The sequence below is a fragment of the Bufo gargarizans genome, chromosome 4 (assembly GCF_014858855.1).
Source record: "Bufo gargarizans isolate SCDJY-AF-19 chromosome 4, ASM1485885v1, whole genome shotgun sequence".
Taxonomy (NCBI): domain Eukaryota; kingdom Metazoa; phylum Chordata; class Amphibia; order Anura; family Bufonidae; genus Bufo; species Bufo gargarizans.
The window spans coordinates 117,742,338-117,814,426 of record NC_058083.1 but is presented as its reverse complement, the minus strand read 5'-3'; the positions used below and the strand labels follow the sequence as shown (position 1 = coordinate 117,814,426).

Here is a 72,089-nt window from a genome sequence, read left to right as displayed (position 1 = left end):
AATACTAAACAGAATGTGTATGAGTTCCAAAAAATTCTCAGAGCTTTAGTACTTGTCAGGTTTGATACAATTTGTAGTGATGAGACGCACTGGAATGGATGACCCCACAGATGGAGGTGCTCACAGTAAAAAGGAATCGCCCCTCCTTTAAGGAAAAATAAAATTATATAGAGTATACTGGGCACTCACACTGTATGTGGAACCAAATGATTAGTATCAGGAGCTTCAGTTAATAAGTTTATTAGCATAACCATACAATAACATATATAGGAATATAATGCCCCCACAATTAATATAATAAGAACAACCTAAAAACTAAAAACTAAAATTGAGATATAAAAAATGAATAATTAATAATATGGTGGGTTATTTGAGCCTTAATATAACCACGGTACTTAATCTTGATGATTGATCTTATAATAAAAAGGACGATGCCCACATACTAATAATTGTCCATCAGTGTGACCACATTAGTTGCCTTACGGCTGATGACCTTGATCACTTGCGACGATATATAGGGGCAAAAAGTCATTAAATTACTGCCAATATTGTCTAACTGGAGGATAAGGGTCCGCTGGTTGGGACAAAGTCTCTACGTTCCTAAGGTCCACTTTACAGGGAGTGTTTAAAGCGGCGTCCCGCTCTTACTCACTGTTCTGTGATTCCTCTTGCAGTATTCAACTGCTGAAGTTCTGGTTCACTGTGTCGTCAATACCTAGCTACCAGGTTCATCTGCTGCTGGTCTTTTATGGCTCTGGGCACCGCTCCGTTAAGATGAAGAGCCGGTGTCCTCCAAGCCTATAGTTACCCTGCTTCCACGCTGCGTTGACTTTACAGACACGATGTTGGATAATCTCGTGCTGGGATCTTGAATGATCACTGTTTGTAGTCAGTCAGTTCGCCAGGATCTCTTTGCTTGCAGGATACTTAGATTTTTTTGCAGCGTCAGTCTGGAATAATAGTGCGGTATATCTTAACACAGGTTTAGATGAGTGGACTGGGGGTCTTGAACCAAACGCGTTTCGGGGCTTAGCGTTGCCCCTTCCTCAGTTCACCACTGAGGAAGGGGCAACGCTAAGCCCCGAAACGCGTTTGGTTCAAGACCCCCAGTCCACTCATCTAAACCTGTGTTAAGATATACCGCACTATTATTCCAGACTGACGCTGCAAAAAAATCTAAGTATCCTGCAAGCAAAGAGATCCTGGCGAACTGACTGACTACAAACAGTGATCATTCAAGATCCCAGCACGAGATTATCCAACATCGTGTCTGTAAAGTCAACGCAGCGTGGAAGCAGGGTAACTATAGGCTTGGAGGACACCGGCTCTTCATCTTAACGGAGCGGTGCCCAGAGCCATAAAAGACCAGCAGCAGATGAACCTGGTAGCTAGGTATTGACGACACAGTGAACCGGAACTTCAGCAGTGGAATACTGCAAGAGGAATCACAGAACAGTGAGTAAGAGCGGGACGCCGCTTTAAACACTCCCTGTAAAGTGGACCTTAGGAACGTAGAGACTTTGTCCCAACCAGCGGACCCTTATCCTCCAGTTAGACAATATTGGCAGTAATTTAATGACTTTTTGCCCTATATATCGTCGTAAGTGATCAAGGTCATCAGCCGTAAGGCAACTAATGTGGTCACACTGATGGACAATTATTAGTATGTGGGCATCGTCCTTTTATTATAAGATCAATCATCAAGATTAAGTACCGTGGTTATATTAAGGCTCAAATAACCCACCATATTATTAATTATTCATTTTTTATATCTCAATTTTAGTTTTTAGTTTTTAGGTTGTTCTTATTATATTAATTGTGGGGGCATTATATTCCTATATATGTTATTGTATGGTTATGCTAATAAACTTATTAACTGAAGCTCCTGTTACTAATCATTTGGTTCCACATACAGTGTGAGTGCCCAGTATACTCTATATAATTTTACTTGTCAGGTTTGGTAATAGACCACCGGAACAGTGGTATTTTGTTCTATGTATCTTGTTGACAAATTTGAATAGATTGTAAAAACTTTCTTTCTATGAAGGACAGAAGATCTTCTACATTCAGCACTAATGGTGTTTGTTCTAAATGCATTTTAATTCATTAACTGAGGTCTAACTAAATAACATTCAATAATTTTAGTCACAGATATCTGAAGCCACACTGACTGCAGTGCTTCCCACCATGGCTGGAGGATGTTTGGGATAGGCTCCATAGAGCAAACATGACGATTGAGGTGGTCGCACAGATGCTGAATTAGGTTCAAGTCTGGGGAATTAAGGGACCAGGGTAGAACTTGAAAGTCTTGGTCATGCTCTTCCAACCAATGTCGGACATTTCTAGCCATGTGACATGTCTCATTGTCTTACTTTAACACTGACAAATGTAAAGTTATGCACATGGGAAGGAATAATGCAAGTCACCCATACTTATTAAATGGTAAAACACTCGGTAACACTGACATGGAAAAGGATCTAGGAATTTTAATAAACAGCAAACTAAGCTGCAAAAAACATTGTCAGGCAGCTGCTGCCAAGGCCAATAAGATAATGGGTTGCATCAAAAGGGGCATAGATGCCCGTGATGAGAACATTGTCCTACCACTTTACAAATCATTAGTCAGACCACACATGGAGTACTGTGTACAGTTCTGGGCTCCAGTGAACATAGCAGACATAGCAGAGCTGGAGAGAGTCCAGAGGAGGGCAACTAAAGTAATAACTGGAATGGGGCAACTACAGTACCCTGAAAGATTATCAAAATTAGGGTTATTCACTTTAGAAAAAAGACGACTAAGAGGAGATCTAATTACTATGTATAAATATATCAGAGGACAGTACAGAGATCTATCCCATCATCTATTCATTCCCAGGACTGTGACTGTGACGAGGGGACATCCTCTGCGTCTGGAGGAAAGAAGGTTTGTACACAAACATAGAAGAGGATTCTTTACGGTAAGAGCAGTGAGACTATAGAACTATCTGCCTGAGGAGGTGCTGATGGTGAGTACAATAAAGGAATTCAAGAGGGGCCTGGATGTATTTCTGGAGCGTAACAATATTACAGGATATAGCTACTAGAGAGAGATCGTTGATTCAGGGATTTATTCTGATTGCCTGATTGGAGTCGGAAAGGAATTTTTATTCCCCTAAGGTGAGGAAAATTGGCTTCTACCTCACAGTTTTTTTTTGCCTTCCTCTGGATCAACTTGCAGGATGACAGGCCGAACTGGATGGACAAATGTCTTTTTTCGGCCTTATTTACTATGTTACTATTTTACTACTATGTTACTATGTTACTGGAAGATCCCATCTGCCGAAGGGAAGACAGTCAACATGTGTGGTTGTATGTGATCCACAAGGATGGTTTTATACCAAAATCAATTGAGAGTACATTCCACGTGGATGAGTGGGCCCAGATAATGCCACAAAAACATTCCCCAGACCATATCTCTGCCACCACCAGCTTGGGTTCTTCCAGCAATGGTTTCAAATTGTTTGTTTTTTGCAGGGGAGAGAAATCCGTGCACTGTTGAGGACAGAATCAAGACATGGCCATAGACTTTTATGAGTGCACTTCTGTTCCTTTGATCTAGAGATTGTGGGGTCTCAGTTCTCAGACCCCCACTGATCTAAACGTTTAATATGTCTTTATGAGACATGAGAAACTTTTTTGAAAAGTTATTAACTCTTTAAGCCATAGAAGCTAACACGTCAGATGCCATGGTCACTATTAACCATGGCATCTGAGGGGCTGAAATTGGAGAAATCTAAGATCCCAGTCATTGCAAGTGGGTGTCAGTTATATTTCACAAATTGTACCTGCAGCACACAGAGTGGGATCAGGTTGTGAACCTGCTCCATATACTACTCAGACACCATACAGTACAGACCAAAAGTTTGGACACACCTTCTCATTCAAAGAGTTTTCTTTATTTTCATGACTATGAAAATTGTAGATTCACACTGAAGGCATCAAAACTATAAATTATCACATGTGGAATTCTATACATAACAAAAAAGTGTGAAACAACTGCAAATATGTCATATTCTAGGTTCTTCAAAGTAGCCACCTTTTGCTTTGACTACTGCTTTGCACACTCTTGGCATTCTCTTGATGAGCTTCAAGAGGTAGTCACCTGAAATGGTCTTCCAACAGTCTTGAAGGAGTTCCCAGGGATGCTTAGCACTTGTTGGCCCTTTTGCCTTCACTCTGCGGTCCAACTCACCCCAAACCATCTCGATTGGGTTCAGGTCCGGTGGCTGTGGAGGCCAGTTCACCTGGCGCAGCACCCCATCACTCTCCTTCATGGTCAAATAGCCCTTACACAGCCTGGAGGTGTGTTTGGGGTCATTGTCCTGTTGAAAAATAAATGATGGTCCAACTAAACGCAAACCGGATGGAATAGCATGCCGCTGCAAGATGCTGTGGTAGCCATGCTGGTTCAGTATGCCTTCAATTTTGAATAAATCCCCAACAGTGTCACCAGCAAAGCACACCCACACCATCACACCTCCTCCTCCATGCTTCACGGTGGGAACCAGGCATGCAGAGTCCATCCATTCACCTTTTCTGAGTCCCATAAAGACATGGTGGTTGGAACCAAAGATCTCAAATTTGGACTCATCAGACCAAAGCACAGATTTTCACTGGTCTAATATCCATTCCTTGTGTTCTTTAGCCCAAACAAGTCTCTTCTGCTTGTTGCCTGTCCTTAGCAGTGGTTTCCTAGCAGATATTCTACCATGAAGGCCTGATTCACACAGTCTCCTCTTAACAATTGCTCTAGAGATGTGTCTGCTGCTAGAACTCTGTGTGGCATTGGCCTGGTCTCTAATCTGAGCTGCTGTTAACCTGCGATTTCTGAGGCTGGTGACTCGGATGAACTTATCCTCCGCAAAAGAGGTGACTCTTGGTCTTCCTTTCCTGGGGCGGTCCGCATGTGAGCCAGTTTCTTTGTAGCGCTTGATGGTTTTTGTGACTGCACTTGGGGACACTTTCAAAGTTTTCCCAATTTTTCGGACTGACCAACCTTCACTTCTTAAAGTAATGATGGCCACCCGTTTTGTTTACTTAGCTGCTTTTTTCTTGCCATAGTACAAATTCTAACAGTCTATTCAGTAGGACTATCAGCTGTGTATCCACCTGACTTCTCCACAACGCAACAGATGGTCCCAACCCTATTTATAAGGCAAGAAATCCCACTTATTAAACCTGACAGGGCACACCTGTGAAGTGAAAACCATTTCAGGTGACTACCTCTTGAAGCTCATCAAGAGAATGCCAAGAGTGTGCAAAGCAGTAATCAAAGCAAAAGGTGGCTACTTTGAAGAATCTAGAATATGACATATTTTCAGTTGTTTCACACTTTTTATTATGTATATAATTCCACGTGTTAATTCATAGTTTTGATGTCTTTAGTGTGAATCTACAATTTTCATAGTCATGAAAATAAAGAAAACTCTTTGAATGAGAAGGTGTGTCCAAACTTTTGGTCTGTACTGTATATAATTCCATGTGTTAATTCATAGTTTTGATGCCTTCAGTGTGAATCTACAATTTTCATAGTCATGAAAATAAAGAAAACTCTTTGAATGAGAAGGTGTGTCCAAACTTTTGGTCTGTACTGTATATAATTCCATGTGTTAATTCATAGTTTTGATGCCTTCAGTGTGAATCTACAATTTTCATAGTCATGAAAATAAAGAAAACTCTTTGAATGAGAAGGTGTGTCCAAACTTTTGGTCTGTACTGTATGTCAAATTTTTTTTTTTTATAATTATACCTCATTTTGGACTGTCCTAATGTCGGAAGAGAAGGTTTAGATTTGTACCAAAATGTGTGCCATATTCTGGCTTTAGAATTAAAGGGGTTGTGCAACTAATATAAATGTATCCTGCCCATCAGAAATCACTTTTATATAATTTTCCCCAAATATCACCATTGCACACCATGGCAAATAAGTTTCGATGTTAGTTGCTGTTGGTAATGTCCTCTAGTGGAGCTTTGTAATACAGGACGCACATGCTCACAGCACTTCTTTTCCTTCCCTTCAATAATCACTTTTCTATGTGCAGTGTAAGTTACATGTCAGTTACAGGATGGATAGACATACAATAGACAACTAGATAATAGACAGAGATGATAGTTAGATAGAAAGAAAGAAAGAAAGAAAGATAGATAGATAGATAGATAGATAGATACTCTAAAATGATGAACATTAGAACAAGTTGTGTATGTTATAAATCCAGTTACACAGAGCATTTTGAATATGTGGAGGCAGAAAATGAACTGGTTAGTATCACATGTCCTGCTGTCAGGACACATCTCACTGCTCCAAGGCTACTTTCACACTAGCGTTAATATTTTTCAGTATTGAGATCCGTCATAGGGTCTCAATACTGAAAAAAAAAACTTCCGTTTTGTCCCTATTCATTGTCAATGGGGACAAAATGTAACTGAACAGAACGGAATGCTCCAAAATACATTTAGTTCCGTTCTCATACCGGAGAGCAAACCACAGCATGCAGTGGTTTGATTTCCGTCCTGGTAATGCGGAGCAAGACAGATCCGTCATGATCCTTAATGCAAGTCAATGGGGACAGATCTGTTTTCTCTGACACAATCTAACACAATACAAAACTGATCTATCCAGGTTAGATAGTGATATAGTGTAGCTGATAGGTTCCAGTGCAGTGTGTTAGGTAGTGTGATAGGTTCTGCTGTCCATACATACATGCAGAACTGCTAAAAATATTTGCATCATTAGTGCCGATTAGCGCAATTACGAATATATTGGAGCACTCTAACTGCATATAAAGCCATTTTTATGTTCTTCTGTCCCAACCACTTTCTCCAGTCTCAGGAAACTTCTAGCAAAAAAATTTAGAAAAAGTGAACTCATGCCTGTATTTCATGCGCATTGGCGATTCTCGAATTCGCGAATATATGACGAATATTTGCCCAATTATTTGTGAAATATTGCGAATTTGAATATAGCCCCTGCTGCTCATTACTACTGCCAACCATCCCTTAGTGTATAACATAACATTCTATTACTTTGCATTACAAAACATTTACAATAGCAGTGCCGCCTGGTTTGGGGTACTACATAAACACGAGGATTACCATTCAATAATGACAAGCAGATATTTTCAATATAGAAATCTAGTACTCATAGTTTATAACATTACTTAATTCAAGGACGGTATCCAGACCCTTGTTGGTGTATATTCACACGAAGCAGATTTGTGCCATATATTTATGTAACTGTTCCATTTATCAGAATGGGCTTAACAGCCTCTTTTGCTGGCTTGATTCATTTTTCCATCGCATTATACACTGCTCATTCCCAGTGGCTATGGCCACCGCTGCAGAACAGATATGAGGTGAATGGGATGGGAGCTGCTGCACATGCCTGCCACTGCCTGGGTGTGGTTTCATGGTCCCAGTCACCAGAGAGGCTGGTGTGTTATCCTATTCTGTGCAAGCAGTGCACGGCCACCGCTCCTGGATTGCAGGGTGGTCGTAACCCCTGGAAATGAAGGGTGTATAATGTGCTCTGAAAAATGAAGGGAAGAATCTCACTAGTTGCTGTGGGAAACTAAGCCAGTTTTCCTTTACCGTTTACATCAGCTTTGATCAACCCTATAGGGCGTATAAGTTGCCAATGCTCTTCAGACTCAATAACTGCAGCGTTCCAAACATTACCACAAAAACTGTGCTCTGGGAGATTCGTGGCATGGGTTTCCAAAGTCAAGCAGCTACATCAGGGGCGTAGCTAGAAATGACTGGGCCCCATAGTAACATTTTTTATGGGCCCCCCTCTGCTGGATCTCCCACCCCCACATACCTCTCAGACCCCCACCCCTTCCAGAGATCCCACCCAAACACCCTTGCAGGACCTCCCACCCCAACATCCCCACACCCTTCCTAGACCTCCCCACCCTAAATCTTCCACCGCCAGTCCCCAGATATAATGGTCCAGACATCAAGTGTCCTGCTCCCCCCTCCTGCCTATATAATGGTCCAGACCTCCAGGTTCATGCTTCCCCTACTCTCCATATATAATGGTCCAGACCTACAGGATCCTGCTGCCCCCTACTCCCCATATATAATTGTCTAAACCTTCAGGAACCTGCTTCCCCCTACTCCAAATATATAATGGTCCAGACCTCCAGGGTTCTGCTCCTCCCTATATAATGGTCCAGACCTCCAGGGTCCTGCTCCCTCCTAAATAGAATGGTCCAGACCTCCAGTGTCCTGTTCCCGCCTATATAATGGTCCAGACCTCCAGGATCCTGCTCCCCCTTCTCCTTAAATATAATGGTCCAGACCTCCAGGGTCCTGCTCCCTCCTAAATAGAATGGTCCAGACCTCCAGTGTCCTGTTCCCGCCTATATAATGGTCCAGACCTCCAGGATCCTGCTCCCCCTTCTCCTTAAATATAATGGTCCAGACCTCCAGGGTCCTGCTCCCCCCTTCTTAAATATAATGGTCCAGACCTCCAGGGTCATAATCCCCCCCTTCTCCTTAAATATAATGGTCCAGACCTCCAGGATCCTGCTTCCCTCTACTCCCAATATATAATGGTCCAGACCTCCAGGGTCCTGCTCCCCTCTCCTCCCTATATAATGGTCCAGACCTCCAGGGCCCTTCTCCCCCCTCCTCCCTAAATATAATGGTCCAGATCTCCAGGGTCCTGCTCCCCCTAAATAGAATGGTCCAGACCTCCAGTGTCCTGTTCCCCCCTATATAATGGTCCAGACCTCAGGATCCTGCTCCCCCTTCTCCTTAAATATAATGGTCCAGACCTCCAGGGTCCTGCTCCCCCCTTCTTAAATATAATGGTCCAGACCTCCAGGGTCCTGATCCCCCCCTTCTCCTTAAATATAATGGTCCAGACCTCCAGGGTCCTGCTCCCCCCTCCTACCCAGATATAATGGTCCGGACCTCGGGGATCCCACTCCCCCCTCCTCCCCAGATGTAATGTACCAGACCTCCAGTGTCCTTTTCCCCCCTATATACTGGTCCAGACCAGACTTCCAGGGTCCTGCTCCCCCCTTCTCCTTAAATGTACTGGTCCAGACCTCCAGGGTGCTGCTCCCCCTCCTCCCCAGATATAATGGTCCAGGACTCCACAGTAAGTTTTACCAGTCCCAGAGTCAGCCAGCCCTCACCTCACAGCCACTTGAACGTCTGCACACCCACACTCCAGCAGCGCTGCCAGGTCCAGCAGCACGCAAGCTTCGCTGCACACTCCGCCTCCTCCACTTCTGGCCAGTTGGACTGCCACCCAGACTGGGAGCGGGACCACTCCATCTCCTCATTGTAGGTAGGCCTCTCTTCCTCCGGCCGCGCCCTATCGCACCGCCCACAGCCTGCAGGCCCTGCAGATAGCGTTTTCTCTGTCTGTCCCGGAGGGGCCTGCGACCCCTGTAGCTACGCCACATGAATAAAAAAAAATAATAATCCTTAGCCGGCGGCCCGGGCCCCCAGTGGCGTTGGGCCCCATAGCCATTGCTATGGCTGCTATGGTGATCCCTACGCCCATGAGCTACATGCAAGCCCTACACCACCAAGAATAATGCCAAGCATCAGTGGTGTAAAGCATGCAGCACTGGACTATGGAGCTTTGGTGTCATAACCTACACTTCTCTACTTGGAGCCCTGATGGATGAGTCTGGGATTTGCAACTACCATTAGGCCTCATGCACACGACCGTTCCGTTTTTTGCGGTCCGTAAAAAACGGAATCCGCCCGTGTGCCTTTCGCAATTTGCGGAATGGAATCAACGGCCCATTGTAGAAAATGGACAAGAATAGGACATGTTCTATATTTTTTGCGGGGCCACGGAACGGATCAACGGATCCATAAAGCAAGGTCCATAAAGGCAATGGTTGGGTATGTCTGGTGTGGAGAACTTGAGTAACCGCACAGAGCTCTGACCTCAACTCCAGAAAACACCTTTAGGAAGATCTAGAACGGAGATTGTGAGCCAGGTTCTTTCATCAAACATCACAAATGTTCTACTGGATAAATTGGCAAAAATTCCCACAGACGCACTCCAAAATCTTGTACAAACCCTTTCCAAGAGAGTGAAAGCTGTTATAGCAGCACATGGGGACTACTCCATATTTAGAATGGGATGTTAAAAAGCTTCTGTAGGTGTAATGTGTAGGTGTTTCAATATTTTTGTCCACATGGTGTATATACAGGTACAGGTCATCCTTGTACTATACTTGTTCTTTGGTTTTCCAGCACTAGAATTACTTTAGCCCTCTGCCGGTCAAGACTGTACACTTTAGCTTTGAGGTCAAGCAGAGCAAATGGCTGCTTCCTTGTATTACTTCAGTCTTTCTCTCAGCTTTGTATTTTGTTGGAAGGTGGTTCTAATAAAGTTTGCCAACAATTTCATTTGACTGTGACTTTGTGAAGGCATCATGGCTCTTATTTGGCAAATTATTCAGCATGATTTCCTGCAAATTAGTGTTCAGATACAGCATTCACCGACCAGACATTAGAAAAAAAAAAAACTTAATATAGACAATGTAGCATTGTATAGTATATTTGTATGCATTTAAATTATCCCACTTCAAGCAGTCATAGAAAGTCTTAGTCATTTTGACATATAAGCCTACAAAAAAGATAAAAAAAACATTGTCGTCTCTATTCACATAAGCCTCTTCAGTCCAGGAAGTAAGTCCATGCGATGGCTACTTTTCCTGTACCAAACACTGCTCATCTGACCGATAAACATAACTCATAATGATGCTCTCAGTTCCTGCCTGGCCACATCATTATGTGACTACAGTATAGAAGACCCGCCATCAGGCATGAACTCAAAGAATCATAGATCATTGTGATGCTGTGAGTTTGGGTTATAGGAGCAGTATTTGGTCTAGGAAGTGCAGCCATCACACTAAGCATACTTCCATGACTGAACATGCTTGTTTTAAATTAGCCATAACCTTCTTTTGACTAGAGGTATGTTGAGCAGGCACATTGGTGCATTGTATTATACATTATTACAGTACTATACAACATCAAGTATCTGCATACTACTCAAGAAGCCACCCTGGGTGAACACCTAAGACTGCAATACAAATGTAGATAAATACTGTAACTAAATTAAATTTTAGACATAAGTTACATTTTACCATAATGTATTACTCTTATTGTATGGCTGTATATTTCTGTTTGGTAAAGATTAGTGTTAATCGAGCACCAAAGTGCTTGTGTGCTCGGGTGCTCTGGCCCAACACATTGATATGCTCGTGTGCTCTACCGAGCACCCGAGTACAATGGAAGTCAATGGGAGAACCCTAGGCATCCCCTGCTTGGAAGAGAAGAGGGTGTCTGGTTAAAAAAAAATGCAAATGCATTTTGTACAAAACCAGTTTTGTCATGTAAAAACTAATTTGCATATATATGGGCATATGGGAAAGACATGCAAATGAGCAGAATCTGCCTTGTTTTTCATGGAATATTTGCGATCTACACTGCTCGTGAATAGCGCCATCTATTGCATTTATAGTCTTGCCATAAGACTATAAAACCAATAGATGGCGCTGTTCATGAGTCATGAACAGTGCCATCTATTTTTTTCATACTCTTATGACAATACTATTAGTCTTGTCATAAGACTATGAAACCAATAGATGGTGCTGTTCATCTTTTTCGGGCGCTAGTAAGTGAGGCACCCTGCTCAACATAGTCCACACACCGTGTAGCACTCAGCCTATAATAGCCTGCACTAACACTGAGGTGTATATCGAATTTCTGCTGTCATTCACACATCTTCTAGCACTTTATTTACAGTAATATAAGGGTGTATCTGAGGACTATTGCCCTGCTTGTAATGACTCATAAACAGTGCCATCTACTGGTTAAATAGTCTTATGACAAGAGTATGAATCCAATAGATGGCACTGTTTATCAGTAGTGTAGATCGCAAATATTCTAATCACAAATTTCCCATGCAAAATGCTGAGTGCTACACGGTGTGTGGACTCTGTTGAGAAGGGTGCCCCACTTACTAGCGCCCCAACAAGATGAACAGCGCCATCTATTGGTTTCATAGTCTCATGACAAGACTAATAGTCTTGTCATAAGACTATGAAACCAATAGATGGTGCTGTTCATGATTAATGAACAGCGCCATCTATTGGTTTAATAGTCTTATGACAAGACTATGAATCCAATAGATGGCACTGTTAATCAGTAGTGTAGATCGCAAATTGTCCATGCAAATGGTTTTTCAGCTGAAAAACAAGGCAGATTCTGCTCATTTACATGTCTTTCCCATATGCTCATTTTTATGCAAATGAGTTTTTACATGACAAGACTGTATAGAAAGGTTATTGAATATTATGTTAGGACAATCAGAAAACTTTTTATCACCCTAATGATATTTATCTAGGTGCGCAGGTCCACCCAAGCCATCCAACAGATGTGAAGCAACTTTGAGGCTTATGGCTATCAATCAGATGAGAGTTGGTTTGGAATGTCTCATAGTGCACAAGGCTGCCATTGTAGGGTATGTGGACTGTTATCTGTCTCATGGATAGATTGTTGGCTTCTACACACCTGGCTTTCGGCATATAGCCTTTGTGTGGTTGTCTATTGTATGTCATAGATAATAGGAGTCCAAGACATATCCAACCATCATATTAATGCTGTTTCCAAACCATTTTGATGGGGTTTCCATCAATTTCTAACCTTTTTTTGTGAACCAGACATCCTCCCTTCTTCAGAGCATGGGGTGCCTTGTTTGATGCTCGGGTCTCATATTGATTTTCATTGTATTAAATTATACTCGAGCACCCCCAGTATTCGGCTGAACACTGCAATGTGCTGAGCATAGCGATGCTCGAGCGAAACAGCAGTTCGGCTGAGCATGCTTGCTCAACACTAGTAAAGATGTTTTAACTCTTTCATGAATAGTTAGTCTCTTTATAATATGGTTGTTTTTAATATTGTATGATATAGGAGACATTTTTTCTTACAAGTTTGAAGGTTTTGTAATTTTATGTTACACATGGCTCTAATATTCCTTCTGTTGTATCTTGCAGTGGCTGAGTTTTATACGCACTGACATTTAAATAAGGAAGAAATTAGCCCAGGAGTTGAACGGTCCAGCAGCGATGACCAGATGATGTCTCAATGTTTGGATTTGCACTACTGACTCCCTGTTTTGAATTAGTTCTGATCAAAGAGAGTCAACATGGCTGTCACACATAAGACAACAAGCATATAGCACCAAAAGGTTAATCTTTATCCATGGGTCATGTTGATAGGAGATCAAGTATCAAGACAAAGCTTTGTTGAAGGCTGTGGAGATTTCATTTACACTGTCATGACTCATCTCAAGCCTATCATGGACAGCTGATGTGTTTCTTTTGCAGCTTTTCTGATTTGTACATGGTCAGGCGTACGGTAAAGCAATGTGCATAGAAGACCTTTTACTTCAAGTACACAAAAAAATGACACGGACATGACCAGACTGCATAGTGTTCACATTCATCATCTGACCACCTAATGTAGTCATTTTAAAGAAAGTTCTCTGAAATCATCTATGAAAAGTAAAATGTACTTCTGAATGTAGAGTGTGATAGTGTTCTCCACAATGGAGTGCAAGGCTCCACTGAATTGAGCAGCTGAGGTTTGCACACAGATACAATATTGTTGGGCCAGATTGGTTAAAGAGGTTGTCAGGGATTTCGATCTTTATATGGCCTATCTTCAGGATAGGTCATCAATACTTAAATGGTGGGGATTCGACTCTTGGTAGCCCCACTAATAACCTCTTTGAAGAGGCCACCACATTCCAGTGAATGCAACAACTTCTTGCTAGGCCACTGATGTCACATTCATTGATCACATGGCCTATGTGCAGCTCTGTCCCTTTCAAGTGAAAGAGCCTGAGCTGCAGGACCAAGCACAACCGCTATGCAATATACGACTCTGTGTTTGGTAAGCCATGAGGAGGATGCAGTGCTCACTGGAGCACCATGGTCTCTTCAAACTGTTGATTAGGGAGGGTGCTGGGAGTCAGAACCCCACTGATTAGATATTGATGACCTATCCTGAGGATAGCTTTAAATAAGTGTTTCAGAGACAGCACACCAATGTCAGCAGGGTAGCTTTATATTCAACCTTTATTTACCAGTGGTATAATCTCAGTATAATCTTAAGACATTTATTGCTATTTTGCAACGTTTCGGGCCCATTTGGTGCCCTTTGTCAAGCTATAAATGCAAAGATAAACACATAACAGTACAATTAAAAAGAGGGAAATTCATATACATATCAATTCCCATGAAATATTTCATATTATCACTCCTTAACAGGTGAGAATTCATCCAAAAGGCCATCAGTGATTCATCTGTTATTTCAATAAATAGATAATTCATGTCATCCAAGGGAGCCGTAGCTAACATGTAAGCACTGGTTCTATATCAATTAAGTACATGATTTATATCGATTAAAACACATGATTTGATGGTAGACACCGCTGTGGACATCAGTTCCTCTATGGTCAAACATACGCATGAGGCCCTGGCGTCAGTCAATTATTTCATTTGAAAAAGAGAGCGGTTGTGTACTAGCATCAAAAGTAGCATGATTGGGGTATCATTGGGGAGACATGTTTAGAGCATATCACTTAGACGCATGATTTTATATCGATTTAGACACATGATTTGATGGTGGGCACCGCCGTGGACATCAGTTTTTTCTATGGTTAAACATACGCATGAGGCACTGGCGTCAGTCAATTAATTTATTGGGAGGGGGAGCGGTTGTGCACCAGCATCAAAAGTAGCATGATTGGGGTATCATTGAGAAGACATGTTCAAAGTATAGTTCAGGAGAAATATTAGTTAAGACATGATTTAGAAAAAACATGATTAGAACAAGGAGCTGAGGAGCCAGAGCCTGATTAGGGTAGAGAACTCAACATAAAAACTGCAGTGGCAGGTTCAGTACATGATTATGGTGCGACATAAGTTACAGGAAGCGACCTGAGGGTCCATGATTATTGGGGTTGCCCAAGTTGTAATGTCACACAATGCACCCTTGTGTTGACCCTGGGGAGGGAGGTGGCGTTCAAAATGTCATGTGAGAAAGCAAGAACCCGTGGCACGTATGAGGACTATAGAGACATTTAGTATAGTGGCAGCAGCAGTGCCTAAACGTCGGTATCGTATAATAAACACAATATGAGTCTAAGTGTCGGTGCATTATTTCATACCTGGATGGCCGGTCTGCGTGTTTCCACGGCATGCGGTGCATGTGGTGCACGCCGTGGTGTTTTATTTAGAGTCCAAGCCGGACATCCGGCAGTCGCCGGCGTGTGTGGGGGGCGGGTCTGCGTTGCGTAGCCGGCACGTGTGGGGGGGCGGGGCTGCGGTGCGCAAGGACTTGGCGCATGCGCATTACCCTTGTAGTGCATATGTTTAACCATAAAAAAACTGATGTCCACGGCGGTGCCCACCATCAAATCATGTGTCTAAATCGATATAAAATCATGCGTCTAAGTAATATGCTCTAAACATGTCTCCCAAATGATACCCCAATCATGCTACTTTTGATGCTAGTACACAACCGCTCTCTTTTTCAAATGAAATAATTGACTGACGCCAGGTCCTCATGCGTATGTTTGACCATAGAGGAACTGATGTCCACAGCGGTGTCTACCATCAAATCATGTGTCTTAATCGATATAAATCATGTACTTAATTGATATAGAACCAGTGCTTACATGTTAGCCACGGCTCCCTTGGATGACATGAATTATCTATTTATTGAAATAACAGATGAATCACTGATGGCCTTTTGGATGAATTCTCACCTGTTAAGGAGTGATAATATGAAATATTTCATGGGAATTGATATGTATATAAATTCCACTGATGTGTATATGAATTTCCCTCTTTTTAATTGTACTGTTCTATGTTTATCTTTGCATTTATAGCTTGACAAAGGGCACCAAATGGGCCCGAAACGTTGCAAAATAGCAATAAATGTCTTAAGATTATACTGAGATTATACCACTGGTAAATAAAGGTTAATATAAAGCTACCCTGCTGACATTGGTGTGCTGTCTCTGAAACACTTATTTAAAGCTACTATTTCACTCCGCGGGTGGAAGGAGGCTATCAGGAGGACGAGCACCCACAAAAGCCATCTAGCTAGACGTGTGCTGAGGTCTCACTACGGTTAAGAAGATTTTCTATCCTGAGGATAGGTCATCAATATCAAAATCACTGAAAATCCCTTTAATAATGTTGTAAAGCCTAAAATGTCATTGGTAAGAAGAATCAAGTAGAGGTTTATTTTCGTAATTTCCACCCTACCCAACAGTACTTGTGGAAAAATTCATACCTTACCCGTGCTACAACAACCTGGCTCTCTTCATTGATTTTCGGGTACCTGTTTGTAAACTTCTGGCTGGATAGGGTCAGATGTGCTACTGTAGCCAATGACTGGCCTCAGTGGTGACGTTTCCCCAAGAAGCACATGACCCAACAGTAATGTGCCACTTGGGGACATGTCACTGCTGAGATCAGTCATTGGCTGCAGTGGCACATTTAACCTGTCCATCAGATGACAGACAGGGACCAGAAGATCAGTGAAGAGAGCCACGGAGCAGGAAGGGTGTGATGGGGAACAGGTGTTCATAGGTTTTTCCATGGGAACTGTAGGCTGGGGGTAAGAAAAACTTAAGACAACCCCTTTAAACTAATTTGTGAAACCAGGTGGCAAATGCTAAAACAAAAGTAATCAATATAAGGCAACTTTTGTACTAGTTCAATATACCCTGGGCATAGTGTCTGGTTTGCCTATTTGAAAAAAACCAATGTAATACGGTCTAAATAAGGTAAAATTAGAGAGTGAGTTTGGTACTGTAGCTTTATTTTCTTAGAAACATAGAAGATTGACAGCGGAAAAGACCTTACTTTTCTTAGGATAGACATGTGTCTGTCCCAGGCATCTTTAAATTCACTTACTGGAGATTTCCCAACCACTTCTGCTTCTAGTTTCAAGCCTGAACTACTCATTAATTCTGAAGCTCCTCACAACTAATTTTTGATTGTGCCCCTTTTCTTGTGTATTTTTTTATTTATTTTTATTAAAAGCACTTCCCTCTTGAAATATAATGTCTTTAAACATATTTACAGGTTTTGATGATGTTGCCCTTTTGCCTTCTTTCCATCTCACAAACTTGCAATTTGCTGTTAAACGTAATACAAGAGATTCCTGAATAAATACAGGAGAATTTTTGATCTTAAGAACCTATTATTATACTGTAGCTGAATTATCAGTATCTCAGGTAAAACAGAAATAACTTAGTAGTTGGCTACTAATAAATAACTCTGTGTTCCATATTATCAGTCGTGTCCAGCTCAGGCATAAAAAAAAAAAAAAACTAATAACATTTTTGTACACTTTTCACACATAGCGGAACATAAAAAAACACTACATGTAGGGTGTTTCTGCCCAATGCAGGGAGAGTTAATGCAGAGATCTAAAGCATCGGATGCTAAAAATGCCCCCATGAGAAAGCATTTGATCAATTCTGGCATATGATTCCATTTACTTTCCCTTCTGGAATCATTTACCTTCCTGAAAATGATTTACAGTTTTCTTGTGTGAATACTGGAGACCGGCAATGATGCTTATTAAAATACAATATAATAATTATATTCTTAAAATGATATGTAAATGAATACCTACCGAGGATAATTATCTGCTATTCTGAGAACTTGTGCCTTCAGCACTTTCCAGCTTAGCTCTGTTACGACAGAGATATGATCTACAGGGAGTCTGAGATACACCTTCTGTCTCATCATTGGTTCAGGCTGCTGCTCTCTCCCTCCCCTGCAGATCTGCCTCCACAGACTGGATGTTGTGACTCTCCAGGAAGTCAGTGTTCAGATATTTCATCTCTATTTTAACAGAAGTAGAATGACTACAAAGTGCAGGTTACTAAACTAGCAGCGAGACAAAGAAGATCATCAGGAAACTGCCACACATTTAATCAGGGCCGGTGCTGCCATAAGGAAGACCAAGCGGCTACCTTAGGGCGCACCCTGGGGGAGGGCGGAAAAATGTGACATGGAGGGGGAGAAATGTGACATGGGGGGCTGATGTGACAAAGGGGGGTGATTTGACATTGAGGGGGAGAAATGTGACATGGGGGTCTGAAAGCTGACATGGGGGGCATGATGGCTTACATAGGGGCATGATGGCTTACATGGCGGTATGATGGCTTACATGGCGGCATGATGGATGGGGGCTGATGTCTGACATAGGGGTCTGATCTGAGGTCTGATTAACATTGGGGGTCTGATTGGGGCTGTTAGCTGAGATCTGATTAACATTGTGGTCTGATTGCTGGTCTGACCTGAGGTGTAATGGAAAATATTTTTTTCTTATTATCCTCCTCTAAAACCTAGGTGCGTCTTAGAGGGCGAAAAATACGGTCCTCAAACCAGCGATTGTCTGAAGCAGAAAGAAGATACCAGGACCACACAGAGGCCAGCTGCTGCAGACAGGACCAGGGTCCAGATGAGATTCGAGGGGGTGGGGCGCCAAAATGTAGCTTTGCTTGTGTTGGCAAAAATCCTTGCACCGGCCCTGCATGTAATGATGCAAATGACCTTTAGTAAGGAACAGTGAGGAAGATCACTCTAGCAAACTGAGATTGCAGATTATGGCCCACGTTTACTATTGTGACTGCACCTAAAATCTGCCATAAATTGGGACATTTAAAAAACAATATATTCAAAAGCAAGAAACCCTAAAAGAATTATTGACTGTGCTGTTTCTGCCAAGGGGTCATGGTGTAAGATGAAAGATTTTTTAAATGAGTGATATAAAGATAACCATTTTACAGGCTGGCCATATTTATCATCTAGCATTTATCATCTAGCAGAAAGCTGGTGATTTTTTACACAGCCTCTCTAAGTTTACACTGTCCAACTATTAGACTGGATTGTTAAAACTGCACCTACTTTTGAGTTTCTGGTACAGAAATGGCTACAGATTAGCCTAATTTAAAGCCTAACTTAGTGGCATATCTCTGTGATACTTAGGAGATCAGACTGGTGTAGGATATAACAGTCTCAATAAATCGCCCCCATAGTTCATTTAACATTTTCTGAAATGACACTGTAATTTATGTGATTTGCGTGATATTTGCTGCAAGTTGGTAAAGACCTCAGCGGAGCTCATACATTTTACAGTAGAATAGAGGCTATATTGTTAACGAAGTTTACAAATGAATCGGGTTTAGATACAGCAATCCAAACTCGATTCACTCAACACTAGTCAGTATGATTACAGTGATTTAAGAAAAAAAAGAAAGATTGTTTTTGCATTGCCGCATCCCAAGACCTAAACCTTTTTTATTTTTTTGTTCTATCAAGTTGTTTGAGGGCTTTATTTTTGCGGTAGCACATACTTTTCAGTAGTACCATTTTGGGGTATGCAACACTTTGCTTGTATTCTTTGTTTAACATCTACTTCCATTTTTCATGCCTCCTAGATTTGGGCAGTTCCAATGGTCCTGTTCATACCACCTTTAAATTTTAACAGTAAATAATACAGTAGTTCTGTATTTCAATTTAAATTTGTCTGACCGTTTATAACTTTGCTTTTTCATTTTCTTTTTTTACTTTTTATGGCTCAAGGTTATAGAAACTGATAGCTTAAGATCTCAACAGGAGCTTGACATCCCTTATCTGTAGCACTCGGCACTTGGGATAAAAACTCTTTATCTCAACTTAATTAGAATTGAAACAATTAGAAATATTTTTAAACCAGTTTCACTTTCTAGAAATCTCACATTACATGCAGATTCTTATAAATAGCAAATCAGGAGATAGAACCAGATACGGGAATTCCTGCTGACTAATTATACCCAAAGTTGAGCCATCTGCTAGCTAGGCTAGGTAATCCCCATAATCGGTGACCTTCTGTGGCTCCATGCAGCATATTTCTGATTAAATAAGCCATGATAGTAGGTTAGTGATAAATACCCACATGGAACGAGGCAAAATTGGAATGAAACATATAATTAGACTTTCATTTAGAACTCTCTACAGCCCAGGATACTCTATACTATTGTCGATTGAGCACCAAAGTGCTCAGGTGCTCTACAGAGCACTCGAGCACAATGGAAGTCAATGGGAGAACCCGAGCATAAAACCAGGCACCCCATGCTCTGAAGAGGGGAGGGTGGTTCACAGGAAAAGGTCAGAAATTGATGGAAACACCACTGAAATGGTTCTGGAACAGCATGGGGAGGATGTCTAGAAGCATCTTGGACTCCCAGGTCGCTGCTGGGAATGATTTTGTCTGAGTAGTACTCCACTTTTTACAGAATGACAATAATACCCACATAACCAAAGATAAAATTGATTTTAGTGGAAAGATTGTTAGGAAACATTTCCTATATATTTACTTGTATATAAAGTGCAAGTGCTGCCAAAAATTACAAGAAAAAGGCACTCCAATACAACCTGTATATCACATAAAGGAGGGCCTCATTCAAATTGTAGTTCAATTGTTAAGGTAGTGGGACTCCTACACTCATAAAGCCTATGCACTAAGTGAAAGGGCTGCCAAAAATTACAAGGAACCGGAACTCCAATACACCCTTTATTACACATAAAGCAGGGCATCCTACACACCCTTGAAAAATTATGATTAATGGCCTGCTGGTGACCCTTAAAAACTATTGGAGCAAGGGCCTGCTGATCTGACCATCTAAAACATTAGGGGCGAGGGCCTGCTGCTGATGTGAACGTCTAAAACATTAGGTGTGAGGGTCTGCTGCTGAGCTGACCCTCTAAAACATTAGGGGCGAGGGCCTGCTGCTAATCTGATGCTCTAAAACATTAGGGGTGAGGGTCTGCTGCTGAGCTGACCATCTAAAACATTAGTGGTGAGGGTCTGCTGCTGGTCTGACCATCTAAAACATTAGGGGCAAGGGCCTGCTGGTGACCCTCAAAAACATTATAAATAAGGGCCTACTGGTGACCCTCTAAAACATTATGGATGAGGGCCTGCTGATGAACCTCTAAAACATTATGGGAGAGAGCCTGGTGGTGACCCTCAAAAACATTATGCGCGAGGGCCCGCTGGTGACCCTCAAAAACTTTATGGGTGAGGGCCTGCTGGTGACCCTCTAAAACATTATGGGTGAGGGCCTGCTGCTGAGCTGACCCTCTAAAACATTTGGAGCGAGGGAAGACTAATAAGCATGTTGATATGATGGAGGAGGAGGAGGAGAAAAGGAGATTGAACCAGCTGCGGAAAGCATCAGTGTCCACAAGCCTAAATGGCAACATTTCCAGGGCCAGCAATTTGAAAAGGTGCTCATTTAGTGCTATGGCATTTGGGTGGGTGGCTGGGTAATTGCGCTTTCTTTGAAAGTCCTAGGGTATAGACAGCTGTATGCTGCGCTGGGACACAGAAGTGGATGTGCTAGCTGATGGTGCTTGCGAAGGTCCAGGAGGCATTCGGTCCTGCGTCTTGGACAGGGGATTGGTCAGCACGTAACACAGGGGAAGAGGAGACAGTGGTGTGACCTGCAGACACTAATTGTGGACCCAGGAGCTCGGCCCACCTATTAGGGTGCGTTGATGCCAAGTGGCGGATCATGCTGGTGGTGGTGAGGTTGCTAGTGTTCACGCCCCTGCTCATTTTCATACGGCACAGGTTGCAAATGACAATTCTTTTATCGTCCGCACTTTCCTCAAAAAAGCGCCAGACTGCGGAACACCTACTCCTTGGTAAGGGAGATTGCCACAAGGGGGTTCTCCGGGGAACAGTTTTGGGCCTGTTTGTGTGGTCCGCCTTCTCCCTTTTGCCACCAAACTGCCTCTTCCAGCCTGTTGCGGTGCTGCGGATCCCTCCCCCTTTGTACTGCTGTCCTCGCTCGGCTGGCCACCATCCCAGGTTGGTTCAGTAACTTCATCGTCCAGCACCTCCTGAGGCTACTGAGACTGGACTTTGTGGAAGACAGAGTGGTGCTTAACCGACTGGAAGCATTTTCTGCTGCAATCCAACCGACCACCTGGTCGCACTGGTCTGACTTAGAGAGTGGTGTCCTGCGCCTTCCTGCAAACTGGGACATGAAGGTAGGCATCGTGGATGAGTGTGTTTCTTGTGCTCTGGCAGCAGGCACAGTTTCACTGCGCCCAGGGCCACGGCCTCTGCGTGCACCATCAGCAGCACGGCCACTTCCCCGTCCCTTACTGCTCGCCTTGCGCATATTAAATGGTATATATGCTTGAAAGTATGTCACATGTATAGTAGCGCAGGTTTTGTAAGTGTTTGCGCAAATAAAGTACACAGAATGTCACAGATATTCTTAGGATGCGCACACGTTAAACAGGAGATGTAGCACAAGTAATGTCGCTGTCATAAGCGTTTATGAAAAGATTACACCGAACTAATGTCACTGATATTTAGGACGCGCACACGTTATACAGGAGGTATCGCACGAGTAATGTCGCTGTCACCAGCGGCTAATAAAAAATGACACTGAATGAGTGTCACTGATATTTAGGACGCGCACACGTTATACAGGAGGTATAGCGCAAGTAATTTCGCTGTCACCAGCGGCTAATAAAAAATGACACTGAAATAATGTCACTGATATTTAGGATGGGCAAACATTATACAGGAGATGTAGCACAGATAATTTAACTATCGATTTAGGCTGCGCACACTTTACACCGGAGATGTAGTGCAGATAATGTTGCTGTCACCAGTGGCGAAAAAAATTACACTGAATGTCACTGATATTTATGATGGGCAAACGTTATACAGGAGATGTAGCGCAGGTAATGTAACTGTCCGCAGCAGACACCGTCTACAGAAAAAGTACACTGGATGTCACAGATATTTTTAGGCTGCTCACACGTTACACAGGAGATGTAGCGCCGATAATGTCACTGTCTCCAGCGGCCAAACAACTGCAAGCTATTTAGCACAAACACACATACCACGTGCGTGTGTGTGTATATATATATATATATATATATATATATATACAGTGCTGCCCATAATTTTTTATACCTCTGGCAAATTTTGACTTAAAGTTACTTTTATTCAGCCAGCAAGTCATTTTTTGACGGGAAATGACATAGGTGTCTCCCAAAAGATAATAAGACGATGTACAAGAGGCAGCTTTAATTTACATTTGAGCAAAAAATACAAGATGTTCCACACTGTGGAAAATCTCAGAGGACGTGGTCGGAAGCCAAAAGTGACACCTGTGCTGGCCAGGAGGATAGTTAGAGAGGTGAAAAAGAATCCAAGGATCACTACCAAGGCTATCCTGGTGAATCTGGGCTCTGCTGGTGGCAATGTCTCAAGGCAGACAATCCAACGGACACTGCACAATGCAGACCAAGGAGGACGCCACTTCTCCAGATAAGGTACACAAAAGTTTGCTTGGCCTTTGCAAAAGCTCATCTGGACAAAGAAGAAGACTTCTGGTCTTCTGTTTTATCGTCAGATGAAACCAAAATTGAATTGTTTGGTCACAATGATGTTTCCTTCATTTGGCGTAAAAAAGGAGAAGCCTTCAACCCAAAGAACACCTTTCCCACTGTCAAACATGGTGGTGGGACCTAATTCTGGCACCGCTCTGCAGTTCAGGAAGGAGATCGGGGCTCAGCTCACCCTAGTGTTGCAGTGCTTCCGTGTGATGTCCCAGCGCGCGGCGTACGCAAAGGGCAGGGGAGGTCAGTAGGAGGAGCAAGCAAGTACCATATTTTTTGCCCCATAAGATGCACCGGCCCATAAGATGCACCTAGGTTTTAGAGGAGGAAAATATGAAAAAAATATTTTTTATTACCCCTCAGGTCAGACCCCCAATATTAATCAGCCTTCAGCTTACAGCCCCAATCAGATCCCCAATGTTAATAAGACCTCAGATCAGACCTCAGATCAGAGCCCAATATAAAGAAGACCCCCAATCAGACCTCAGATGAGATCCCCATGCCTCATATCAGTCCTCCATGCCTCATATCAGCCCCCACCCGCATATGATCAGCCCCCAGCCATATGTAATCAGCTCCCAGCCATATATAATCAGCCCCCAGCCATAATGCAGCCCCCAGCAATAATTCAGCCCCCAGCCATATATAATCAGCCCCAAGCCATATATAATCAGCCCCAGCCATATAAAATTAGCCTCCAGCCATAATTCAGTCCCCAGCCATAATGCAGCCCCCAGCCATATATAATCAGCCCCCAGCCATAGTGCACCAGCCCCAAACCTCAGATCACAAAAAAAAATAAACACCTCTCCTGCTCCTGGACGCAGCCACTCTTCGCCGCTTGCGATCTTCTTCCTTTTGCTGTCGGCTGTGCTCTGTGAACCGGCGTGCACAGCGTGAGGTCACAGAGCGCCCTCACGCTGTGCGCAGCCTTCACAGCCGACAGCGGAGGACCAGGAAGCGGTGAGTACAGAGCTTTCACCACTTCCTGGTCCTCCGGTACTAATGAGCGCTTCCATAATGGAATTTTTCCCCCACTTTTGGGGTAAAAAAGTGCGTCTTATGGGGCAGTGGCCAGCGGCGCTTAAAAGGCAGCTGCCTTGGGTCCCCCAGGAGCAACTGGGCCCAGGGCAGCTGCCCCTTTTGCCCCGTGTTAAGGACGGCCATGGCCGGCGCCTCTACATAACTTTGGCGGATCCACTGCCAGTTTAGGGTATCTAATAAGACAGGCATCTAAAACTTAGGTCTTAGTAAATGTGCTCCTATGTATATCCTAACAGCCTTCTATATTTATGTTACTCGTCAATGGATGAGCAACACTTGCATAAGCACACCGTATGTCATTTAGATTTTTGTTTGTGCATGATGATGAGGAGAAATAGTTCAGCAGATTTTACGTTCAGTCCTAAGAAGAGCAATCATGATGCTAAATGAACTCAGCTCTAGCATATCTGTATTATACATTGGCACACAAAGCTTTAATGGACAAGAAAGTTTTTTCCTAGGCATTCTTGCCCATCTGCTCTCATTTTTTCCTATTGCTAGACTATAATAGACTGCAGTTTAATTTATTACATGGATATTGGGTTCTAATTTATACAAGGACAACTCAAGTTTAACATTTTTTGTTCATGTGTTCACCTAGTTTTTATTTCCCACACCAGGCCAGTAGAGGGCACTGTTTCCTCTCTTTTGAACTCTCAGTTGGCGTTGTTAATGTCACATCCGTAATCGGTACACTGAGCTAACCAGTGCCACCTTTGCTGTATAAAATGCTTAATTCCCCCTTTTCAGCAAAGTAGTTTAAAAATTCTTTATTTTTTCCTAGGTCTTTTGCACGGACAGAATTTGAAGGTAAGTCTTCACTGTGATTTAAGGTGCAGGCTCCAGGCTGTGGCTGTGTGATCACTAGCATGACATGGGATCTGCATGCTGCTTGGGAACAGATGTAAAAAGCCAGAGGACGGTCCATCATGGTGGTTCAGTCATCTGTTACATCTTCTGTTTCACATTTTGCTGCCATGGGTTCCTTTTGTTATAATTCAGTATTTCATATTGGAAATACACATAGAGGTACATTTCATCAGCATGTCTGCTCTGAATATATGCATCCAAATATTAAACTACATTGATGCTTGTGCAAAATAAATGTGTCCTGCAAGATACTCAGAAACAAAATAGGTGGTTAAAGGGCATCTGTCAGCAGATTTGTTCCTATGACACTGGCTGACCTGTTACATGTGCGCTTGGCAGCTGAAGGCATCTGTGTTGGTCCCATGTTCATATGTGCCCGTATTGCTGAGGAAAATGATGTTTTAATATATGCAAATGTAGTTTAATATATGCACATATATGCAAATGTGATATTACTCCTAGAGGCTCTGATCTCTCTGCAACTGATGTCCCCTCTGCATTTTGGTTTACAGGGTCAGGCAGTGACAACATCAGGGGTGGACAGGGAACTTAAAGTGCCCCTGGAAAAAACAAAAAAAGTGGCCCCAGAAGATGGCAACACAAGTTGGCAGGTACAATAGAAGTAGGTAGGGCCAGCAATACCATAGTACAAAACAAAATACAGGTCCAGCAGAACCAAATACCTCAGTGCAGCACAAAATACTGCCACCTGTGCCACAGTATCAAACTGTATCACTGTACTAGGGACGGCAATATAGTGGAATTCAGGAGGGCACCTGTTGGCGCTGGCCCGGTGTCTTAGTGCCTGATGCTTCTAGCATTTAGGGTCCATTCAGATGTCCGTAGTGCATTACGGATCCGCAATACACCCGGCCGCCACCCCCATAGAACTGCCTATTCTTGTCTGAATAGGACATGTTCTATTTGTTTCCGGAGCCGCAGACCGGACCAGAAGATCAGGGCGCGCTTCAGAAATGCGGAGGCGGAGAGCACATAGTGGGCTCTCCGCATCCATTCCGTCCCTATAGAGATTGAATGGGTCCGCATCTGTTCCGCAATTTGCGGAATGGATGCGGACCCATTATACGGACGTGTGAATGGAGCCTTTTAATGCTGAGAGCATCAGATCTTTATGTACCTGGCTGGCTTTTAATCATGATTTACATGCCCAGCAAGTCTTCTGTCCTGTTTGATGCATAGTTGTGACTTACTTCTTGGTTTTGCGTTCCACCATGCGTTCCACCGCGGGCCGTGTCTTCTGGTCATGTGATTTACGGTTTTCCGGCACGCGGGTATTTAGAGTGATGCTGACTGCATGCACACTTGGACAGTCACCAAACTTCTATCATGATGGCCACCGCTGCACCACCAATGCTGATATGCTGATTTACTTTCACCACTGGACCCATCTAGATCTGGACTTGGCATAAGGGAAGTATAATTACATCTTCCTTGGTGACTCATATAATTGAGTCTACAGACCTGCCTCCCATAGTATTAGTCTAAGCTTACGTATTGCTATACTATTTCCATGAATATCTTCATAATTTTTTATATATTTATATAGTCCATATGTATGGTGTCCGTTTACTAATGGTGATTACTGATTATTGCTCTTTTAAGGAAGTATATAGATACGCTTATCCGCTGAATTATATACATTGCTATACTATGAGTATTAAAGCTTTTACTATCTATTATATGTATGCAGTTAATAGATATTGAATTCTATTTTAAGTGGTGTTTTTTTCTTTGGAACAATCAATATAAATGTATATGATATTTTATAGGCATTGTGGATTTAAGTTGATTCGCACATATACGTGTATCTTTCCTTCATCTTTAACCGCTTGCCGTCACGGTAACGCCGATAGGCGTCCGGACGGCAGCGCTCTCAGGTCTCAGTGACGCCTATTGGCGTCATCTCGTGAGACCTGAGATTTCCTGTGAACGCGCACTCCTGATTGCGCAGTATTCAAGTTTAACTACAGCCTGCCAGCGCTGATCATTGGCTGCCAGGCTGTAGATTTTTAAAAGAACCAATAAAATTGGTATATCAGACGCTATTTTGTAAACAGCATCTGATATACCTGCTGCCTGCTCCTCTGGTGGTCCCTTTTGCTTGGATCGACCACCAGAGGACACAGGCAGCTCTGTAAGTAGCACCAAGCACCATACTACACTACACCTCCCCCTGTCACTTATTACCCCTTATTAACCCCTGGTCACCCCATATAGACTCCCTGATCACCCCCCTGTCATTGATCACCCCCCTGTAAGGGTCCCTTATCACCGCCAGTTAGTTAGCTTCTTGTTAGGTAGTTAGCGCCCAGCCCACTGCACCGCAGTCACTGATTAGTCGCTGATTAGTGTCATCGCTGTCGCTAATCAGCACTAGTACTATATAGTATCTGTAAGTGATCAAGACTGATCGCAATCCGATCTATATCAGTACATTAGGGTCACCTTAGGCTCTACAAAAAATGCAGTGTTCGCCCGATCAGGCCTGATCTTGTGCCCACACTTGCGTTCAGTCCGCCCCACCGCAGTGACAGAATTTTTTTTTTCCCGATCACTGCAAAAACACCGTAAAATCGCTGCGGCGCTATAAAGATCACTTTTGAGCTTCCTGGATCTTTATTAGCGAACGCAGCTTTACTTCGCAAGCACTCCTTTTTACTAGGCAGGTGTGCTCTTTTTCCTGGGTAGTCTCAGAGGAATACCCCCAAAATGTCAAAAAAGGGATATTCCGCTGAAGAGGCCTACAGGATTCTGGCCCTGATGGATGAAAGCGATGGGGACGCCTCACCCACTGAATCCAATGGTTCAGAATATGAACCTGTGAAATCCTAAAGCTACTCATTGGAATTTGGGCCCCTTTGCGCACCTAGGCTGCAAAAAAGTGTCACACATGTGGTATCGTCGTACTCAGTAGAAGTAGGGCAATGTGTTTTGGGGTGTATTTTTACATATACCCATGCTGGGTGAGAGAAATATCTCTGTAAATGACAACTTAAAAAAAAATTAATACAAAGTTGTCAATTTACTGAGATATTTCTCTCACCCAGTATGGGTATATGTAAAAATACACCCCAAAACACATTGTTCTACGTCTTCTGAGTACGGCGATACCACATGTGTGACACTTTTTTGCAGCCTAGGTGCGTAAAGGGGCCGAAAGTCCGAGTACCTTTAGGCTTTACAGGGTTGCTCACAATTTAGCCCCGCCCAAAATGCCAGAACAGTAAACACACCCCACAAATGACCCCATTTCGGAAAGTAGACACCCCAAGGTAATCGCCGAGGGGCATAGTGAGTCCGTGAGAGATTTTTTTTTTTTTGCCGGAAGATAGCAGAAATGGAAACTTTACTATTTATTTTTTTCCGCTAACTTGTGATTTTTTTTTTATCATACATGAACTCACCATGCCCCTCCGCAAATACTTTGGGGTGTCTTCTTTCTAAAATGTGGTCATTTGGGGGGTATTTATACTATGCTGGCATTCTAGCACCTCAAGAAACATGACAGGTGCTCAGAAAGTCAGAGCTGCTTCAAAGTGCGGAAATTCACATTTTTGTACCATAGTTTGTAAACGCTATAACTTTTGCGCAAACCAATAAATATACACTTATTGGATTTTTTTTTAGCAAAGACATGTAGAACAATAAATTCTGACACAAAGTTGTATAGAAATGTAATTATATTTGAACAATTTTACCAGAAAAAGTTAAAAATACACTTTTTTTGAGAAAATTGCGGTCTTTTTTTATTAATATCAGAAAAACGAAAAATCTCAGCAGCAATCAAATACCACCAAAAGAAAGCTGTATTTGTGAGAAGAAAAGGAGGTAAAATTCATTTGGGTGCCAAGTTGCATGACCGAGCAATAAACCTTTAAAATTGTGAAGTGCCGATTTGTAAAAAAGGGCCTGGTCACTAGGGGGGTATAAACTGTGGTCCTTAAGTGGTTAAAGGTTGATAATATTTCTGTTGATTTGGTCCCCTGATTCTATTACACAGGTCAGGGAAACGTGTCGGGACAAAGTGAAATACCTGGCACATAGGGTGTGTGCTCCATTTGTCTGGGGGCAATGAAAAATTTGATGCCACTGGATATATAGGTGCAGACATGATATGTGTGTGATAATCATATATTTATGATTTTTTTGTTTTTGATGTGTATCTTGACCACTGACATTATACACTGGATATACAGGTATAATAGGTCTTCTATCGGGTGGTGGTATCTATCCCTTGTCAGGGGCATATAGGGGCGGCCATTCTGTTTTTGTAGGCAGGGATACCAGTATATAGGGTAAGTGTGAGGGCAAGATATTTTTATTTTCCTATGCTTAACCCAGCCTACCAGTTAAAAATTTGGGGAATTTTTTAATATTATCAGTAAAGGTTACGTTTTACACTGGTGAAGGTGCTCTGTGATTATATATAATTTAGTTACACTAGTGACTGACTTGGATTACTGATATCTTTATTGATCAGTTCTGTGACATGTATTGGCCACAGGGGAATTTCCCTGTAGTGTCTATGGCCAGTCCATCCATGGATAACATTATAACCTCTGACCCTGTCAATCAAAGTGGAGAGGGCTCAGTAGTTTCAGAGAGGGCAGAGCCTCTGGGTGTAACTGCAACACCCCCATTGCTCCTAGAGGCTCATTTGCATATATTACAAATATTTTCTCAGTAATGCAGATACATATGAACATGGCACCAAAACAGATGCCTTCAGCTGCCAAGCGCACATGCAACAGACCCGTAAATAGGCTGTACACTTTATTTTATTCAGAATAGTATAGGGTACGGCCACACAGTCAGGTTATCTAATGCAGTTTTAGAAGCCAAAATCAGGAGTGGATCATAAAAGGATAGAATGTATCCTTCTAAAGGACACGTACAACTTCTCTTTTCAGATTCATTCCTGGTTTTGACTTCCAAAACTACATCAAAAGACCTGAATGTGTGGCCGTAACATGAGTCGATGTTCGGTTTGTCGGTTAACTTGCGTCTTTGATCAGGATGAAAGATGCCTAATTATTGGCAGCACCTCCTTGTGTAATCAGGAATGTGCCAATTAATAGAACTGCAGCCTTTCCTCCCACATTCACTTTGCATTAACCTATGTAATAAGCGGGTGCAAACGAGCACCAATAAATGTGTTTATCATCCCTTGTTGCTTGTCCGGCCTGAACATCGGGCAGTGTAAGCTGGTCTTTTATTCAGTCTATCAAATCCCGTGTCTCACACGGATTCACCAAAGGGCCTTTCACACGGGGCAACCATCGTTCATATAAATTCCTAATCATTGGCTAATGTAAGTCTGGATTAACACGTATCTATTTTCAGCATTTTTAAGTTTTTAGTGGCATTTTTCGCACTTTCATATTTTTGTGCATGTTTCACTAACAAAAACATTAGCTCTAAATGTTAACTATATTGTAAGACTATGGGAAATACAAAACGCTAAACACGTTTCTTTGTCTAGTGGTGGTTTTTCTGATTAGTGGTATTTTGTTTTGTCATGGTTGTGATTTTAAATGCAACCTGTTGAAGCAATGGCATTTATTTCTCCTCCACAGTAAAAAAAAATTCTCAAAAAAAAAAAAACACCACTTACCAGTTGGTTTACAAAAAACTGTCTAAAAGAGTAGCGGTACAAAGAAAAAGAGCACATGGTTTCTGTGGCATTTTGGAGTGGTGAAAAGAGCCAGACCAAATCCTTCTGTAGAGGGGCCCTAAAAGTGATCATCGAGCAAACGTCAAGTGATGAAATGCGCGTTGATTACATTTTTTATGTGGGCAAAATAATTGCCATTTTCCTAATCCTAATCTTTTTATGTTTTATTTTTGATTACAGATTGTTTATTTTCTGTACTTGATTATGGAGAAGGCCATCTTGCTTGAGCTGTGGCCACCAGCATTCCAGTATATGCTCTACACACATGAGCCATAAACTCCATGGACGGGAGTTGACTTCTCTGAGAGAGTGTTCTGGGTATACTGTGTAACCTGTGCAAGGTTTATTGTGCTGTGAGGGGGAGGAGGTTAGGTGTGACCTTCCTGTGTTATCTATATATAAATGTTACATTTCATTGTAATCCTGCTTGTAATGATCATGAGATGACTGCTGAAAGTCTCAGCAGAACAGGATATATGAGCCAATTATGAGGCTCAGTAGCCAGTGTGAAAACTGCAAGATTTCAGCTTTTTTTTTTTTTTTTTTTTTTTTTAGATAGTACTTTATAGAAGTGCGGGGGAACCAAATTCCCTTTCCTTTTATACACATGATTATTATCAGCGATACAATAGGAGCAGACAGTGGTTACACAGATCATGAAGCCACTGGTTTCCATGGCAACTTGCCTACAAATTGTTAAAAAAAAGTTATCCGTGGTGCACACTGCATTGTGGCAATCTAGTGGAATGGCACTTACATTTACTTACCTTTCACAGCACTGTGCTCTAGGTTACAGCAGCAATTTTCAGTTTTACAGATGCATAGGGTGAAATATGGTTCATAGTGACATGACCACAGCAGTTCCTGTTGGCCTTTGTGGTTAGGTGAGATGCTGTCACAAAGGATAGTAGTGGTAACAGTGCTAAAATGGGCAAAAATTCCTAAGGGGGTTACTATGGAAATATTTTTCGCTGCTCTCTGTCCTCTGGATTAAGCTGCTTTACAGCCCCTCCCCTCTGCTCTGACTGGTGGCTGCAGGGGTCACCTGGTTGGATGCTACAGCTGTCACTCAGAGCAGAGGGGAGGAGCTTTGAAGTAGCTCAGTGCAGACGGTACTTCACAGAGAAGCCCCACCTCCTGGGCACTTGAGAGCACAATTTAGCTAAATAAAAATTCTTATATTCACTACTCCTGATGAGAAATGTTTCACAAAAGGTATGTTTGTACTGCTCTCCCCAGCACCTAACAAGCCATGTCAGCAGTTTATCAAAACTGCTGACAGACTCCCTTTAAGATCTGCTTCTCTTGAACTTTGCCCTGACACATTGGAAGCTAAGGGCAGATTTACACTGCACAACTATCAGGAATGATTTTTGGTACAAATGCTCATTCCCGATGATCTGCCCCTGTAAACGTACTGCTGATCACCCGAAGAATGAGCAATACTCTCGCTCATTAGGTGAAACAATCTGTCTTGCAGCACATTAAATGATTGTTTTAAGATTGTGGTGTGTGAAAAGTGATGACTCTGTATGAGGACAATGATAGCAGAAGCCATTGTTCGTCCCCATACACTATAAGTGATCACTTCATCTAATGCACCTCTTTCCTCCACTGACGAGCAGGCAATTATTGGGAAGGAACTGTCCCTTCCCAATAGTTGCCTGTTCACTCCGCACATCATTACAGTGATCTCTCAATATAAGACTTGCAAGGCACAGTATAGACTTTTGGGTTTTGATATTTTATGTATTATTTATGTGCATTTCTATGGAACATCCTGTAGTCCCGTGTCACATTAGGGGCAATGACTAGCATCTGAAATAATTTCCTTATTACTCTCAGCAGGATCATTATTTGTACTACATTGTCTACGATATACTAAGCTATTTTTCATATTGCATTAGAGCATTTGACAGCCTACGATTTGAATGTAATATGAATATTTCCTTTTAGCTGAATATTTTGCACATTTCTTTGGCCCTGTAACATATTTACCCAGGTAGAGAAGGCAGGCTTCACGTCCTCGTTAGACTACATTATAAAACATATTTTGCTTTCATGCCTTGTCAATTCTGTCTCTCCCGCCAGCCGCTTACAGCAGCTTTTACACCTGATACTTCAAGACAAGATTGCTCCACAAAATCTCTGTGTTGATTAAATATTATGATGTGTTGTGGTTATTTTTACTCTTTTTGACAGACAGAGCGTCATTAGCCGAGCGCTCCCTAACGAGCTCGAGTTAATTGAGGCCACAGTGCTGAGGAGGGGGATAATATATATGTCCACATGCAAGAGCGGAAGAATTATAGGTAAATGGCAGTTCTCAAAATTGAGCAGAAAGTCTATCAAGTTTTTCTCATCCGTGCGTGTCAATTATTTTAATAAATTCTAACCTTATCTGATAAAAAAATATTTGTTGCATTTAATTCCTTGCTACAAATATGTTTAAAACTAACTTTACCGAGTGCATACATATTTTATAATTCAAATAGGAATCATGGGGGTCATTTATTATCCTGAAATACCCTTATATCAGGCGTATTTCAAGAGCAGATTGCAGCACAACTGTTAGTCTACGATATTTCCCTGCTCTCACCAGGTCTAAAAAAAAGTGGGTGTGGAAGGGGCAGGGAAAGGGACGGGTGTGGAAAAAGTGAGCATGGCATGTGCAGAGAAGGGGATGGGTGTGGAAAATGTTTTAGGTATGGAAAATGGTCTAAATGTAAGCCAGCTAGGAACCTGTCTTACATTTAGACTGGCGCTGGATGTGCCGAAGTTACGTAGAGGCCGGCGCCTCTTCATAACTTTGGCGGATCCGCCACCTGATATAGGAGTTATTAAGGCCAGCATCAAAAACGCTGGTCTTAATAAAAGCCACCCAATATCTTATAGTTACAAATTTTTGAGGAACACAAAGGCTCAGCACTGGGTTCCTGGGTTCGAAATGGTAAAATGGTAAAACACTGGGTAACACTGACCTAGAAAAGGACTTTTAGTTAACAGTAAATCTAGCTGTAGAAACCAGTGTCAGGCAGCTGCTGCCAAGGCCAATAAGTTAATGGGTTGCATCAAAAGGGGTATAGATGCCCATGATGAGAACATAGCCCTGCAAATTTACAAATCACTAGTCAGACCACACATGGAGAGAGTTCAAAAGAGGGCAACTAAAGTAATAATTGAAATGGGTGGCCTACAGTACCCTTAAAGATTATCAAAATTAGGGAATTCAGTTTAGAAAAAAAAAAAGAGACTGAGGGGAGATCTAATAACTATGTATAAATATATCAGGGGTCAGTACAGAGATCTCTCCCATCATCTATTTATCCCCAGGAGTGTGACTGTGACGAGGGGACATCCTCTGCGTCTGGAGGAAAGAAGGTTTGTACACAAACATAGAAAAGGATTCTTTATGGTAAGCAGGAGTGGTGCCTTTCTGCTGCCTTAGGTGAAAACTGAAACAGCGCCCCCTCACCAATGCTAATTTCTTAACCTAACCCCTTTGCCACAATGAAAAGACTCATTGCCCATGGCCCTTCCGCTGCCCCCTTCTTGCCCCTACCTGGTGCTGGCCTCACCTGGCCTCATTGGTGGTGCACCCCTGATGGTAAGAGCAGTGACTATGGAACTCTCTGCCGGAGGAGGTGGTGATGGTGAATTTGCAAAAGAGTCCAAGAGGGTCCTGGATGTATTTCTGGAGAGTAATAATATTACAGACTATAGTTACTATAGTTACTAGAGAGGGAGTTATTCTGATTGCCTGAATGAAGTCAGGAAGGAATTTTTTCCCCCTAAAATGAGAAAAATTTGCTTTTATCTCATAGTTTTTTTGCCTTCCTTTGTATCAACTTTGTAGGTCAACAGGCTGAACTAGATGGACAGATGTCTTTTTTCATATGCTAATATTACTGTTGAGCAAATCGAAGTATCCACATTGGACTTCGATCCGAATTTCAGGTAAAATTTGATTCGCCGGAAAGCCACGTTTCCTTGTGCTTTGTGCTAACGAATCAATTTTCCCTGAAATGGGGGAAAAAAGAAAAATCAAACTCACCTCATCCATTTGATCACGTAGAGGTTGCCGCAGCCATCTTGAAGATCCAGCGAGTAATGACATATGACGTCACCACACTGGGCGGTGTGATTACGTCATCACGCTCCTCATGGGATTTTGTGCTGGATCTTCAATCAAGAGGGACCCGGTGGCCACTACTTGATCAAATGGATGAGCTGAGTATCAAATATTTCATTAATAAATTATGTAGCATTTTCAATCTATCCTTATAGCCCATAGACAATAACCTGTCTACAGGATGTAATCCTATAAAGCGACAAGAAGAATAATGCCATTATTTGGCACACACTACATGAGGACACCATTTAATAACCTATGTACTAGGGAATAGCAAGCACTTCAGGGAAATATATGGGCACATTACAGACTCCTGTTGCAAAGCGTTGTTCATTCAGGGTCAATCCTATTTGTTACCATAAACTAAGGCGCAGGCAGTGGAGCAGAATACGATTACACATGCTCAGATAAATCACAATACACAAAATAAAAAATGATGCTAAGTGCTCTTCACATACAATTACTGTGTACATTCATATTCAAGACACACACACATACGTCCGTACAGACATACATACACACAACCTGCTATACTGCAGGTCAGAACAGATAATTAGCATGAACATTATTGGACCTAAATCTTTTTCCAGATTGGTCAGCCATCTGGCGGGCTGAATTGTAGCATGAGAGCCATGATATCCTTATCCTCACTTGGTTACAAACAGCTAAGGTCACACACTGGGAGATAAAGTAATCTGTTCATGATCTGAGACGTGGGGAGATGAAGTGATTTGCTCAAGGTCAAATTATGTGGCTGCGGCTGCAAGTGAACTCCAAATCCTGCGTTTGGATGATAGCTCGGATTTTGTCACTCGCTGTGGTTTAAAGCAGATTTGTCCTCGTACAGAAAGGGGCTTGAAGAGCTGATGAAATAACACACACAATATGTGATACTCCAGAATTGTAAATGCAGCGCTTTGAGTGGAAATTATGCTTTTATGTGGTCATTTGGAATTTTAGAAAATCACTGGGATTCAATTTTACATTAAAATTTTATGGCAAATTATTTTTTTTTCAAAATAAATAATGTATATATTTGACATGGCAGAAATAGGTTTACAAAATGAAGACCATGTTCTATCGATGCAGATGATCTGTAGGATCTTACTTGGATATAACTGTGCATACAGAGATAGCTGTCAGACATTGATAGGACCGTTCCCTGCATGTCAAAGCCTGGAATAAGAAGAAATGAATGAAATACGAGTTATACAACATTATAGATTGCGCCTCCTGCTCTATAACTTGCAGCTTTTTGATTGCATTGCATTTTCATAATGACAGGTTCATTTTAAGGACATCTCTGAGATTAGTGGCGTAGCTAATGAGGGTGCAGGGAGTGGTGGCCCAGGGCTCCTTGACATGGTGGGGCCCACTTGGGGAGGACTGATCAGATGAGTTTAACTGGCTTCCTGCCTTATCGTTCCCCTTCTTTATGCTGGACCATTCACAGGATATCAGCATCCTGGTGTAGTTGGTGCAGTGACCACACCGCTTACTGTCACCTGCCCTGGGACACTTACTGTCCAGGGAGGTAGATGACTCGTCACACACGTCAGAAGATTAGGGTAAGGTGATTACAAGTTTTATTATTTTTTTAATGGAGCGGCAAGTTAAATTATTATATGTTTAGGGAGCATAATGGGGCATTATTATACATTAAAGGTGCAAAAGGGACATTATTTTATATATGAATGGGCACTACTATATATTAGGGGGGCAAAAGTTATATGATTATATTGTAAGGGAGCCTAAGAGGCATTACTACATATTAAAAGGGCACAATGAGGCATTATTACATATTAAGGGGAGACAATGGGGCATTACTAGATATTAAAGGGGTTGTGCCATAAACTACTTTTCATCAGTTACTCTAGTTACTATCCTAGAATGTGAGCAGGACTGGGACCGGTTGCCTCCACTTCCAGAGCTGCCTGGGAGGGGGATGAGAGTATGGGGACGCACTACATGTTCTAAAATAGATGCAATCCTCTTCACAATATACCATCAGAAACACTCACTAGTGTGCAGTATATGCAAGAGCCGGAGTGTATTGTGTAGTAAGGCTTAACCGCCTCACCCCTCTAGACAGCTCTGCAGGTGGAGGCAAGCAGTTTTCCTCACATTCTAGGACAGGCTGCTTGTGGCCATTTTAAATCATTCCTGGAGAATTCCTTTAAGAGGACACAATGGAGCAATACCATATATATTAAGGTGAGACAATGGGGGAATTACTAGATATTAAGTGGGCAGAATTAGACATTACTTTATATTAAGGGGCAAAATGGGGCATTACTACATATTAACAGGACACAACAGGGCATTACTAGATATTAAGAGCACACAAGAGTCATTACTATATACTAAGCGAGCACAATGGGCATTATTATACAATATATACTAAGGGGGAAAATTTGTAAGTTGTAAAAAGTAGGGCAGATGATGGAAAATGGAGTAGCCTAAAATTTCTGCAAACTCTGCAGACACAAATTGTGGGTGAAAGAAGTCGTCATGGTGGTCTGGGCCAAATGGAAAAGATGGGAAATGGGGACAACAACAATCAGAGAACACTTGTGTCAACTGTAAGTCATTGCATTTTACTATACTGTAATCACATATACAGTGTGCAGCACAGTGCCTTTGTAAACCTATCTACCACTATATTGTTAATGTTTGGGGAGAAGACTGGTCTTTGTACAGTGTTTTTATTTAATAACAGTATAGTAATATGCAGTCAGTAATAAGTGGTCCTGGAAGTGATTATGGTGTGGACACCTATGTTTGGTACACGCTTAGGTTTTGATGTGTTTTGCCCTCCCCTACTCCTACAGTAGCTACACTTCAGACTTGAAGAGTCACTGTCAGAAATGACGAGAGGAGGGCATATACTGGGGAATATTTAACAACACTTTTATGTCACAAAAGTGGCATTAAAACATCACAAACAATGGTGTATGACACATTTGTGCCATAAGTAGTGAATTTTAGCTTTTCTAAAAGTGGCAAGAAGAGGGTGTGGTGCTTAGTAGGAGGGGGTGAGGCCTTGGGATTTACTTTAATTTATGCCAGAAACTGGTGTCAATTATTGCTTAAGTCTATGCCAAATACTAGCAGGTGTAGTTTTAAGTTTCTGGTGCACAGAGTGTCAGAGATGCACTTAATTTATTAAGGGGCATCTGCCCCTTAAATTGTGGGCAGATTGTCTCATCTCGCAGTTACTAAGGCGAGATGAGACACAGTCCCTAGCATCAGCCGGCCTGGAAACAGCAGAGTGCTCTGATGGTCGCTGTTTTATTAGCTTCCATTGCTGTGTATGAGAGCCACGGAAACAGCGTGGCACAGCAAGCTATGGTGTTTCTAAGTTAGAGAGTTGCACCTTCATAGGAGCTACTGAAATAGCGAGCACCAGAGCGCTATGCTGTTCACCAGCCTGCTGGTGGTCAGGACGGTGTCTCATCTCGCCTTAGTAGAAAAATAATAGGTGCATCTCACTGCAGTGCACAGGGGATCAAGACTGGCCTGCCAGGTTTTATATAACACATTTTTGGTCACAGCATCTATAATATACATTTCTAAACCAAAAATAATACTCCTAAAGATTCTTTGGTAGAGAGTGAGTATCCTACCATTATGCTTTGACTACCCAGCTGTCTGCGGCCCTATCCTACCTGATACTTATCATGGCATCACTTTTAAGTTACTGGTCGGAAGTATAGCAGAACTTGCAAATAGAGCTATATTATATACGGAAGTATTCTTTATATGTAGGTATCATTCATGAAGTAGGTGAATTTATTTTCATTCTTTATACAGTCAAGACTATTTCAAGGTGTTAAACTGGCTGATCGCCTGTGGATAGGTTATAAGTTTTGATTCCGGAAAAACCTCTTAAAGAACTGATTTTAATATTACAGTGGTTATCCCATCTCAGAGGATGGGTGCATATCTCTAGGGACACCGAGAACGGAGCCCTGAAGGTCATGGAGGGCGCACTGCGCATGTGAAGCCGCCCTCAATTAATTTCTATGGGGCTGCCGAAATTAGGTGAGCGCTGTCTCGGCTATTTCCGTCGGCCCCATAGAAATGAATGGGAGCAGGGGCCACTCAAGTGAGGTGCGCTCCCATTCACTGCTATGGGGAGAGCACTTGGTGGTGTCCAGACCCAGGGAAAACCCTAGGATCCTCCAGTCACCACATTCCCTGCTCCGTTCTCGATATTGGTGCGGGACCCAGAGATGGGACCCGCACCTATCAGACAAAGGGAACATATCCTAAAGATGTCCCCATTGTCTCAGATGAGAATACCACTTTAATGCATGTGAAAATATATGACAATATTATTTGAATAGTACATATTACTGGTGCACTATATGGTGACATGATTATTTTAGCACAATATGATAGTATTATATGATTTAAAATTATTAAACAAAGCATTTGAAAAAGGCAAGCGGTTTGTTGTTCAAGGCCCCATTTCCAAAAAGTAGCCCTTTATACTATAGGTATTGTATGTTGAAAAAACACCAACATACAGTTTTGGTTATATGTTCTGTAAGTCTTTCTGATCCATCTTTGAATTTTGCCTAAACACATTTGACCTAATGAAGGGTTACAGGCTGCCCACTTGTCCCTTCCAGACCGAAACTGCTCATCTAGGCAAACAGAAAAACTCGTAATGATTAATCACCCAACATTACCTAGCCATGAAGTGGAAAATCCATATAATGACTTTGCAGTTGAGTTGAACATTTTATGCAAATATCTTGTAGGCCTCTGCATCAAATGTGAGGCCGGTTACGGCTCACAATTAGTACTTGTTTTCGACATACGCTTACTTAGTGCAGCGTGACTAATGCAGGGGAGATTAACATAGACTTCTCAGCTTGCTCTGTAAGTAAACTGATTTCCGCTTAATAAATAGCTTTATGAAGGCCAACAATGTAAAATGAGACTGGTGCAATGTTTGGTCAAGTGTTTGGCCTTTCAAGGTATTAACCTAGTCCTCAGGATGACGCTTTCATCTTTCAGTGTACCGTACAACAAGTAATATGGATTCTAGTCACAGGATAAATGAATGGTCTGCAGAATAATACAGCATTGTTTATCGGGGAGGAAGGGGGGAGGCAAAAGTTTCCTTTACTTTTCAGCAAGTGTCTTAAGATTCTATTAAGACTGTAATTTAAGATAACTGGAAATTATGCTGTTTCATTTTTGCTACTAATTATCATCTAATTAGAGTCTGCTATTTTCTGTTCACTTGTGAGACTTGAAGATTTGTCAGAGTTTGCATTGTTTAAACATTTTCAATTTATGAATTTTTCCAAACAATAACCCTTGCATCTCATCACAAGGTTAAGTAAGGAGGTTCTTTATGTACAACAGATGTGTCATGTATGGAAAAATCGCATGTATGTGCTTAACAAATGTAATTCTGCGCAAAGATGTAGGTTTGAAGTCTAAAATCTGTGGACAACTAAGGCTAGTTTCATACTAGCATTAAAACTAGTTAGGCTATTCCTAGAGGAAGAGCCTACCAGAGTTTAACGCATCCGGCATAGACAGAAAGGACCGGAGCACCGTCAGACCGCCTGTAATGGAACATGGCAGGGATCTGGCCTGTTTATGACATTAGTGCCGGGATTCGGCCAGAAAAAACAGTGCCCCAGGACAGATCCCGCCTGGTCACACTATACTTAATGAGATCCAGTGGGGAAAGGCAGTATCCGGCTATGCCAGGTTCCTATTCTAGAACAACTTGCTGTATAGTTTAACCCTTTCAGGAGTCTGCCATTTTCCTTTTTTGCATTTTTATTTTTTACTCCCTGCCTTCCAAGAGCCATAACTTTTTTTTTTTCCCCTTAACATAGCCGTTTTTTGGGGGCGTGTTTTTGCGAGGCAAGTTGTATTTTCTAATTGCATAGCGTTTATTTGGAAGGTAGAAAAAAAGTCCAAATGGGGTAGAATTGGAAAAAATAAAACTTACTTCCACCACAATTTTATGGGTCTTGTTTTTAAGGTATTCACTGTGCGGTAAAAATGATTCATGCTCTTCATTCTTTTGTTCAGTACAATTACAATGATACTATAATTCTATATCTTTTCTTGTGTTTCAATACTGAAAAAAAAATCTTTTTTTTCAATTTCTTTTTCTTTCCGGATTCTGACCTTGATAACTTTTTTATAGTTACAGTAAGCCTATGGAGCTGTATGGGGCTTCTTTTTTGCGAGATGATCTGAAGTTTTTATTGATAGCATTTTGGATAGTGTATGACTTTTCACCCACTTTTTATTCAATTTTTGGGGAGGAAAAGTGAAAAAAAATGTCGAATTTAGATTTTTTTCCATTACACCGTTCCCTGTATGGGATAAATATTTTTATATTTAAATAGTATGCCCATTTTCAAATGTTGCAATGCCCATGATGTTTAATGTTTTTATTGAATATGTTTTACTTTTTTATTCTCGGGAAAAAGGGGGGATTTGAATTTTTATATTTAATGGCTTCCATTCATGGCTGCCTCCTAGCACCTTATGTACTTAACATATCAAGACAAGGATTTAGGGGCACATTTATTAAGACTGGCATTTTAGATGCCAGTCTTAATAAACCCCTAAGCTGGTTGTGAATCCACCAAAGTTATGTAGAGATTCCGGCCTTTTCATAACTTTGGCGGATCCTCCACCATTTCTAAATGTAAGACAGCTTCCTAGCTTTAGATCTTTTTCTAGAACATTCTGTGCACCTGGTAGCCTTTGTCACATGGCCTGTTATAGGTGGGGCTCGCAGCTTCCTCCTACCCTCCCATTGTATTAGTGATCTTACTATGGAGATACAGATGTAGCAGGGGTAACACACACACTCTTAACTTAAATTTCTTAACTCATCGTGTTATCTTGAAACAAAAGCCATTGAAAAGCAATTGCTTAACGCATTTAGTTGCATTTAGTTTATATAACATTTCTCATAAAGCATGTGTGTTAACCCTGCTACATCCGTATGTGGGAGTTTGGCTGTGAGTCGGACCTCAGCACCTATCGGACTGTGTTCACACACTGTAGGTAGGTTAACGGTAGGACCTATACCTTGACGGGGTGCCTTGGACTCCGATATGTTCCTGACTGGAATATATTGGCTAGTATTGTCAGTAGCATATAATTGTGGTGCATCTTTTGCACTGATTTATGGATATTGTTTTCTGATCCACTCATTATTCCATCTTGTATAGGATGTTTTTCTGCTGCATGTGGTCCACTGCCGACATCCTCCATTGTATGCATTTTTGCTGGGGATTGCCGCAAGCAGTGGATCACATGCGGAGGGATTGCTCCCCCGGGGATAAACACCCTACAGTGTTTGGGGTTTTGAGCAATTCCTCCCATTTAGTCCACTTCATTCAGTGATTTTTTTCTTGATATATATGGAATGTGCCATAGTTTATCATTGGTAACATTCTGTGCACCTGGTAGCCTGTGTAACATGGCCTGTTATAGGTGGGGCTCGCAGCCTCCTCCTACCCTCCCATTGTATTAGTGATCTTGCTATAGAGGTATGTGGGAGTTTGGCTGTGAGTCGGACCTCAGCACCTATCGGACTGTGTTCACACACTGTAGGTAGGTTAGCGGTAGGACCTATGCCACAGTGAGATACCTTGACGGGGTGCCTTAGGCTCCGATATGTTCTCAGTTTTTAACATCAGGTTTGGCCAGTATTGTCAGTAGCATATTATTGTGGTGCACCTTTTGCAGCGATTTAACAGAACCCGGCATACCTGGGCAAGTGCAGGGGTCCACAGTAAGTTAGCGGGCCCACTCATTTCCATGGCGTGGCGCGGCGGCTTAAATTTTTTTTACATACTTCAAGTTCATTCATGCTGCGCAGCGCCCGCCGCCCGGCCCCTCTCTCACATTATCTTCTGACTCCAGGCAGAGCGTCTGTGCACGGTGCGGCGCGAGTACTAGTTTCCACAGCGCACGCCGCACAGGAACAGATTTGTAAGCCTCAGCCATCAGCGGGACTCGCAGCTGAAGAAGATTCAGACAGGACGCAGAGCCGAGCCCAGAGGAAACCTGGCGCCCAGGCCAGCCCAGAGGAAACCTGGCTGAAGCTGAATGCTGCTGCTGGACTCGTTTTAAATTTAGAATTCAGGTGAACTAGTCTACAGTAGCAGACAGACCAAAACCAGTTCATGTAGTATGTTACTTGGGGGGGCCTGCTGCAGTGATCTATACAAGTGTATTGCTGTAGTGCAGTGGCGGCATGAAGTGCACGGCGTCATAGCAACCAATGACGCTGTGCACACCTGCTCTCAGCAGGATGCCAGGCCGGGAAACCACGGACCGCTCACGACCATGGAACATGGCCATATGCATTCGGCCTAAAACACAATATAAACTCCTATAAGAAAATACCAGAACGCATGAAATCAATTATACAGTTTATTGGCAAAAATTCATAGGAGGAAATTTTCCTCTTATGAATTTTTGCCAATAAAGTATATTATTGATTATTATTTTCTTATAGGAGTTTTTTAGGCCTCATGCACACGGCCGTTGTGTGCCCATGGCTGTATTGAGGCCCGCATACGGCAGGTCTGCAACGCAATACACGGGCACCAGCCCATGTGCACTTCGCATCACAGATGCAGACCCATTCACTTGAATGGGTCCGCAATCACAGAGGTGCAGAACGAACGCATGGATCGGAACCCCACGGAAGCACTATGGAGTGCTTCCGTGGTGTTTCTGGCCGTGCCTCCGCACCCCAATAAAATATAACTTATTTAATTTTTTTGCGGGGGCGTACAGTTAACGGACTCATTCAACAGCTGTGTGCATGAGGCTTAAAGGCTCTTTCATACGAGCGGATGCTGTGCGGGCAATCCGCTGTGTGAAAGACAGCCAAGCCCCGCTCCGGACAGCAGAAACACAGAGCAGTAACATGATTGATAATGCTCTGTGCCTCTGTGTGACATTTTTTCTACAAAATCACAGTGGGATACAATTGTCACCATAATTGTGTTAGTAAAAAGATCACAGAGAGGCAAAGAGTTTCTGCTGTCCGGGACGGGGGATTGGCACTCTTTCACGCAGCGGATTACCCGCATGGCATCCGCTCGTATCAAAGAGCCCTTAGGCCCCTTGCAGACTAGCGTTTCTCCCGCAGCGAGTCCACATCGCAGCACCCGGCCTGAACTACCAGCGCTGCCGCAGGTCACATAGCATCATATTGATTTATGATCTAACCCTTAAAGTTTTGGAATTTATTGGATAACACTGGCATAATGCTGTTAGCGTCATCTAATACATTCCAGGACTGTAAGGGTTACATAGCATCATAAATCAATATAATGCTATGTGAATAGCGTCAGTGCTCTGAGGTCAGGCCAAGTGCTGCGATGCGGACTGGCTACGGGAGGAACGCTTGTCTGCAAGGGGCCTTAGCACAGGGGGGCCCACTGAGGCTTTATCGCCCAAGGGCCCATATAAACCTGGAGCCGGCCCTGGGTCGGGTCCTAACCTTACCCAAGGCACCAGTGCTAACCACTGAGTCACTGTGCTGTATCTTCGAGATAGGTCATCATTTTCATATCAGTGGGGGTCCAAGTCCTAACACCCCCACTGATGAACTGTTTCAGGGAACAGCCACGTTCACAAGCTCTGGTGAGCGTAGCCAGCTTCTGGCAGCTTTACAAGCACAGCTCCGTACATTATATAGTGGCAGTGCTTGGTATTGCAGCTCAACCCCATTGACTTGAATGAGGCTAAGCTGCAACTAGGCCATGTGAACGATGTACAGTGATGTCACATAGTCTAGGAGGAGGCTGCAGCGCTTATGGAGCACAGGCCTCTTCTAATAGCTGATTCGCCAGGGTCCTGGGTGTCAGGCCCCCATTGATATGATATTTTGATGATCTATCCAGAGAATAGGCCATCAACATAAATTCCCAGATAACCACTTTAAAGGGGTTTCCTGACATTTTTCAATAAAGGTCTATAAGCTTAAAATGCCTAAAAATAAGAATAGATCATACAATCAACATTTAAATCCTTGTCATTCTCACACTGAGAGTGTCATTCACCCTGCCACTACTCAAATTACCATAGCCCTACAATGGCATGTTTTACTGCACATGGGACCGAAGCAACCATTAATTGTGAATAGGAACCCAAACCATTGCTAAAGTCAGTGATTAGCTTTGTTCTACTTCTAGAATAGTAAATCCTTGAGTTACCTGGCTCAACATGGCCCATGGGTGGAGAATGGCACTATTTTCACAGAAAAGGTGGGAAACTAAACAGTAAGTATAAGCTGTTTTTCATGGTGGCATAATTCCTATTACTAAATCTCACCTATAATTCTAATGTTAAATAATTACACTATTAGGAGAATCCGTTCAAAATTAATAGCAATATTTATTTTATGGTTAACCGAATAATAGTTTTCGAATCATACCATATCAGATTAATATAACCATATATATTAACCATTAAACTATGAATTCTCCGCCAAGTTAAAACTTGGAGACTTACCCCTAAAGACATACATCACGACAAAGGGAAGGAGGGTGTTTTTCTTTTCTTCCTCCAAATGAGAATGCTCACTAAAGTTTTTTGTTCTTCTTTTTTAGGTATCTCATGTCAGTGGTTTAACAGCTGTTATTCCCTCGTGGCATCTTCCTGCCTCATGTAAGACAGAAGATTGGCTATCCAAATCAAGGACATTCTGCATTCAGGTAAGTCCAATAATATACCACACCATTATTACCATAGTATATATACACATAGGAGATATTTAACATAAATATATATATAATACTAAGAGTACTATGCCCCTATGAGTCCCCTCGTTGTAATTACATATCTGTGGGAAAGGACATTATGGTCATATATAGCTATTTGACTATTTTTATAATACTGAAAACCCCTTTAAAAATTATTGCTTTTCATCTTACACTATAATTTGTTTTCATACAAAGGACAGATGTACAGATAGATGGGAATCACAATGAGGCAGTTTTTAAATATATACACCAGACCCTCTTTTGGAGAGACAGTCCCTCTTTTGGACCAAAGTCCCTCTGTCCCACTTTGCTCCTTAAAGGGGTTGTCTCATCTCAGACAATGGTTGCATATCGCTAGGATATGCCCCCATTGTCTTATAGGTGTGGGTCCCAGCAACCCACTAATATATAGAACGGAGCCCGGAAACTTGTAGAGGGTGCACTGCACTTTCGCAGCCGCCCTCCATAAATTTTTATGGGGCCGCCAAAAATAGCCAAGCGCTGACTGTGCTATCGAAGTGAACGGGAGAGGTGGCCGGTCATGTGCTCCCATTCCCTTCTATGGGGAGTGCTCTTGGTGGTGGCTGGACTTAGCGATATGCCCCCATTGTCTGAGATGGAACAACCCCTTTAAATGTTCCTCCTTTTGATCTGAGGTAAGATTTGCATTATTACATTTACTAATTGTGCATATGTTATATAGGGTGTTTTCCTTTGTCAGATAAGGTATGGACAAGGCATTTTGGCTGTGAAAGCTTGGTGGGTTGGGCACTAAGCACAGATGGGTTATGTCTACCCATAAAAAAAAAAAACATTATTTCTAGCGATAACTGTGCAGAGCAAGCTCTACAGCAGAACAGTCCTCAGATCTTCACTCATGTCTGGAGAGTCATGTTAGTCAGGAAATCTGTTGATGTAATTTGTTATCACAAAACACCAGCCTAATCTATTCTCTGTCTGTTCCCTTCTCTGTCACCTTCCTTATTTAGAAGGTAGGCTCAGAGATCCAAGGCTCAGCTCTTTACAGCCTTGTGTTTCTCACTCAAGACAACATCCCTCACAAAGCCTAAGTGCTGATAAAGCTTTTGTTGATTAACCTATTTATTGGCACAAGGCAAAAGGCAGACAGGATAAGAGCACAGACAGTTTGACAAAAACGAATAACTCATCAAGAGAAATATTGCCCATTCACTATGGTTGATGACCACCATTGATGGTGATAAAGTCCCATTTGTTTGCAGGAAGAATTTATCATTTTATATGCAATAGAAGCAATCAATTTTTGCCCTTTTTACATGTCTGTGAATAATTTGGTTGTGTATTTCAGTCAACAGCATGTACAAAAAGGAAATGATATATTCTTGGAATAAATACATCATGAAAATGTACATCTAACCACATAAAAGGTAAATTTGTCTATTATGTCGCCAATCAATTGTGCTTGTTATAAATCAATGTGCATTTTGTCCCAGATACATTTCATTAAATGATCATATTATTTTAAAGTTCATATATATAAAAGGGAATAAAATGGCTGAAAAAAAAAAGGAAAAATACAAATATCCAGAAAAACTAGGTGGTCATATGGTCATTGATTTAGGCCAATCTCTGATGTCCATCGTTAATTCCTATTAACTTAGCCACATGAAAATATGGAAGTCATTTCACCCACTCAATTAAAATATGTTTTCTGTTTCAAAAATATGAAGTGTATGGGATGAAATATTTGGCATTAGTTATAAGAAATTGTCAGCTTGCATGCCAAGGTATAGTGTTAACTGCAGAATGCCATGACTGGGACCATAGATAACAAACCAATGAACAGCTATCTGTATACCACTCCGGGCAGGAAATAAAAAGGCTCCTGAGCTATTCACAAGGCATTCACGAGTTGCACACAAGGTTTTATGGACTTGACTGCTAAGGATCCAGGTTGTGTCTGTGGAGTAAGGTGACAGAAAACAGGTGTGAGTTTGCAGGTCACAGACCTAACCAGAAGATCAAAGGAAGGCAGAAAAGATAATAAACCAAGCCAGACTCAAAAGCAAGAGGGTGCATAGATATAGACACATCAGCAGACAGTAGGTTAATCAGTAGAAGAAACCAAAGTCCAAACCAGTGGAATACACATATTGCAAAATCAGCAGACAAGAGGTTAATCAGTAGAACACGTCAAAGTCCAAACCTAGAGAATACAGATATAGTCAAATCAGTAGACGAGAGGAAATCAGTGGAGCTAGCCAAGGTCGGTAAACAGAGCATAAATAAGCAGGTATAGAGTTCAAGTACAAATCACATAAACACAAACGATATGCAGAGCACGCTACACAATCACAAGCACAGTGTTAGTGCCTGGTTTAAATCTAATGCCTACACCTCAGATTGCATGAATGACTTAACGTCTGCGTCTGGTTTGCGACTGTCATACTCCCTGTGCTCTATCTTTTTTGGTATGGACATAGAATAGCCTCCCATTCCACACAGCATAAACCAGGGTGGAGGCTGCTCAGTGAGGAAACAGACACCACTGGACCATGGTCAGGTAAGTTATAACACAAGGTTAGTTTTTACTCTAGCCTTATCTTGAACCAAAGCCTCAAAACTAAATAAAAGGGCAATACATACAGTACATACAAAAGAAATGCTTCCTCAAGAAGAGCTAACATAACGACATATATTTTGATACATAATCTAGAGTAGAATGAGAGAACCTTTTGAGATTTGTTTCGGTTCTGGTTTGCCAAATTTTTTGACAAAGTTCGATTTGAACCCGAATCAATTCTCCCTAAACCAAAGTCACTCTAATCGCTCTGGAAATTGGTATATAATATCTTCTAATCTCCCTGGACTTTTTTGGAAAACATATTTTCATTCATTTATTTATGATTTTTTTTTTCCTCTCTCCCGTTCCTAACCTCTTGAATGCAACGACAGAAATAATAAATCATGTCTGAGTGACACTGAAATATTGTACATAGCAATGAAATTAGCAAACATTGTGTGTAAAAACACATCGCACCATTGTATGTGTTACGCTTTTTCCAAAGCTTCCAAAAATTTGCTCTTATCAGGGGCAAATGGTGTTTAGTTACAGTGGCTTGTTGGGTGACCAAGCGTACAAAACATATGCCTTGATGAGGGCATAATGGGCGCACAAGTGATAATTTTCAAAAGAAAAAGTGTCTTGTTCTGAACAAGCCTAGAAATATTATCCGTTTTAATTGGCAATAGCAGCAGTACAGTATAGATTTGGAAAGTGTGCGGTAATAGTGGCACTTGGCCACAATAGTAGCGGCAGCAGAAGCAGCATAGCATGGAACATACAAGGTAGTAGATCGGTTGTCTATGGGTAGTAGTAGTGGTTGTAATAGTAGTAGCGACAGATGCATAGCGTTAATAGTGGTGCCAGTAGTGGATTAGCAGCGAGGAGTTACAGCTGCAGCAGTGGAAACAGTAGCAGCCACATGGTACATGTTGACATGCCAGCCCACAGCAGTAGTGGCATAGAAACATAGAATATGTCGGCAGATAAGAACCATTTGGCTTATCTAGTCTGCCCAATATACTGAATACTATGGATAGCCACTGGCCCTATCTTATATGAAGGATGGCTTATGGCTATCCCATGCATGCTTAAACTCCTTCACTGTATTTGCAGCTACCACTTCTGCAGGAAGGCTATTCCATGCATCCACTACTCTCTCAGTAAAGTAATACTTCCTGATATTACTATTAAACCTTTGCCCCTCTAATTTAAAACGATGTCCTCTTGTAGCAGTTTTTCTTCTTTTAAATATTCTCTCCTCTTTTACTTTGTTGATTCCCTTTATGTATTTAAAAGTTTCTATCATATCCCCTCTGTCTCGTCTTTCTTCCAAGCTATACATGTTAAGGTCCTTTAATCTTTCCTGGTAAGTTTGATCCTGCAATCCATGTACTAGTTTAGTAGCTCTTCATAAACTCTCTCCAAAGAATCAATATCCTTCTGGAGATATGGTCTCCAGTACTGCGCACAATACTCCAAATGAGGACTCACTAGTGCTCTGTAGAGCGGCATGAGCACCTCCCTCTTTCTACTGGTAATTCCTCTCCCTATACACCCAAGCATTCTGCTAGCATTTCCTGCTGCTCTGTGACATTGTCTGCCTACCTTTAAGTCTTCTGAAATAATGACCCCTAAATCCCTTTCCTCAGATACTGAGGTTAGGACTGTATTACTGATTTTATATTCTGCTCTTGGGTTTTTACGCCCCAGGTGCATTATCTTGCACTTATCAACATTCAATTTTAGTTGCCAGTTTTTTGACCATTCCTCTAGTTTTCCTAAATCCTTTTCCATTTGGTGTATCCCTCCAGGAACATCAACCCATGATGGAGGCAGTGGCATGATGGTGGCAGCAGCAGATGTAAGGAATATGATCGCAGACAGGCAGCAACAATGGCAAAAAGAGGCAAGACCAGAACTATTTATCGGCCTCAGTCTGAAGAGTGTGAAAATCTTCCTAAATCCAGGCTTGGTTCATTCTGACAAAAGTGATATTTTGGCATCTTTCAGACAAACTATTGAGAAGTTTAAAGTTCTCCAATTTCTATGAGAAGTCACACTGCCAAAATCCAGTTCTCCTGTGACAATTTTAATTTTGCTTTCTTTTTTAATTCCTTTCAGTTATTTTTTTTGCCATGAAATAATGAAATCTGGAGCTGCTTATATTCAGCTTTCTGGCTTTCTCGAATTATGGGTACTGCAGATCAAGTTTTTTTTTTTTTTTGGAAGGGATGAGCAACAAAAATAAACAAAATTAGTAACATAGCAATACAAATAAATAGCTCTGATTGAGGCTAAAAGTCAAATAAGGAAGATTGAAAAAAGGCAACATGTTTAATAATAAAATGCAAATTCCAACATATAAACCAATGTGATTCATGTATTTGCAGAAACACAGGTCACTTTTCTATATTTTATGTTACTAGAAATGAAATATATTTCCTCAAATGACATTGATCACATCCAAATCCTACAACAAAAAAGATATCCAGCAACCACAGCTTGAACAGATGACGTTAAAATAGGTCCATCTATACTAAAACATAAAGTTATGGGGGTGCAACCTAAAATGGTGTTTACACGTTTTCAGAGGCCTTTACTCGCTATCGAATCTGAAATGCTTAAGTGTAAACTTCAACCTTTGAGGTGGATCTTTACCTTATGTGTGGTTCAGTGTTTCTTCTGTGCACAGCCGGACTTAAAGGGAACCTGTCACCTGGATTTTGTGTATAGAGCTGAGGACATGGGCTGCTAGATGGCCGCTAGCACATCCACAATACCCAGTCCCCATAGCTCTCTGTGCTTTTACTGTGTCAAAAAAAAACGATTTTACATATATGTAAATGAGACTACTAACGTTTCCGGAGCCCAGCCATTCCCACTGTGAAGGAGCCCGGCACTGCCCAGCATACTCCGAATCTCCTCCTTGCTCCCCGACGTCACAAAGCTAGAGCGCCGTAATCTCGCAATGTGCCAGCTAGCGCATGCGCAGTGTTGGAATAATGTTCCTTCCCTGTGCTGGCATACAAGCAATTTGCTCATCCGTGGGTTGATATAATATTTTTTATTTTATTTTTTTCTAAATCTAACTTGTGGAATTTATAAATGTATTGCAGGTTGTATGGAAAACCAAAGGATGGGTCATCAGTAAAAAGAACATCTTGGAAAACCCCTTTAAATAGAAACAAAGTAATACGGCAAAAGTGAAAATTCAGCTTTCTTGCAGTTTTTGAAGTCCCCCAACTAATCACACAGTGTGGCCATCTTGAATGACAGAAAAGGAGACCGGGAATTGGCAGATCTGCAGCTAAAAAAAAGAAAAGGAGGTCACAGATTAGTGTTCTACTCATTCCCCAGTTAATATGATTTGTTTCTTGAACCAAAGTATTGCTTTACATCATTGTTATTGCCATTGTCCTCATACAATCCAAGTTTGAAAAATACATTCACATCATGACCTGAACGCATAATCCCAACCCAAGAGTCCGAGAAGAGAGATTATCATTACCAATCTTTCTATGCTTTCTAAAAAGGTTGTCTGCTTTATCTATTCCCTAAAATAAACTCATGACAGGTTGTCCTGTTGCATTTACCCCAAGTTATCAGCATAATTTATAGATTAATCTGGCAGCAAGTGCTCAGTCTCCCTGTAGCATCACCACAGAGGAAATTAAAGCTTATATGGTGCCCAGAGGTGTCAATCATTTTACCATGTAATACATGGATGTGTTAGATTTTTCCCAGAGAAAGAGAGAGAAATGTTCTTTCCAGCCCCTCTTTGAGCTGGCTAATTGATTTTGAATGATGTAACTCCATAATATAGCAAAACTGAATTTCCAGCAATAATCAAAACACAACTGTATCAATTCTTGACTATAACAGATTTGTGGTAATCCATGTCTTGTAAGTAAATAAGAGAAAAGGTACCAAGAGGGTTTTGTGTGTTAGACCATTTAGAACATGAAAAGGTCAGGAGAGTAGGACCTTAATCTGAGAAAGGCATCACTCTTAAAAGGTCATGTATGGACACTCACTGGGGGACACCCAAAGGTCATTACATCAAATTATAAACTTTTCTTTACAAAGATAAGTAATAAAATAAATTTGATGGATGGTGTAAAATCATTTTAAAATGCAAATTACCTTTTTGCAAAACACAGCATGTTTAACGGCTGTTATACTTTTATCTTGTGTTATCTCAATTGCATTGTTGCTTGGAGTTTCAGTTAGAAAGTACTATTTAGAAAGAGACAGGAGGATGTACTCATATGTAATCTTTCAGATTTTGTTTTGGCGTATGAAATTTATTTTTCGATTTTTATTAAATGAATGATCTGATCTCCTTCAATGCATTGTAATTAAAAATATTTTTTTGTATCACTCTAAAGGTGGATCTAGACAGTCGGTTTATCAGGCAGTATATCAGTTGTGCTCAGCCAGCTATTTTAGGCCATGAGCTGTATACAATTGATATGTGTGTACTGCACGTCAGTGCACAGATCTGCCATCTATACATTGCCAGAAAACGTAGCATGCAGTATTTTTCTCTTTGGAGCTATTTGGCTGTTAGACATACAGTTATGTATCTTTTACGTTATTATTATTTAAAGTTTTTAGTTTACTATTTTTTAGCTGCCACCATATGTTGAAAATCATCTAAAACATAAAGATATGTTTTTATTTTGCCCACTTTTGACAAGTTTCACAATACAACAGATCTTTTTTTGCTGCTGTTAACCCTATGAGAAATCAAAGTGTCGTCTGGGATTGACTTTCTTTGGTTATAAGTGGCTAGGTTACTGGAGATGATAATTGTACAATGGAAATGTTGGGCATGTAAAGACTGATCCACAGCTGCAATAGTCGCACGTGGCCAGCTGGGGGACATCAGAAATAATAAAAGGAACATACTGTATTTTTAAGTCATTTTGCAGGTTGAATGTTTCGTTTAGATCAAAGTTTGATGAAAGAAAATCAGTCTCTACGTTAAGCATGGTAAGGAATAAAGATGTGGATGTAAAAACTAGTGTGCACATTCTATTTAATTCAATATTATTTCAAATTTAAGTATTACCTATAAAAGTTTTTCCCCTATTTGTTAATAAAAATCCACCCTTTTTATTACATGTATGTATAACATTAACGTATATTATTAGCTATTTCTCCAGATTGAAGAGATGCTTTCTGAACAAGTTTCACTTCAAACGAACCACACATGCTGGTCAGGCAAGCAAAGCTGCAAGCTTCATCATTAAATATATTCTGCCTATTTTCCATATTAAACAGAAATGTGTTAAAATGATTACATCATGACCCCACAGGTGCACATAAAGGTTGGATCCATTTATTGCTCCTGATTCTTCAATGAAATAAATCCATATGTGGGTGTAATTATATGGTGGTGGGCTATAGTAGCCTGCAGAACAAAGCCTTAGCTCATTGTCCACTAACTAGGGTCAAATAAATTACTATTTAATCATTTTTTATTAAAGTGCCAAAGATAGAGATGCTAGATTTAATATAATATGATCTTCTTCTTCCTCTTCTTAATCATCTTAATGTGTTATTACTCGCAGTAGTGTGTGCTTTTTGTGTGCAAAATGTATTGCTTCTAAACAGAAATTGTAGATGTTGAACCTTAAAGGGCTTTCCAGTCTTAAAATTGATGACCTAGGCTTAGGCTAGTTAACAATATCAGGTGAGTGGTGGCGTGACTCATAGAAGCCCAATTGATTAGCTGTTGGAAGGGGAAAATGCTGCTTTAAAGGGGTTGTCCGGGTTCAGATCTGGATCGCACAGGACAAGGGCTTATTTATTTACAATAATACACTGCTGGGCGGAAGCTTCCACCCAGCAGTGTGTTCGGTAATGTTTTACAGGCTAGGGCAGTTCTATAGCCCACGTTGAAGTCACCGGGCTCACTGCTGGGCAGAAGCTCCTGCCTGGCAGTCCTAAGAACAGCCAATACGTCACCGGATCTTCTGAAAATGACTTTCGCCTGCGCGATTTAGCACAGGGCAAAGGAGAGCATTGGAGCATGATGGGTGAAAATATGGGTATGTCCGGGTTCAGCTATGAACCCAGACAACCCATTTAACAGGCACCTAAACTGGTACCGCTTTGTATACTGGTTAGTGGCCATGAATGGTACTGCAAGGTCCTGATAGGTAGGTAAGCTGGGAAATAACCAAACACAGGAAAACAAACAGAACAAACGACTAGGCCCAAAAGCTAGGGAGAAAAGGGTCACCTCCTAGCGATCCCTAAAAGCTTTCCCTAGACTGCTGTGTCCATGTGCATACCCTTATGGTGGATATGCACACTCCCTTGTGCCTAAACCTAAACACCCTGGGCAAACCCTAAGCAGCAGGGAAAGGGGAAGAGGAAACCTGCTTCTTCAAACAAGAGGAAATGAGCGTCTCCCTAGAGGCCTAGATAAAACACACAAAGGAAAATAACGGAGAGGACTTATCTTGAGCAGAGCTGGAGCAGAAATTCCACCACACATCAAGAGCTCCCAGGAAAGAACTGTAACCCGCACAGGCCACTGGGGGAAGGAGGGATAAATAGCCCCACTAACAATGAAATCCAGTACACCTGAGGGAAGGTGGATCCAGCTCAAACCCAAATCAAAACAAACAGAGAAGTAAGACATGTGCAGCAAGTCTGACAGACCTCCTCACATTCACAGGGCAGGGCGTGACATGTAGCTGTCTTTCATTCAATTATGGAATCAAGAAAAAAGAAGAATGTATAGTAACTATTGAACAATTTTTCACTTGTGTACCAGAAACAATTATGCAAGTTAATGCATTATTACCTGGCATATAAGTTGATGAAAAAAGTCAACTGATCCTATGTGATGCTAAAGTGTCAGCCCTGTTTATCATGAACCAGCGGGTGTGAAGCCACCATGCCACGCATCCTACCTCCTCTAAGGGCGTTGTCTAAGTGAACCCCTCGTTCTTTACAGTACCCCTGATGGTGGGGATAGGCTTTACCTAGAGAAACACCAGGTCGCTATCTCTTGAGAAGGACTGGCACACAAGGCAGCTGGTCCAGGGAGACCAGTAGGTACCTGAGCAGTGTACCAGAGGTACAGATGTAGTCAGCAGGCCGAGTCGTAACCAGGAGCAACAGTGCAGGACCGAAGGATGAAACAGCGGCAAACTCAAACAAGCAATAGGTCAGGGCAGGCGGCACAAGTACAGGTCAGGCAGTCTGAGTCGGCAACAGGAGAGTCACGGCAAGCAGGCAGGAATAAAACAGATAGCAGAGTCCAGGAATACAAGCATGGGTCAGGTACACAAAAACACAAGCAGAGAAATCAGCAACCTGTGCAGGACACAAGGACCTTGACACTCAGGCATCTGGGAAGGGGGCTGAGCCACTTATATACATGCAGGAGGGCTAGGATTGGTCAGCGAGGTCACACGATCTAACCCATAAAGCATAGGAAGTGATGAGCACAGGCCCTTAAGGAAGTGCTGAAGGGAAGAAGCAGCAAGCATGCTGTGGCCAGGGCACAAAGGAAACTGTGGAGTGGATCCCAGAACAAGCAGTACCTGCAAGGACAGAGCCCAGGACTGCAGCAATGAATGGGGAAGCACAGGCAGCAGATCACCGTTGAACACGGCGCCCAGGACCAGGGCAGTGAGCAGGAGAACAGAGGCGCACAGCAGCTGCTGTTACACTGTGGAAATTTGTCCATATAGTTTCACTGTGGTAATTGACAAGAGAAACAGTATCATTCAACTTGCATATGGCCCATATTAATAACTGAGCTCCAGAAATAATTCCAAGACTGTTATGAATGTTAGGGGAAGTTGAATGGTCAAATGTCTATAATAGACCAAGGTAGAAAAGTAGGAACTGGACAAGATGGAAAGAAAAAGGCTATGCTATGCCAAACATGACATTAACTCCATATCAGTGCTTCTCAAACAGATCAAATCCAATGGAGAAAACAATTGGCGCTGCACCATCCACACACCACCATACCTCAATAAATGAATATCTGTCTGCAGTCCATTCTACAGGTCCTTCTCAAAAAATTAGCATATTGTGATAAAGTTCATTATTTTCTGTAATGTACTGATAAACATTAGACTTTCATATATTTTAGATTCATTACACACCAACTGAAGTAGTTCAAGCCTTTTATTGTTTTAATATTGATGATTTTGGCATACAGCTCATGAAAACCCAAATTTCCTGTCTCAAAAAATTAGCATATTTCATCCGACCAATAAAAGAAAAGTGTTTTTAATACAAAAAAAGTCAACCTTCAAATAATTATGTTCAGTTATGCACTCAATACTTGGTCGGGAATCCTTTTGCAGAAATGACTGCTTCAATGCGGCGTGGCATGGAGGCAATCAGCCTGTGGCACTGCTGAGGTGTTATGGAGGCCCAGGATGCTTCGATAGCGGCCTTAAGCTCATCCAGAGTGTTGGGTCTTGCGTCTCTCAACTTTCTCTTCCCAATATCCCACAGATTCTCTATGGGGTTCAGGTCAGGAGAGTTGGCAGGCCAATTGAGCACAGTAATACCATGGTCAGTAAACCATTTACCAGTGGTTTTGGCACTGTGAGCAGGTGCCAGGTCGTGCTGAAAAATGAAATCTTCATCTCCATAAAGCTTTTCAGCAGATGGAAGCATGAAGTGCTCCAAAATCTCCTGATAGCTAGCTGCATTGACCCTGCCCTTGATAAAACACAGTGGACCAACACCAGCAGCTGACATGGCACCCCAGACCATCACTGACTGTGGGTACTTGACACTGGACTTCAGGCATTTTGGCATTTCCCTCTCCCCAGTCTTCCTCCAGACTCTGGCACCTTGATTTCCGAATGACATGCAACAGTCCAGTGCTGCTTCTCTGTAGCCCAGGTCAGGCGCTTCTGCCGCTGTTTCTGGTTCAAAAGTGGCTTGACCTGGGGAATGCGGCACCTGTAGCCCATTTCCTGCACACGCCTGTACACGGTGGCTCTGGATGTTTCTACTCCAGACTCAGTCCACTGCTTCCGCAGGTCCCCCAAGGTCTGGAATCGGTCCTTCTCCACAATCTTCCTCAGGGTCCGGTCACCTCTTCTCGTTGTGCAGCGTTTTCTGCCACACTTTTTCCTTCCCACAGACTTCCCACTGAGGTGCCTTGATACAGCACCCTGGGAACAGCCTATTCGTTCAGAAATTTCTTTCTGTGTCTTACCCTCTTGCTTGAGGGTGTCAATGATGGCCTTCTGGACAGCAGTCAGGTCGGCAGTCTTACCCATGATTGCGGTTTTGAGTAATGAACCAGGCTGGGAGTTTTTAAAAGCCTCAGGAATCTTTTGCAGGTGTTTAGAGTTAATTAGTTGATTCAGATGATTAGGTTAATAGCTCGTTTAGAGAACCTTTTCATGATATGCTAATTTTTTGAGATAGGAATTTTGGGTTTTCATGAGCTGTATGCCAAAATAATCAATATTAAAACAATAAAAGGCTTGAACTACTTCAGTTGGTGTGTAATGAATCTAAAATATATGAAAGTCTAATGTTTATCAGTACATTACAGAAAATAATGAACTTTATCACAATATGCTAATTTTTTGAGAAGGACCTGTACTCATCAATCAGCGGTGGTCAATAGTGATGAAAAGTCACATTATAAACACTTTCTCAGATGTAGAAAAATAGTTCATATGGTACTCACTATACATCCAATGTTTTTACTTAATTACATATCCATCCAAATAAAGACAGACTGGGGTACAGGATAGCAATGCTCTCGATTAGCAGACACAATGGCCATTTCATGTCTCAAGTGACACTTTGTCAAAATGAGGGGGAGTCTTGCTATTCTAAGCCCATATATGTGAGTTAGTTAGGCTGTACAGTATTTGGAATTAAGTAACAAATTCGGATATATAGTGTGTGCCATGTGAACTATTTTTATATGCGCGTTCGCGATTTGCCGTATATACGAACATGTGGCGATGTTCGTATGCGCCATATTCTTTTGCATTGCGCTGAGCTTTGATCCATAACAAATCCATCAGGTGGGACAGGACAGCCAATTGAGATGTTTCAGCACATGGACACCCCCCCACTGTATAACAGAATAGTGTTGAGCGCGAATATTCGAATAGCGAATATTTTCCGTGAATATCGTAACCTCGAGAATTCGCGAAGATGTAGAATATTTGACTATATATTCCTTAAAACGAATATTCGTTTCCTCTGAAGCTAAATAAAATCATAAAAAAGAAAATTGCTTATGCCCAATGCATTTTGAAAAACGCACATATTATACATTTTGTCTTTCAGAAAATTTAATTTAATAAAAACCTCCCTATTTCTATTTTTCCCATCACTGTTGTTCACGCGAATAATTATAATTAAATAAGCCCATTAATCGCATCGCACCTGACAACTGTTGTTGGGTTGGTAATCAAATTTGTCGAAGATAGTGCTATATTCGACAATTACGAATATGGCACCATATTCTCCATATTCGTAAATTCTAACCATCGAAGTTCCTTCAACATCTTGATTATTGTACTGCATTACTCAAATGCCTTTTCCAACTATAATCAAGCGCATAGTTAAAATTTTTCGCATATATTAAAATGGAAGCATCCTAATTTGTTTTCCATGTGTAAGAATTATAAAGTATGAGATATTAAAAATGTTATCCTTAAGTATGCGCTTAAATATAATAGCATAATGGCAATCCCATTCCTAATCCGTATTTTTCGAATATAGTGCTATATTCGTGATTTCCGAATATAGCACTATATTCGAAATATTCCTCATTTCAGCAAAGTCAAGCATTACTATGCCAATTGCTTAAAGCTTGTGTGCGATCCGATCTACTCGCATATTGTAAAGACGATTTTTCGCAAAGGCTAAGTTATGTTCCATGACAAGCAACCATGCCGAGAATTCACTTGACATGTCAAAAACCATTCAGTATCCATACTGATTTAATTTTAACACTTTCAATATATTGTATTGTATGCGAAAATTCGCTGCTATCACATTCGTAAAAAATTATTTTCGTGTAATTGTTAGCCCGTCTAAACTACTGTTAGCGGCTTATTGCTTAAAGCTTGTGTGCGATCCGATCTACTCACATATTGTAAAGACGATTTTTCGCATAAGCTAAGTTTGTTCCATGACAAGCAACCATGCCGAGAATTCACTTGACATTTCAAAACCGTTCAGTATCCTTACTCATATCATTTTAACACTTTCAATATATTGTATTGAACGCGAAAATTCGCTGCCTTTACATTCGCAAAAAATGTTTTCGTGTTCTGGTTTTCCCGCCTAAACTACTGTTTGCCAGTATTTCACATATAGCGTATATTGAGAGAATAATCGGCACTTAACCCCTTAAGGACACATGACGTACCGGTATGGAGGTACCTGCCATGCCAGGGTGAGGAGAGGGAGGTCAGTTGCTCGGCTGGGTACCACAGCCCTCAACCAGCACATGCGACTGAACTACTGGCGGGAGTGGGAACAGAGTAAGAGTTGTAGTAGCAGCAGCTCCACCGGCAGTGTGCAGGGGACAGCAACTCCTGCCACTGTACAGCAGCTCCCCCTCTCTATGGCAACTACGGATTCCCACCCCCCAACTCCCTCTAGTAGAAGTATTGGTACCGGCAGCCATCCCTCTGCAACCAGTGCAACCTCCTCTATCTTCTCCTCCTCTGCCGTCCGACGCCAGACATCAGTTGCTGATGCTTTGAACGCACCGCGCCCTACGCCCCAGGGGACCAATGTGTGCATTCACTCAATGGGCTCGTGGCAAGAGTTATTGCCCAGTTGGCTTGTCCCCAGCCGCCATTACTTTGCCAAGACTGGCGTCCCTGCCCTACACCAGCACCTTGTGCAGAATGTATGCTTGTCGCTGGATTATGCTGTCAGCGACAGGGTGCATCTCACAATGGATGCTTGGACCAGCAGGCATGGGCAGGGTCGATATCTAAATTTCACAGCCCATTGGGTTTCCCTCCGAGGCGCCGGGAAGGGAACAACGGCATCTGAGTTTGTGGTGCCGCCCCGGGGTGTCCATGTGAGAAATGTTCCTCTCCTGCAAGCCACTGTCTCCACGGCTGCTGAGCACCCAAGCAAGCGTCCCTGTAGCTACGCAAGTGTGGGGCACGTCCGCTGCCAGGCCGTGCTCCAGCTTGTGAGATTGGGGGAACGGAGACACACTGGACCTGATGTTCTGTCCGCACTACAGGCTCAGGTCCAGAAGTGGCTGACACCCCCGAAGGCTCGAGGCAGGTATGGTTGTCTGTGACAACAGCAGCAACCTACTCGCCGCCCTTCAGGCTGGCAGTCTGACACGCGTGCCCTGCTTGGCACATGTCCTCAACCTTGTGGTACAGAAATTCCTCTGCACTTACCCAGGGTTGAGTGACATTGTGCAAAGGGTACATAGGATTGCCAGGCACTTCCGCAGATCCCCAACCGCCTCTGTGTCCCTGTCCAAACTGCAGCGGGACTGCCCCCCCCCCCCCACAGGCTGATTGTGGAAAGTGTGACGCGGTGTAACTCCACCCTCAACATGCTGGAGAGGTTGTCGGAGCAGCGACGGGTGGTGAGGGAATACCTGCTGGAGCTAGGCACTCCAGGGCCATCACACCCACTCCCCTACGTCACATGTGTTGGCCCCATTCGAGCAGGCAACAAAGATGGTCAGCGGGGAGCATGTCGGCCTCAACCACGTGCTCCCCTTAGTTTTCCTGCTGGACAGGACACTAGATCGCCTGCTTGAGGCTGGGGAGAGTGCCTTGGTAGAGCATGAAGAGTCAACCATGCTCCACCAGGACCAGGCGCAGGACAAGGAGGATGATGAGGTGGGACCATGACAGAGTCATGAATGAGGGGAATGAGAACTGACCCAGGTGGCAGAGACGTGGACACTAACAGAACTGGCCCAGGCCAAGCAACTTCTTCACTGACTTCTGGGCTCTGTTTGATCTGAGGACGGTGTAGACTTGCACATGTCCTTAGCGCTGGGTGTGAGCAGCATTAATCGTGTATGGGTCTGGCGACCTGTGTCATACATCCCTCCTCACAGACAAACGGAGAACAACAGAGACACTACTAAACCCTTGCAGTCCTTCATCCCTCTGGCTCAGAGGAATCAGAACTTGTTGAGTCATGCTGCGTTAATGCAGTGGTCTGCTACAGAATTGATGCGCCTTATATCGAAAATGACAGCTGAATGTTGCTGGCGTAGAGGATACCTGATTGATTAATTGAAAATAGAGTGTGTTCAAAATGTCAAATTGCTTTACTAAAAAATGTTTTAAATGTAAATATTTCATAAATTATATATGTTACAACATTACAGTTTTAGACTATGAAAATACAAATTTAACGTGTTTTTTTTTTAAATTTTTGGTTGTGTTCATGGTCTGTTTGTTGGTGGGGCCATTCTGGGTAATATATTTCGGCTGCACATTTAGCTGCTGCTGATGCCTGTCCTGCTGATTTGGCCCTAGCTATATGTGGGCCTCATACTAGACCAGTGGTGGCTAACCTTGGCACTCCAGCTGTGGTGAAACTATGACTCCCAGCATGCTCCATTTATTTCTATAGAGTTCTGAAAGCAGCCAAGCAAGGGGGCATCTTGGGAGTTGTAGTTTTACCACAGCTGGAGTGCCAAGGTAAGCCATCACTGTACTAGACCATTTTCAAAAATCCTCTGGTGGATGCTGCCGCCTGTCCTGACTCCTGATCTATCTTAATTATCTAGGGGCCTAATAACACTCGATCTGCTGCTGCTTTCTGTCCAGCTGATTTGGCCCTAGCTCTATGTGGGCCTCATACTAGACCATTTTCAAAAATCCTCTGGTGGATGCTGCCGCCTGTCCTGACTCCTGATCTATCTTAATTATCTAGGGTCCTAATAATACTCGATCTGCTGCTGCTTTCTGTCCAGCTGATTTGGCCCTAGCTATATTTGGGCCTCATACTAGACCATTTTCAAAAATTCTCTGGTGGATGCTGCCGCCTGTCCTGACTCCTGATCTATCTGAGTCATCTAGGGGCCTAATAACACTCGATCTGCTGATGCTGTCTGTCCTGCTGATTTGGGCCTAGCTATATGTGGGCCTCATACTATACCTGCAATACGCCAGTCCTGCAGGGTGAGCGATTGTGAGGTCACAGGGGACAGTTAACAGACAAAGGGTTGCTATTGGTACTCACAGTTTTTAATATACCCTGGGCAGGCGTACAGCAGTGATGGAGAGGCTGGCACATAGATCCTCTGGGGCACTCTCTGGGTATAGAGACCAGGCCTGGTGGTAGGTGAGGTGCCCTGGGTATTGTAGGTTTAGTGTGCCAGTGGCAAGATCCCTTATAGTTTGTGCCGCTTGTAACGGTGGCACACTGATTTATTGTAGGAATAATTGAGGTATACACAGTTGTAGTGTACCAGAACTCTTTTTTACTGAACAGTTCAGCTATATACAGGCTTCAGTTAGTTCCGTATGCAGGGACTTGATAACAGGCAGGCTTCACATAAATGGCAGGCAAAGTTCTTGCAAGATACTCAGAGAAAATAACACTCACAGATCAGGCTGTACTTTCTTCAGATCCTATCTGGCTTTCTCCAAGGCCCGTATGCCCTATAGCTGGCTTTCTTCTTGGGTAGGGAAACCTTCCTCTGGTATAAATCCTCTTGCTGTAAATATCCTTCTGCCCCTTCAGCTTTCTACTTGGCTGGATAAAAGTGGCTCTGCTCTGTACTTTTCAAGGTGCTAGATATCTTCAGGAGGCAACTTCTTCTCCTGGACTAATTTCTGAGCTTCACTTGCTCAGCACTTCAGGCAGGCTAGACTGCACTACTTAGCCTCCTGGACTAGACTGGACTGACCCTTTCCTGTCTGGGCCTAACTATATATACTAGAGGGTTCCTTAGCTCCCTCTACTGCCTAGGAGGAGGAACTACACCCCTAACAGGCCTGGTACACAGGCGATAATATGACAGCATACATGAAAATGCAATACAAAATACCATGACCATGTTCCACAAGAGGAGGGGAACAACATGACCCAATTGACCCTTGAGTAGTGCCCACAGTTACATAGTGGGACACTACAGACCATTTTCAAAAATCCTCTGGTGGATGCTGCCACCTGTCCTGACTCCTGATCTATCTGAGTCATCTAGGGGCCTAATAACACTCGATCTGCTGCTGCCTGGTCCTGCTGATTTGGCCCTAGCTATATGTGGGCCTCATACTAGACCATTTTCAAAAATCCTCTGGTGGATTCTGCCGCCTATTCCTGACTCCTGATCTATCTGAGTCATCTAGGGGCCTAATAACAATTGATCTGCTGCTGCTGCTGTCTGTCCTGCGACTTTGGGTCTAGCTATATGTGGGCCTCATACTAGACCATTTTTTAAAAATCCTCTGGTGGATGCTGCCGCCTGTCTTGACTTCTGATCTATCTGAGTCATCTAGGTGCCTAAAAACACTCGATCTGCTGCTGCTGTTTGTCCTGCTGATTTGGGCCTAGCTATATGTGGGCTTCATACTAGACCATTTTAAAAAATCATCTGGTAGATGCTGCCGCCTGTCCTGACTTCTGATCTATCTGAGTCATCTAGGGGCCTAATAACAATCGATCTGATGCTGCTGCTGTCTATCCTGCTGATTTGGGCCTAGCTATATATAGGCTTCATACTAGACCACTTTCAAAAATAAAATCCTCTGGTGGATGCTGCCGCCTGTCCTGACTCCTGATCTATCTGAGTCATCTATGGGCCTAATAACACTCAATCTGCTGCTGCTGGTGTATGTCTGGCTGATTTGGGCCTAGCTATATGTGGGCCTCATACTAGACCATTTTCAAAAATCCTCTGGTGGATGCTGCCACCTGTCCTGACTCCTGATCTATCTGAGTCATCTATGGGCCTAATAACACTCAATCTGCTGCTGCTGTCTGTCCTGCTGATTTGGGCCTAACTATATGTAGGCCCGTTTTCAAAAATCCTCTGGTGGATGCTGCTGACTGTCCCGATCTATAAGTGTCATGTAGGGGCCAAATAAGACTACAATTTGTGCTTTGATGAGTCAATAAGTTTTCTAGTCATTTAACTACATAGTTGACATTTCAATGCTGCTGTCTTACATGTGTACTGTTTCTTTTGGCCTTAAATTGTAGCTTTAATACTATTTCTTTAGTACACTTACAAAATTAAATACGTTATTTTTATTAGATAATATTTTGCAGCCACCAATTAGAAAATTAAAGAATGTGTTAATATATTTCTGCTCCGTATTCTTTTTCTTTTAATTTCATAAACAACAATGCAGAAAGATATATCTTCTGCTTGTGTAAAAATTATGTTGTAATTTACAGAAATGTCAATACAGTGTCAAACATATACAAGTATCAATACAATGTCAATACAAGTATCAAACATAGAGCGAAATATTCAATAGATTGACTTGAGTCCTAAAATGTGTGTAATAAATGTTCTAAACACTGTAAAAAAAAATTGAAGTGTAGAACTGACAAGTAAAAATATGGATATTTAAGATATATGGAAATATAAACTTTATTATCCTGCTTGGCAATAACTAAAACTTTTTGTGAAAAAAAATCTTACTAAAACCACAGTCAAAATCGGTGAAATGTTTAACAGTGAAAGTAGGTGCTTTTTTTAAAAAGCACAATGAAAAGCGAACTCAAGACATTGGTACTGAACATTTGTTTACCCTTATGAAAAAACTGATAATATTTATTGAATTTTGAGACAAAAAACCAATATGCTAGGGAGCTTAAAGTTCGGACTCTGGAGCAATGTCAGAATTTTATGTTGTCGGATGATTCAAGATTTAACATGTTCCAGAGTGATAGGCTGAACAAAAAGAGATGAAGATGAAGTGATTCACCCATCATGCCTAGTGCCTACTGTACAAGCCTGTGGGTCCAGTGCTATATTCTGACGTTGCTACGGTTGTTATAGGTCTATGTTCAGCATTGAGCAACAGTATGTTTTGCAAGAATAAGTTCACAGGACTAATCCAACAGATCGAGTGACCAGGTTATTAATACAGTAATTAATGTTTTCTTCTGTGATGCCATGAGCAGTCTAGAAGAAGACAATGCCATCATGCATCTTGTATCAAATGTGAACCAGTGGTTAAGGGAGCATTAGATATACGAGACCTTTACGACAGTATATTTTTTTAGATAACAGTGTACTTAACGGATATTTTATGCCCTTATTCTGCATAGTTATGAATCATAATTTGTGAATCATAACTTTTGAGTCTAAAACATGAAGGTTCTTAATAGTGCGTAGGCAACCAGCATGGATCACTTTTTATACTTTGCACTATAACAAGTCTAGAGTGTAGAATTCTCAAAATATGGTTTGGATTGTTTATATTCATGCATGTGCTGTGTTAATTATGTATTGTCAATATTTAAACAATGAAATATGTATATAAATAATATTATTTAAAAAAAATTATCCTGTGTTGTTTGGCTTAATTTACAAAATTAAATTATTTTACTTTATTTTATATATATATATTTTTTTTATTGGGTTTGGGGCACCAGTATTGTGGTTCACGCTGTAGCAAGTTGTGGACCGCATGTGGCCTTCACTTGTCAAAAGGTCTTGTGCACAAAAAATTGTACTGGACTTATTGATGAACCTAATGAAATAAATAAAAAAATATTTGCTACGGATTCGAAGGTTAGAACATTGTGTTGTCTGTTGTCCTCGAAGGGATGGTTGACTTCCGTGTTGACCTATCTACATGGTTGGGTCTGACTGGCGTTATACTCATCCGTGTGGCAATCTGGTTTTGTTAATGAAGCCTGAATGACACATGTATATCGGGATAGTTACTTTTATATATTTTTTTAAACATTGACAATTATGTAATGATAATTTGCACATGCAAAATATATATAGACACAGCTTTAAAAAAATGTAATTAAAAAATACTTACTATATAATGTTCTGGAAGCCAGCTCACCAGTTGGCGAATTCTTATACTCAGAGTCATGTAATCACATTTTTCTGTCTGTTTGGCAGAAGCAATGCCAGGACATGCTGGTTTGTCAAGATGATTCTGACATTGGTGTAGGCCTTATAATCCACCGTTAACAATAAATGCTGATATTATCCAGATGCTTAATAATTATGTGTAGGCCATATACTCAACCATTATCAAGGACTACTGCTATTATCAATATGCATTGAAGTTCTGTGTAGGACAAATAATGTCCCTTTTATATGTACCTGCAGGTGATGTTTGTAAGTCTACTGATGAGTTTGGGATGGAGTATAGGGGCCTTACTGTAACCTAATATTTAGAAATTAATAAGAAAACTTAAATTAATAAAATAACAAACACACAATATATGTTAACTATTAAAACAGTATATTTGTAAAAACAAAAAAAATAAAATAAATTAACAATTAGCCTTAAGGCAAAGCTTTTAAATGAGCGTGGAGGTTGAGGAGTTCCTCCATGGCCTTGGTGTGCTGCTCCTCCAACACAGCCATTTGGTGGGAGAACTAGAGCCTCATCTTCCTCCTCCTTTCGGCTGTGCTGCTCCCGGAACTGCCTCAATTGCTTGGTGTGGTCCTGTTTAGAGTTGAGCGAACACCTGGATGTTCGGGTTCGAGAAGTTCGGCCGAACATCCCGGAAATGTTCGGGTTCGGGATCCGAACCCGATCCGAACTTCGTCCCGAACCCGAACCCCATTGAAGTCAATGGGGACCCGAACTTTTCGGCACTAAAAAGGCTGTAAAACAGCCCAGGAAAGAGCTAGAGGGCTGCAAAAGGCAGCAACATGTAGGTAAATCCCCTGCAAACAAATGTGGATAGGGAAATGAATTAAAATAAAAATTAAATAAATAAAAATTAACCAAAATCAATTGGAGAGAGGTTCCATAGCAGAGAATCTGGCTTCCCGTCACCCACCACTGGAACAGTCCATTCTCAGATATTTAGGCCCCGGCACCCAGGCAGAGGAGAGAGGTCCCGTAACAGAGAATCTGTCTTCATGTCAGCAGAGAATTAGTCTGCATGTCATAGCAGAGAATGAGGCTTCACGTCAGCCACCACTGCAACAGTCCATTGGCATATATTTAGGCCCAGCACCCAGGCAGAGGAGGGAGGTCCCGTAACAGAGAATCTGTCTTCATGTCAGCAGAGAATTAGTCTGCATGTCATAGCAGAGAATGAGGCTTCACGTCAGCCACCACTGCAACAGTCCATTGGCATATATTTAGGCCCAGCACACACACAGGCAGAGGAGAGAGGTCCCGTAACAGAGAATCTGGCTTCATGTCAGCAGAGAATCAGTCTGCATGTCATAGCAGAGAATGAGGCTTCACGTCAGCCACCACTGCAACAGTCCATTGGCATATATTTAGGCCCAGCACACACACAGGCAGAGGAGAGAGGTCCCGTAACAGAGAATCTGGCTTCATGTCAGCAGAGAATCAGTCTGCATGTCATAGCAGAGAATGAGGCTTCACGTCAGCCACCACTGCAACAGTCCATTGGCATATATTTAGGCCCAGCACCCAGGCAGAGGAGGGAGGTCCCGTAACAGAGAATCTGTCTTCATGTCAGCAGAGAATTAGTCTGCATGTCATAGCAGAGAATGAGGCTTCACGTCAGCCACCACTGCAACAGTCCATTGGCATATATTTAGGCCCAGCACACACACAGGCAGAGGAGAGAGGTCCCGTAACAGAGAATCTGGCTTCATGTCAGCAGAGAATCAGTCTGCATGTCATAGCAGAGAATGAGGCTTCACGTCAGCCACCACTGCAACAGTCCATTGGCATATATTTAGGCCCAGCACACACACAGGCAGAGGAGAGAGGTCCCGTAACAGAGAATCTGGCTTCATGTCAGCAGAGAATCAGTCTGCATGTCATAGCAGAGAATGAGGCTTCACGTCAGCCACCACTGCAACAGTCCATTGGCATATATTTAGGCCCAGCACCCAGGCAGAGGAGGGAGGTCCCGTAACAGAGAATCTGTCTTCATGTCAGCAGAGAATTAGTCTGCATGTCATAGCAGAGAATGAGGCTTCACGTCAGCCACCACTGCAACAGTCCATTGGCATATATTTAGGCCCAGCACCCAGGCAGAGGAGGGAGGTCCCGTAACAGAGAATCTGTCTTCATGTCAGCAGAGAATTAGTCTGCATGTCATAGCAGAGAATGAGGCTTCACGTCAGCCACCACTGGAACAGTCCATTCTCAGATATTTAGGCCCCGGCACCCAGGCAGAGGAGAGAGGTCCCGTAACAGAGAATCTGTCTTCATGTCAGCAGAGAATTAGTCTGCATGTCATAGCAGAGAATGAGGCTTCACGTCAGCCACCACTGCAACAGTCCATTGGCATATATTTAGGCCCAGCACCCAGGCAGAGGAGAGAGGTCCCGTAACAGACAATCTGGCTTCATGTCAGCAGAGAATCAGTCTTCATATCATAGCAGAGAATCAGGCTTCACGTCACCCACCACTGTAAGAGTCAATTTTCATAAATTTAGGCCCAGAACCCAGGCAGAGGAGAAAGGTCCCGTAACAGACAATCTGGCTTCATGTCAGCAGAGAATCAGTCTTCATATCATAGCAGAGAATCAGGCTTCACGTCACCCACCACTGTAAGAGTCAATTTTCATAAATTTAGGCCCAGAACCCAGGCAGAGGAGAAAGGTCCCGTAACAGACAATCTGGCTTCATGTCAGCAGAGAATCAGTCTTCATATCATAGCAGAGAATCAGGCTTCACGTCACCCACCACTGTAAGAGTCAATTTTCATAAATTTAGGCCCAGAACCCAGGCAGAGGAGAAAGGTCCCGTAACAGACAATCTGGCTTCATGTCAGCAGAGAATCAGTCTTCATATCATAGCAGAGAATCAGGCTTCACGTCACCCACCACTGTAAGAGTCAATTTTCATAAATTTAGGCCCAGAACCCAGGCAGAGGAGAAAGGTCCCGTAACAGACAATCTGGCTTCATGTCAGCAGAGAATCAGTCTTCATATCATAGCAGAGAATCAGGCTTCACGTCACCCACCACTGTAAGAGTCAATTTTCATAAATTTAGGCCCAGAACCCAGGCAGAGGAGAAAGGTCCCGTAACAGACAATCTGGCTTCATGTCAGCAGAGAATCAGTCTTCATATCATAGCAGAGAATCAGGCTTCACGTCACCCACCACTGTAAGAGTCAATTTTCATAAATTTAGGCCCAGAACCCAGGTAGAGGAGAAAGGTCCCGTAACAGACAATCTGGCTTCATGACAGCAGAGAATCAGTCTGCATGTCATAGCAGAGAATCAGGCTTCACGTCAGCCACCACTGCAACAGTCCATTGTCATAAATTTAGGCCCAGCACCCAGGCAGAGGAGAGAGGTCCCGTAACAGACAATCTGGCTTCATGTCAGCAGAGAATTAGTCTGCATGTCATAGCAGAGAATCAGGCTTCATGTCAGCCACCACTGCAACAGTCCATTGGCATATATTTAGGCCTAGCACACAGGCAGAGGAGAGGTTCATTCAACTTTGGGTAGCATCGCAATATAATGGTAAAATGAAAATAAAAATAGGATTGAATGAGGAAGTGCCCTGGAGTCCAATAATATATGGTTATGGGGAGGTAGTTAATGTCTAATCTGGACAAGGGACGGACAGGTCCTGTGGGATCCATGCCTGGTTCATTTTTATGAACGTCAGCTTGTCCACATTGGCTGTAGACAGGCGGCTGCGTTTGTCTGTAATGACGCCCCCTGCCGTGCTGAATACACGTTCAGACAAAACGCTGGCTGCCGGGCAGGCCAGCACCTCCAAGGCATAAAAGGCTAGCTCTGGCCACGTGGACAATTTAGAGACCCAGAAGTTGAATGGGGCCGAACCATCAGTCAGTACGTGGAGGGGTGTGCACACGTACTGTTCCACCATGTTAGTAAAATGTTGCCTCCTGCTAACACGTTGCGTATCAGGTGGTGGTGCAGTTAGCTGTGGCGTGTTGACAAAAGTTTTCCACATCTCTGCCATGCTAACCCTGCCCTCAGAGGAGCTGGCCGTGACACAGCTGCCTTGGCGACCTCTTGCTCCTCCTCTGCCTTGGCCTTGGGCTTCCACTTGTTCCCCTGTGACATTTGGGAATGCTCTCAGTAGCGCGTCTACCAACGTGCGCTTGTACTCGCGCATCTTCCTATCACGCTCCAGTGCAGGAAGTAAGGTGGGCACATTGTCTTTGTAGCGTGGATCCAGCAGGGTGGCAACCCAGTAGTCCGCACAGGTTAAAATGTGGGCAACTCTGCTGTCGTTGCGCAGGCACTGCAGCATGTAGTCGCTCATGTGTGCCAGGCTGCCCAGGGGTAAGGACAAGCTGTCCTCTGTGGGAGGCGTATCGTCATCGTCCTGCCTTTCCCCCCAGCCACGCACCAGTGATGGACCCGAGCTGCGTTGGGTGCCACCCCGCTGTGACCATGCTTCATCCTCATCCTCCTCCACCTCCTCCTCATCCTCGTCCTCCTCGTCCTCCAGTAGTGGGCCCTGGCTGGCCACATTTGTACCTGGCCTCTGCTGTTGCAAAAAACCTCCCTCTGAGTCACTTCGAAGAGACTGGCCTGAAAGTGCTAAAAATGACCCCTCTTCCTCATCCTCCTCCTCCTCCTCCTGGGCCACCTCCTGTTCCATCATCGCCCTAAGTGTTTTCTCAAGGAGACATAGAAGTGGTATTGTAACGCTGATAACGGTGTCATCGCCACTGGCCATGTTGGTGGAGTACTCGAAACAGCGCAACAGGGCACACAGGTCTCGCATGGAGGCCCAGTCATTGGTGGTGAAGTGGTGCTGTTCTGTAGTGCGACTGACCCGTGCGTGCTGCAGCTGAAACTCCACTATGGCCTGCTGCTGCTCGCACAGTCTGTCCAGCATGTGCAAGGTGGAGTTCCACCTGGTGGGCACGTCGCATATGAGGCGGTGAGCGGGAAGGCCGAAGTTACGCTGTAGCGCAGACAGGCGAGCAGCAGCAGGATGTGAACGCCGGAAGCGCGAACAGACGGCCCGCACTTTATGCAGCAGCTCTGACATGTCGGGGTAGTTGTGAATGAACTTCTGCACCACCAAATTCAGCACATGCGCCAAGCAAGGGATGTGCGTCAAATTGGCTAGTCCCAGAGCTGCAACGAGATTTCGCCCATTATCACACACCACCAGGCCGGGCTTGAGGCTCACCGGCAGCAACCACTCGTCGGTCTGTTGTTCTATACCCCGCCACAACTCCTGTGCGGTGTGGGGCCTGTCCCCCAAACATATGAGTTTCAGAATGGCCTGCTGACGTTTACCCCGGGCTGTGCTGAAGTTGGTGGTGAAGGTGTGTGGCTGACTGGATGAGCAGGTGGAAGAAGAGGAGGAGGAAGCCGAGAAGGAGGAGGTGGCAACAGGAGGCAAAGAATGTTGCCCTGCGATCCTTGGCGGCGGA

At 42.6% G+C, this 72,089-nt stretch overlaps 1 long non-coding RNA gene across 1 annotated transcript; it reads left to right on the top strand.

Moving 5' to 3' along the window:
- The first annotated feature begins 25,962 nt into the window (after positions 1 to 25,962).
- LOC122936125 lies at positions 25,963 to 53,479 on the top strand. Its single transcript, XR_006388885.1, has 5 exons — positions 25,963 to 26,050; positions 45,895 to 45,999; positions 47,375 to 47,453; positions 48,510 to 48,589; positions 51,709 to 53,479. It is a non-coding gene; the product is annotated as an uncharacterized LOC122936125 (long non-coding RNA).
- Positions 53,480 to 72,089: the final 18,610 nt, after the last annotated feature.